Genomic DNA, 57,887 nt, shown 5'->3' with positions numbered 1-57,887 from the left:
ATATTATTATATTATATATGATAATATTTATATAATAAAGGGTGTTAGAAAATATAGATAGATTTTAGCAACTTATCCGGTAAACAAGTAATGCAAAAGAACATGAATAACAAATTTTAGAGTCATTTTTCAATGCATAAAAGAATATGAATAAATTATTTTTCTATCTAAATATTGAGAAATACTTACCCAAAAAAATACAGCTTCCTGAAAAAAAAAAAAAAATCCTCGAAAGAACAGCCCCCAAGAGTCTCAATCGGGTGGGAGGCTTGGAGCGGCCGAACAGGGGAAGCTTGGATGATAGCTAGGGTTCTGTGTTGGGATTTACATATAAGAGTTTACAGGGTATAAATATCTCATCAATCAGTTTAAAAGCAGATGCAAACTATGGCTTATTGGTTAAGCTGGGGTTAGGACATCCAAAGATTTGAAGTTCCAATCCCAAACCTGAACAGATTTTACTGTTAAATTCGGTGCAAATTTGTCAAAAGTTTAGAATGATTTCAGATAACCAAAAATTAGAAATAAACAGTAAAACTAGAAAAATACTTTCTAATATACTCGTAAACATATGCGCTCAAAAGTAAGTACAGGAGAGGCAACAATAACAAATAATAGCGAAAACAACGTCACGAGCAATAATAAACGGTATCATTAATTTGTAAGACAACAAATTATTAAATCTATTATATATATATATATATATATATATATATATATAAACGGAGCAACCGCGTTAAGGCGTCTCCATTCGACACGTGGCTAAACAGTTCCAGATGACGCCCTCACAACTCTCTTGTGCGCTGCCACGACGCCACGCGGAAGAGGATAAAGAAGAGACCTAACGCTAGATTCAGCAAGAAGGGGACGAGCGAAGAAACCTTGAGCCTCCCCCCAGGAGTTGGAGAAATTTACAATTTTTCCCCCTAAGTTTCTTCTCCCCTCCCTATGTGTTCATACATAACAAGACTAAGTGAAGCCCAGGGAAAGCAAGAAATTATTATCTGCAATTGATACATGGAGAAAGAAGGTAAGACCCGATTCCCATACCTGCTCTCAGGGGGTGAAATACCTTCTGATGCTATCCTTCAAGTTCTTTTGCCTTTAATTCTGGATGGTCCTTCAGTTGATGCTAAGCCACCGCTTAGATGGAGATGATAGCTTCATGCTTCAGTTGATACGGTCTGTCAGATTGGTGGAGCTGAAAGTGTATATAAGGGATTCCATAAACCTAGTTGCTCATAATTCAAAATATTGCTTTAATCCTTCATTCATCCCCATATCATTTTGGTTAACGAGGGACTTCAGGAACAAATCAAATCTTTCAAAGGTCACCAGGTGTAGAAAAATTGAAAAAAAATAAAATAAAAACTTAAATGCAGTACTTAAATCAGAGATCAAACCAAGTAAACATGGGAAAGAGGAAAAGAAGGCTCAGATCTGCCATTGGAAAGAAGGCATTGCAAGTTCCTCTGCACCTTAACCCCATGAGGTGGCTGCAAGTGGTTGCCTGCGGTGTAGCAGACCGTCCAAGCTTACCCTGCCACTACAAGAACAGAAATGCTTCACCTCCATCTCTCTCTCTCTCTCTCCCTCTCCTACGAAATAAAGAAGACACTTTAGGCGCATCTCGCACAGGCAGTCATCATAGCCTCTTTATACATGGAGCACTGCTGCTGATCCTCTGTTTGCAAAGCATTATTCCAGAAGAGACGGAGAGGAAGGAGGGAGAAGGTAAAGAAAAGAGGTCGAACAAAGGCTAGAACTCGGTTGCCTAACAGCAGACTGTCCGGAGTTCGCGATGCCCATCGTCGGGAAGGAAGACATGAATGAATACAACCATCAAGGATGAGAGAGGATGGCTTTGCACCGGGGCTATCAACGGGAGAAATTAGATCCCACACTGCGTGAACCGCGTGTCATATCAAAGGGAGCGATTCACACTTTTTTTTCTTTCTTTTCCGATGAAACAAACCCTTCCACCCTGCAACTTCTTAACTTTCCCCGCCTCCGCTCTGCTTGCTGAGTATCCGGACTCGCAGATGACGATGTGATTTAATATCAATGTGAAAAGATGGTCCACTTGAGCATTGACCGGTGCTTGGAAACACAAAGTACATCGGTACTCAACAACTGCGGGATCGCTTCTTTTGAGATACAGCTCATGCCGGCGCGATCTTCCATAATTTACAAACTCTTCTTGACATTCTCGACAAAAACGCTCTTTTTGAGATAAACTATATTTGATAAACTTGATTAAATCCTCGCTCTTTTTGAGATAAACTATATTTGATAAACTTGATTAAATCCTGACGTAGATAAGTCTGTAAATCATGGCTTAGAATATAGACAACACAAACATTCTGAACGAAAAAGAGTGGCTACATGGTTGGCCTTCATAGCATTTTTCACTTTTAATAATGAAAATAACATGCTTCCCTCGCAGGGGATTGGTGTCAACATGTCATTGGCAAAAGGCAAAATACATCACTCTCTCTCCAACTGACCTCTTATCTTGGGGATTGTCTCTATAGTTATTAGACCAAGCAATGAGAGGACTACATATTACGAATGGAAGCCAGATAAGTTCTTCCATCCATAACAGGACCAATGCGAACCAAGAGGTGGCAGCATGGATGACCTTTAGTATTTCTCCAAGCATTAGGTTTTCAATAACCCTAGCCGATTTGTTGAATTTTGCTAGCTAAATAGGAACTCAATAATGCAACAAAAATACTTTTGTAACTTGGAAACACAATATGTTACTCAGCTGGTTGTCGTGTTCTTATTACTGACCTTGACTTGCACAATTCAGAATATATTCCTCAATACTGCATCTGTAACCATATTCAGTTCTTAAGGGACTTCAGGAACAAACCAAGTATTTCACACATAATAAAGTGAAGAAGACTTGAAAAAATAATTTAAAAACAGGAGAAATAAAAAACCTTTAGATTAGTGATTTAACAGGACAAGGGCAGAGGAGGAGGCTAGATCTGTCATTTTAAAAAAAAGGCATTGCAGGTTCATTTGCAGCTCCACCACCAGGTGGCTGCATGCGGTTGCCTGCAGAGTCACAGGCCATCCAAGCTTGCTTTACGCTAGAACAAGAAGAATGGAAATGCTCTCTCTCTCTCTCTCTCTCTCTCCCTCCCCTTCTAAGAAAAATGTTGTTAAGACGCATCTTGCAGTGGCATCATCACAGCCTCTTTAGAAATAAAAAACTTTTCCTACGCACTCAAGTCTTAATAGACGAACCAAAAACAGTTTTTATACAGGGAACAGCTACTGATTCCAGTCCATTCCCCACAAAATTGGGGATATTCCAAATATAGCCCGTTTTATTTCTAAGGCCTTTTTTAGGCACCATGGTTGAGAATTGTAGCATTTCCCTCTTACTAAACCAACATGAAAACAAAGTCGTCTTTACATGATAGCTTCATGAGTTTTTGATTGATATAGTCTCTGAGCTTTCTGGACCAGATATCCAGTATTAGGGACTCCAGCACTTTAATTGCCCATAATGCAAAATATATTTATCCAATCCTTCATCCATCACTGTATCATTCTAGCGATCAAGGGAGTTCAGAAACAAACCAAGTCTTTCACATGAAATAAAGACGAATAATGATAACATAATTTCAGAACTGAAAAGCAGTACTTAATTCAGACATGCAACATGGTAAACAAGGGGAGGAAAAGAAGGCTCAGATTTTAAAATAAGGAATTGCAAGCTTTTCTGTGCCTTAACAACAAGGTGGCCGCAAGCAGTTGCCTGCAGAGTATTAGACCATCCAAACTTGCCTTGCCACTATAACAAGAGCCCAGCTCAACTCAACTAAGCCTTGATCCCAAACTAGTTGGGGTCGGCCAAATGAGTATTGCTGCTACAACAAGAAGCATAGAAATGCTTCAAGCCATCTCTCTCCCTCTCTTTCTCAATGAAAACCGCTTTTTAGGCACATCTCACACTAGCTGTCATCACAGCCTCCTTTTAAAATGTCACATACAGCGGCTTGGATCCTTGATTTGGACCTAGCCAAACCGGGGATTTGGCAAAGGAAAAAGCTTAGGGATGCCTGTTATGCACACGCCAAAAGCTCGCCAGAACCATAAATACTGATTTGCCAATTCCAAAATAAAAATATTTCAGTAACTCAAAATTGTAACTCAAGAAATCACTCAGCAGGTGTGCTGTATTCTTAAAATTGCTCTCTTTGAATTTACATTATGAAATGTGCCACATAACGGAGCAACAAATATGAGAACAAATCCCTTGAGTTTTATCAATCATTTTATCCCTACATGGCAAGAGAACTGTTCAGGAACCCCATAACATAATCTTTTGCAAAATCAGCCCATTGTCCTGCTAGTTCTCAATTTTTCATATGGAATAGAACTTTTGCTGGCACCATCATTTGGTGGTGGATTAGCATTACTCTTTCGCTAAAGCACCACCACCACCAAAAGAACAACGAGAACAAAAAGAAGAGAGAGAGTGGGGGGCAGAACATTTGTAAAGGGTAACCTTTGAAACTAATCCATTTCAAAACCTTCAAAACATCTGGCAAATTTGTAAGAAGTTTGGAACGATTTCAGATAACTAAAAAATAGAAATAAACAGTAAAACTAGAAAAATAATTTCTAATATACTTGAAAACTCATTTACTCCAAAATAAGTATAGGAGAGGCAACAATAACAAATAATAGAGAAAACAACATCATTGACAATAACAAATGTTATCATTAATTTGCAAAACCAAAAAAAAAATATTAAATTAACCATGAATATCTTGTGAATAAATCATAAAATTTTCATGCAATTCGAAAATAATGAAAAGTTCTGGATTTAATTTGTTTTTGAAGAATAATTCAAAGAAACAATACAAAAGTTTTTCAATAATTAGCAGAATACTGTAACTATAGTAGTCATCACAGCCACTTCGATATAAAACTATTCACATGCAGCTAACAGGCATCCAGACCATGTTTCATATTCAAATTTGGTTCTCAAAAGGACACAAAATAGAAAAGTGCAGAATTTTTTTAGTTGTCTCCTACCTCTTTGTTGGATTCTCTCGTTCAGAAACAGCTCCACCATATTGAATAATGAGGATGCAACTTTCTCCAACAGCATATAACTTTGAACAGTAAATATAATTAACCAATCTTTATCATATATTTCTTTCCAAAAACCATCCCAAAGGAAAACTTTCATTTAAGAAGACAACACTATGTTTTGCAAGTTCCCTTGTTTGGTGGGGAATGGAACAGGGGAGAAAAAGATGAACCACAGCTCATGCATATTCCAGACCTGCCCATGTGTTCAGACATGACAAGACTATATGAAGCCCAGGGAATGCAAGAAATCATCATCTGTGATAGATATATGAAGGAAGAAGGTAAGGCCCAGTTCCCATACCTGACTCTCAGAGTGTGAAGTACCTTCTGATGCTATCATTCAAGTTTTTTGCCTTCAATTCTGGATGGTCCTTTAGTTGATGCTAAGCCAATGCTCAAATGGACATGATAGCTTCATGCTTCAGTTAATACGGTCTATCAAATTGGTGGAGCTGAAAGTATGTACTAGGGTTCTGGAAACTTAGCTGCTCATAATTTAAAATATTTCTCTAATCCTTCATTCATCACCATATCATTTTGGTTAACAGGAGACTTCAGGAACAAATCAAATCTTTCAAAGGTCACTATGCGTAGAAAAATTAAAAAAATAAAAACTTAAAAACAGTACTTAAACAAGAGACCAAACAAAATAAACATGGGAAAAAGGAAAAGAAGGCTCAGATCTGCCACTGGAAAATAAGGCACCGCAAATTCCTCTGCACCTTAACCATGAGGTGGCTGCAAGTGGTTGCCTGTAGTGCAGCAGACCGTCCAAGCTTGCCCTGCCACTACAAGAATAGAAATGCTTCACCTCCATCTCCCTCTCACTCTCTCTTACTAAATCCTCTCACTCTCTCTTACTAAATGAAGAAGCCCCTTCAGGTGCATCTCACATGGGCAGTCATCATAGCCTCTTTATAAATAGAGCAATGCTGCTGATCCTCTATATGCAAAACATTATTCCAGAAGAGACAGACAGAGGAGGGAGAGGGAGAAGAAAAGACATGGAACAAAGGCAGAAACCAGTTGCCTAACAAGAGACCATCCAGAGTTCGCCATGCTCATCGTCTGAGAGGAAGACACAAATACATATCAAGGATAAGAGAAGATGGCTTTCCATCGGCGCTATCAAGGGAGAAATTATACCCCACACTGCATGCACTGCATGTCATGTGAAGGGAGCGATTCAAACCTCCCCACTTCTTTTTTTTCTTTTGAAACACACCTCTCCACTCTGTAACTTCTTACCCTTCTCCTCTTCACTCTAGGGATTGCAACAGGTAGGGTACCCGCAAAATATGCCCTACCCATATCTGAACCCATTTAAAATCTTACAACCCGAAGCCATCCTAAAGCTAATATCAAAATTATCTAAAAATTGCAAACCCATCCTGTTAAAAATGGTAAACCCGCTGGGTACCTGAACCTGCCTAATCAATTCAAATATCATATAAAATTAAAATCTAGAAGCAATGATATAATATGGATTATCAAGACAACGAATCCAAAAAAACAACAAAAATGATAATATGGACATGATGGATTGCTTTTCACCAAACAACAAATACAAACCAAATATCTAGGGAAAAAAATGAAAAATGATAGATTTCTGTTGGCCCAATCACAGTTTATTGACGATACCAATCAAAAATTGGTTTCTCTGATTCCAAGCATGACTCCAACCCAACCTCTCAAAACAATTAGACCACCTCCTATCTCACAAAGTTAATGTTCAGAAAGTATGGAAAGGACATGTTAAAATATGAGCCTGGAGTCTCTATCTCTCTCATTCTGTGGTGGCCGGTGCAAGGTACCATGACACACATTTGATCCTTGGAAGCTGAATAGCATAAGAAAAGGCCTTGTTTATGCATCCACATGATAGTTCAGAAAGGTGGAACTTAGCCAAGTGCAAGTCTCACGCCATGGATTTGGTATCACATTAATATTATCATGAGAATAGAACTCCATAAATTGAAAATTTTGTAGCCAAAGAAGAATCCCTTCAATCAAAAATCCCCAAACCCCACAAAATATCATGCTTCTAACAAGATTAAGCTCTCAAAACCAAAAAGGACCAACTCACACCACCACAACTCGCACAAAATCCCATATGCTCGAGAATAAACACCAATTGAAACCTAAGAAACCCCTCTGATCTCCTACAGGTGCTCTCCTTCCCCACACATCTCCGAAAAAGATAATGAAATGAGAAGAAAGAGAAGCGAAAAGAAAAAAAAATGATCAATCAAGATCTTACCTCAGTTTTTGTAGATTTTTCCAATGATTTCCCCCAATTTTTCCCCTGTTTTTTCCATCCTCAGGAGTCTCAATCAGGTGGGAGGCTTGAAACGGCCGAATAGGGGAAGCTGAGACAATGGCTAGGGTTTTGTGTTGATGTATGTATGTATGTATGTATGTATAAAAGACTTTAAAGGGTATAAATATATTACCAATCAATTTAAAATAGATGCAAACTATGCCATATTGGTTAAGGTAGTGGTTAGGCCATCCAAAGATATGAATTCTGGATGGTCCTTTAGTTGATGCTAAGCCAGTGCTTTTATATGGACATGATAGCTTCATGCTTCAGTTGACACAGTCTATCACAGCAGTGGAGCTGAAAGTATGTATTAGGGATTCTGGAAATCTAGCTGCTCATAATTCAAAATATTTCTCCAATCCTTCATTCATCATCATATCATTTTGGTTAATGAGGGACTTCAAGAACAAATTAAATCTTTCAAATATCACTAGGTGTAGAAATTTTAAAAAATAAAATAAAATAAAAACTTAAAAACAGTACTTAAATCAAAAACCAAACAAAGTAAACAAGGGATAGAGCAAAAGAAGGCTACCATTGAAAAATAAGGCATTACAAGTTCCTCTACACCTTAACCATAAGGTGGCTGCAAGCGGTTGCCTGCGGTGTAACAGACTGTCCAAGCTTGCCCTGCCACTAAAACAACAAGAACAGAAATGCTTCTCCTCTCTCTCTCTCTCTCTCTCTCTCTCTATCTCACTAAATGAAGAAGCCTCTTTAGGTGCATCTCGCACTAGCGGTCATCAAAAGTCTCGCTAGAAATAGAGCACAGCTGCTGATCCTCTGTATGCAAAATATCATGCTTCTACCAAGACTAAGCTCTTAAAACCTTCGGGGACCAACTCACTGCCACAACTCGCACAAAATCCCATATGGTCGAGAAAAAACACCAACCGAAACCTGAGAAATCCCTCCCATGTCCCTCAGGTGCTCTCCTTCCCACAGATCTCCAAAAAAGAAAATGAAATGAAATGAAAAAGAAGCAAAAAAAAAAATGATCACTCTATGTAGGAAAAGGTCTTACCTTTGTTTTTGTAGATTTTTCCTATGTTTCCCCCAGTTTTTCCTCTATTTTTTCCATCCTCAGGAGTCTCAACCGGGTGGGAGGCTTGGAGTGGCTAAATAAGGGAAGCTTAGATGATATATATGTACATATGTATACATGTATATATGTATATTAATACACACACACCCACATGTATATGTACATATACGTATACATACATATATGTATATATATACATATACGTACATACATATGTATGTATGTATGTATGTAAGTATGTATGTATGTAAGAGTTTAAAGGGTATAAATATATTATCAATCAATTTAAAAATAGATGCAAGCTGTGGCTTATTGGTTAAGGTATTGGTTAGGCAATCCAAAGATATGAATTCTGGATGGTCCTTCAGTTGATGCTAAGCCAATGCTTAAATGGACATGATAGCTTCATGCTTCAGTTGACACGGTCTATCAAATTGGTGGAGCTGAAAGTATGTATTATAGATTCCAAAAATCTAGTTGCTCATAATTCAAAATATTTCTCCAATACTTCATTAATCATCATATCATTTTGGTTAATGAGGGTCTTCAAGAACAAATCAAATCTCTCAAATGTCACTAGATGTAGAAATTTAAAAAAATAAAATAAAAACTTAAAAACAGTACTTAAATAAGAGACCAAACAAAATAAACAAGGGAAAGAGCATAAGAAGAAGTCTCAGATCTGCCATTGAAAAATAAGACACTGCAAGTTCCTCTGCACTTTAACCATGGTTGCAAGCGGTTGCCTACAGTATAACAGATCGTCCAAGCTTGCCTGCCCCTACAACAACAAGAACAGAAATGATTCTCCTCCATCTCTCTCTCTCTCTAAATGAAGAAGCCTCTTTAGGTGCCTCTCGCACTGGCAGTCATCATAGCCTCTAGGACTAAGTAAATAACTGAAACCCGAAGAAACCCACCCATTCTAACCCAATAAACATCTGTTTCGATCGGTTGAAAGACAAATCGGATGAAATCGGGTTGGGATTTGTAAAAAATTGGTTATTTATGATCGGATTCGATTCCTACACTTTTAACCCATATGAAATCGAACACAACCGATGTAATATTTCACAAACTCACTTTTATTTTGAGATGGCATTATTTAGACTTCAATACTTCATTCTAAAAAACACCGCGTCATCCATTTGGATTCATAAAAATATTAATGTTTAATTGTTGATGGAAGCACATCAATTTGAAACAATTCTAAAGTGAAAGCTTTCAGATATAATTACTTTCAGATGAATAAATCTTCTCTTTTTCTGTTTTGTTTTGTACATGTTTAAAACTAAGCCCAAAATTTGTAACTTATTAGGTTTAGGCCTTTTTTGCATTAAATTAACAAAAAAAAAAAAAAAGCTTAAGTGGGCCAACATTGGACTTAAAATTAATATTAGGTCAACGTTAAAGTCCAAACCGACAAACCCATCCAAACCCACTACAAACCGTTCACTTTGGTTTCAAACAATTTATACATGATAAACGATCAGCAGCGGATTGAATTTTCTTCAACCCGATTGGGTTCGATCAGATAAAATTTTTCTCTCAACCCAATCGAACCCGATCCGTGCTCCGCTCCTAATAGCCTCTCTATAAATAAAACACTGTTGTTGATCCTCTGTATGCAAAATATCATGCTTCTACCGAGACTAAGCTCTCAAAACCTTAGGGGACCAAGTCACACCGCCATAACTTGCACAAAATCCCATATGGTCAAGGAAAAACACCAACCAGAACCTAAGAAACCCCTCCCATCTCCCTCAAGTGCTCTCCTTCCCCACAAATCTCTGAAGAAGAGAATGAAATGAAAAGAAAACAAAGGAAAAAGGAAAAAAATGATCAATCTATATGGGAAAAGGTCTTACCTTTGTTTTTTTGTAGATTTCTCCTATGCTTCCTCCAATTTTTCCTCTATTTTTTCCATCCTCAGCAGTCTCAATCAGGTGGGAGGCTTGGAGTGGCCAAATAGGGGATGCTTAGACGATGGCTAGAATTTTGTGTTGGTGTGTATAAATATGTGTGTGCGTGTGTGTGCATGTGTGTATAAGAGTTTAAAGGGTATAAATATATTATCAATCAATTTAAAAATAGATGCAAACTATGGCTTATTGGTTAAGGTATTTGGTTAGGCCATCCAAAGATATGAATTCTAGATGGTCCTTCAGTTGATACTAAGCCAATGCTTAAATGGACATGATAGCTTCATGCTTCAGATCTAGCTGAAACTATGTATTAGGGATTCCAGAAATCTAGCCGCTCATAATTCAAAATATTTCTCCAATCCTTCATTCATCATCATATCATTTTGGTTAATGAGGGACTTCAAGAACAAATCAAATCTCTCAAACATCACTAGGTGTAGAAATTTAAAAAATAAAAAATAAAAATAAAAACTTGAAAACAGCACTTAAATCAGAGACCAAACAGTAAACAAGGGATACAGCAAAAGAAGAAGGCTCAGATCTGCCATTGAAAAAAAAGTCTTTACTGCAAGTTCCTCTGCACCTTAACCATGAAATGGCTGTAAGCGGTTGCCTGCAGTATAGCAGACCGTCCAAACTTGCCCTGCCACTACAACAACAAAAATAAAAATGATTCTCCTCCATCTCTCTCTCTCACTAAGGGTGCGTTTGATTAGCCATTAAAAAAGTACTTTTTTTGCTTTTTGATTTTTAAAAAGCAAAAATCTAAAAGCAATGTTTGGTAACACCATGAAAAGCAAAAAGCAAAAATCAAAATAATTGCTTTATATGCAAAGCAAAAAATTTTGCTTTCCAAAACTTGCTTTTCTGCTTTTTTTGCTTCCGTGCATCTAAAATGCCAAACCAAAAAGTAAAGAATCCGAACCCTTTTCTCTCGTCGAGCTCTTCACTTTCCCACTCCCTTCTTCCTCCCTTCCTGAACCCTTCTCCCTCGTCAAACTCTTCACCTGCTGTCCCCAAACGTTACTTTTTGCTTTATAGCAACATAGTTACCAAACATACTTTTTACTTTTTTGCTTTTACTCAATAGCAAAAATCAAAAAAAATAATAAGTACTTTTTAAAAATCAAAAATCAAAAAGTGTAACCAAATGCATCATAAACGAATAAGCCTCTTTAGGTGCATCTCGCACTGGCAGTCATCATAGCCTCTTTATAAATAGAGCACTGTTGCTGATCCTCTATATGCAAAATATCATACTTCTACCAAGACTAAGCTCTCAAAACCTCAGGGGACCAACTCACACCACCACAACTTGCACGAAATCTCATATGGTCGAGAAAAAACATCAACTTGCTCTCCTTCCCCACAGATCTCCAAAAAAGAGAATGAAATGAAAAGAAAAAAAAGTGAAAAGAAAAAAAAAATGATCAATCTATGTGGGAAAAGGTCTTACCTTTGTTTTTGTAGATTTTTCCTATGTTCCCCCAGTTTTTCCTCTGTTTTTTTCCATCCTCAGGAGCCTCAACCGGGTGGGAGGCTTGGAGTGGGCGAATAGGGGAAGCTTAGACGATGGCTAGGGTAAAAATAGATGCAAACTGTGGTTATTGGTTAAGGTAGTGGTTAGGCCATCCAAAGATATGAAATCTGGATGGTCCTTCAGTTGATGGTAAGCCAATGCTTAAATGGACATGATAGCTTCATGCTTCAGTTGACACGGTCTATCAGATTGGTGGAGCTGAAAGTATGTATCAAGGATTCTGGAAATCTAGCTGCTCACAATTCAAAATATTTCTCAAATCCTTCATTCATCATCACATCATTTGGGTTAATGAGGGACTTCAGGAACAAATCAAATCTTTCAAACGTCACTAGGAGTAGAAATTTTATAAAAAAAATAAAATAAAAACTTAAAAACAGTACATAAATCAGAGACCAACAAAGTAAACAAGGGAAAAAGGAAAAGAAGAAGGCTCAGATCTGCCATTGAAAGATAAGGCATTGCAAGTTCCTCTGCACCTTAACCATGAGGTGGCTGCAAGCGGTTGCCTGCGATGTAACAGACCGTCCAAGCTTGCCCTGCCACTACAACAACAAGAACAGAAATGCATCACCTCCATCTCTCTCTAGACTCTTTTGGCGCATCTCGCACAGGCAGTCATCATAGCCTCTTTATAAATACAGCAGTGCTGCTATCCTCCGTATGCAAAGCATTATTCCAAAAGAGACAGAAAGAGGAGGGAGAGGAAAACAAAAAGACATGAAAAAAAGGCTAGAACTCGGTTGCCTAACAGCAGGCCGTCCAGAGTTCGCCATCCTCATGGATCCACATTTCAGAAAGGTAGAACTTACCCGGTGCAAGTCTCATATTCATATTATCATTAGAACAGAGCTCCATAAATTGAAAATTTTGAAGCCAAAGAAGAATCCTTTCGATCAAAAATCCCCAAACCCTACAAAATATCATGCTTCTAGCAAGAATAAGCTCTCAAAACCGCAAGGGACCAACTCACCCCGCGATAACTCGCACAAAATCTCATATGCTCGAGAGAAAAAACCCCAACCGGAACCTAAGAAACCCCTCCGATCTCCCTCAGGTTCTCTCCTTCCCCACAGATCTCCGAAAAAAAAAAGAATGAAATGGAAAGGAAAAAAAAAATGATCAATCAAGGTCTTACCTTTGTTGGTTTTTCCTTCGTTTTTTCCGTCCTTTAGGAGTTCAATCGGGTGGGAGCCTTTGAGCGGTGGGAGCCTTTGAGCGGCCGAATAGCGAAGCCTACGCGATGGCTGGGGTTTTCTGTTGGGGTGTGCGTGTATATATATATATATATATGAGTTTTTTTTTTTTTGGTAGAAATATGTAAATAAGAGTTTAAGGAGTGTAATTGTATACATCGATCAATCTGAACGCAAAACGTGGCTGATTACGATGATGGTTAGGTCATCCAAAGTTTGAAGTTCAAATTCTCTCATCGTCCTGCTATTTACATATTTTACAATATTTTACAAAATATATATACCTTCTATTATTTATTTATATATATATATATATATATATATATATATATATATATATATATATATATAATATAAAATATATATAATCAACTTCAGATAGCAGTTATCACGAGGATAAGCTTCAAATCTGTCCTGAACGAAGTTTAATTTTGAATCCCACACTTGCCCCAGATTCTATTGGATATTGTTAAATGGGTCTTATTAAAATTTGAGACACATCAGATATCCGAAAAATCCTTTCGACTGCCATCCCTACTCCACTATATTCTCTTGGTCTTATAACGATTGCAATAGAGAGAGAAAGTAAATGCACATCTAGAGTGATAGTGTGATCAAATCTTGATATCTGATAATAGTCCACTTGAACAACAATCAATGCCTCGACCACATGCATTGGTATTCCATAACTCTAGGACCACTTTTTTTAAGGTGCGGCTTATGCTGACGTGATCTTCTATTGATATACTCTTTTGGAGATTCTTACTGTAATATCCTGACCCGAATAGGCCCGAAATCAACCAGCCCTGATCCACTTGATTGGCCCAGTCACCATGCACGACTTTTAAAGCATCAGCAAAAAAAAATTAATAATAAAAAAAATTCCGATGAGAGTCTTCTTTCTCCCAAAATAGATGGAGGAGTCCAAATCCGAGAGGACTTGGAAGAGATGAAACGAGCAACAATCAAAATAACATACCAACAGCCATTATCTGAATCCTCACTGTTGACATCAATATATCCAAAAAGTTGCCATTCTGTGTAATATCAATCATTATATGTAACTCAGCTCGTCTACATTTCATCAAAGAATCTGGTTATACATGGAGAAAGAATCTCAGATAAAGATATCATGTGGCCTGAACTATACAAGAAGCAAATGTCGTGGTTCCTTTACATTTTGAACAAAATAGACCTGGATTCTGAAGGAGCAAAACCTTAATGATTACATTTATCCATGAAATATATAAATTACATTACAAGCATGACAATGAATCTAAAAACATCTATACAATCATTGATGCTTCACAGAGGCAAAGAAATATCCTCAACACTGTAGCATATAGCAACCATTTCAATTTGCTCGCAGTCATACGATCTGGGGAGGATAATTGATTTAATCACTCTTTCCTGCAAATAAGGGAGGACCAGTTCATGCACACAGATATACAAGCACAATAGATGTGAATTTGATAAAGTTTCAAAGCATACTCTGAAACTCCACGAATTCTCTGGAAATTACCATGGAAGGGACACCAACATCCATGAGAAACATAAAGTCAAAATGTATAACAAGCATAAATATGAGATATCAGTACAATCAGAAGAAAGGAAATACAATAGCATGTCACAGTGCTAGGACTGATTTAAGCATCTTGACTAGCTCAAAATATTTATGACAATTCTAAACTTCCCTAGAAAACCCAACTTTAAGTTGGACTATATCATATCAATTTTTCCCCTGCTCTCCCTCTCTCTAGTCTCCTTTAAGACTGGAACACCTTAACCCAAATAAGTTGTACACATTGCTTCAAGATATTAAATTTAAATGCCAATTCAATATTGACTTCTATGGGCCTAGATGTCTTGAGTCATAATTTGTTGCACCAATAAGGATGTATGGTACACTTCCAGTCAGTCCCTAAGCTCACCATTTCCATTGTTCAAAAGTTCATCAAGAGAGTTTATTTTATATTTGTTCATGTAGGTTCAGAAGATTACGAAACAGAAGCTGAGTATGTTGAATTACTTGCATTGCAGGATAAATACATTTAATTATTAATACTATCTTAATTAGAGCCTGAACAAGCTAATGGTAGCATGACTAGAGTGAGTATGATATCTCGATTTACTTCTAAGAAGAAGAAGAAGAAGAAGAAGAAACACCTAACAGTAGTTGCATTTTAGCCCAAGAATGGTTTAAGAAATGGCACTGCTAAATTCCTGCCTTCTTAAATTTGCTTTATATTACATCCACTAAACATATAAATTTGAAATCCTTGAACTTACCATAAAAGAAAATACCAGAAAGGGATAGATGTCCAAACTCCTGGATTGACTTTTACAATATAACTTCAGAAATATAAGACTTAGAAGACTGATCCATAGGTACAAATTACAGGAGAACAAAAGTTACCTGATCTACAAAAATTTTCAACAAAAACAGTGAATGACAAAGCATATTTCAGCAATACTACCACAGAGGGAGAATTATGACAATAATAAACCAGATTTTTGATACTACAACTACAGAAAGATTAGTACATCAGTATAATCAATAAAGCTTACAAGGTAAGGAAAGAAACATTTGTCCTATATTTTGTCGAAACCATGAGAAATATGCACTCAGAAGACAGAAGAAAATTGCAAAGCAGTGCCATCATCTCCTTTTATAGTGCAGAAAACCCATCTCATTCACAGCCTTTTAACTGCCTGCAAAAATGTCTTTGAAATACAGACCATGGTGGTCGATGGTGATGCGAAGGGGTTCATTATGGTACAAAATGATCATTTACCCATGATTATGTTAAAAAAAAAAAAAAAAGGAAGAAGAACAAAGAATTATCTGCCCATTCATCTCCTTTGAGCTGATGACTAAATAGACCTTTTAATGCAGCACTACCAAAAATAGACTGCATTTAAACTATGATCTTAAGTGATAAGAGGTCCTGACCACTCGATGATAAGCATGGAAGGCCATTTAGTCCCTTATCATGCAATGATAAGCTCGCAGAGTCAGTCTCAGCTCTCAAAGCATGGAAAACTGATCTTAAATGATAAGAGGTCCTGACCACTCAGTGATGAGCATGGAAGGCCATTTAGTCCCTTATCATGCAATGATAAGCTCACAGAGTCAGTCTCAGCCCTCAATGCAAAGGCGCATTGTCTCTTGTTCTCTCTCTCTGAGTCAGTAAATCAGATTTTATTTTGTAATTTCATATATTTTCTTTTAAGTAATTCTCCAATGTTGGTATAAGAGTCCAATTTCGAATAAGACTGGTATTAGATGTGTAATTTAGATAAAGAATGGATTAGAAATGTTCTAAGTCATAATTATTTAATTTTGGGAAATTTTGAGTGTCTCTCGATATGGGCATTCTAGGAATCTAGAATTATAATTCAGGAAATATTGTGGGTATTCATGTTCATTGGAAGTTAATTACTAAATTATGAGAAGCCTATGTTACTTGCTAAAGAAGCCATTAAAAGGTCCTAGAAAAAGAACCTAAGGGCAGCCGATAGATAAAGGTAAATTGTCATTTAATTGGTAGTAGTTTGATTGAGGATTTTAAAAAACAAAACAAATCTTTCTCTCACATTATAACTTGCAAATATTAAGAACTTGTGGTCTTATACACAAATAATTCCAAATGATGCATGCAGAAATCCCAAATATTAGATGCTAACCATTTTATCCATTTCTTGAAGCCTCATCATGGAAGACTTTAAAATATATAGGAAACCGCCTTGAAATTCACAAAGGGCAGGTGTGGTGAAGAATCTTAAACATAGATGGAACTAACGAAAACTGGAATTGTGGTTTTCTACGAAGTACTTTTAAATAGAAATGCAGAAAACTATTAAAAGGAAACTGAGAGGGGCATGCCACACTTTTTGGATAAGAATAGAAACTACCAGCTTATCTTAAACAAGGCATTGATTAAAAAAAGGGGGGGAAGAGAGAGAGAGAGTAATGCAAAAGTAACATAAACATGTAAATTTTCACTCCAACTATTGTTTTCTAGCTATTGTTTGTCAATCACATTGATCATGTACCTCAACATGAATAGATTTAAAACTTGAGTGGGACTCCCCTGCATTCGGAAGAAGACTCGGAGAGATTGCTAAAGGTTTAGAAACTCATTTCAGATATCTCATAGCATATAGATGACTGGAGAGGACTCTAGCATTTAGGGAAAATAACAGTCGATCTTTGAAGTCAGCAAAAAATCTTACAAATAAAATTAAGATATGAAATCTGAGTATTGGTTTTGGAGGAAAAGAATAGAAACAGAAAAGTGGATGAAGAAAACCTAGTAAGGAGAGAAGAAGATGACCTTGGGACTTTGTTTAGAAAATCTCATGCTAAGTCCCTTGAATTTGCTCCAAATTTCCACATCCATTTACATTATATTTGTAATGTTACCAAATATGTCTTCAAACAAAATTAAACACAATTAGGACTTGCATAACTTTCACACATACTAGGACTTGACAAGATAATGTCATATTACTGCATCCATCTCTCCTGGTAATGTATTCAAAATCATTTGAGTCATCTCTGCATAATTAGGATTGATTACTTTCATGTGGACCAGCTAGCTAGCTAGCCAACAATTTTCTTAATGCAGCCCTACATTACGCTAGAGGCTTAGAATCGCAAAGTAGGGATCATACCAAACCCCTTTGCCTTCCTCCTCTTCTTCACCAGAAGCATCTCCAATCATCTGGGTTTCTAGCCCCACCAACCATGGCCTCGACATCCTCATTAACATTGCCCTTATAATGTCACACAACTGCCACCCTCACAAGGCCCCCCACCCTACTCCAATCGACACCCTCCCACAGCACCACCCATGGTATCACCACAAACATCATGTACAACGGTGACTCAGCACCCACCTCATCTCTACCATGGAGGGACTAGTACACCTAATGATGTGGTGTTGCTAGACTACTAAGAGCTAAGGTCCCGTGAAGATTGCATCTTCTGGGAGCTTTCCACTTATATCTATACCTTCCCTATGCAGAGATTGATGTCTCTCTTCAAAAAGAGGAAGCAAACGTAGGCAACAAAACAAGAAGTTGGGTAATATTTCGATGAAAATTTCCCTGTTTGTAATTATAATAATTGCAAAATCTCTAAGTTCTCTTCTTTATATTGAGCCAATTTTTGGTATGATTGTAACAAAATCTCAAGGCAACCAAGCAGACAATTGAGTTGAAAAAGTTAGTTTACACCTTAAGAAATTTTTATTTTATGAGTTTACTTGTTTACAATTATACAACAATGAGTTATTCCTATGAATTGTTCCAAAACTTTGTTTCTTTTGGAAAGAACTGAACTGTTGTATGAATTGGACAATGATCGAGGCACGGTCAAGGAGAGGGGAACCGGAAAAGAACCAGCAAGAAGGAGAGGAGCACTTATAGGTGGCAACTGGATCGATGAACAGGCAGGTCATGCCACCTCCACCACTTACAGAGATCCTTTGGCACTACCTATATTATTTACCCTGCCCTCTTAGGGCCTGTTTGGTTATAGAATAAATGGGAGTATATCCCTCTGAATATCCTTGACAATGCAGAAAAGGCAACATAATATGGGCTTATACTATGTGGAGGTATAAGTGGCCACATGGTATAATTTTATTACACTATTTTGGTGGAATATACTTATACCCTAGAATAGGCTTGTCCTTATCTGCTCCAATTAACTTTTTGCCCTCATCCATTCTATAAACACATAAAATGTGGGAGGACACTTCCTCTTTAGGATAAAATCCGCAACATCTCAACACTCAATACACACTAAATGCAACTTATTATCTGCACTCATCCCTCCAACCAAACACCAAAATACCTCATTTTGCTAAACATGTCTATCCCTCTAGCAGCACAAAAGATATTCTTTCCAAAATCTACTCCTCATCTAAACACTATCTTAGTCTCTCCTCCAACCATTGCTATTGCATCTAGCCACTGCCCCCATAGCCGTTAATGGCAATGGTGACTACTCCCATCACAACCACTGCTAGTGTTGACAAATCCATTATTTGCTTCTAATATGGTGAGGTTCTCGAATCAATTGGAGGGAGGAAGAGAAGGAGGAAAAGAGATATTAACTTAAGGATTTAAAATAAAGTTTGTTTAAAAGGGCATAATGGTTAAGTTATAGAAAAGCAAACTCTACACTGGAAGCACAAAGCATTGGTAATATTGTTTTCTCTAAGTATTAAATTATCAACCAAGTTTATTAAGAATAAAATTGAATTCATATGAAAGTTATTTAAAAGACATATATATCCTATGAAAGTTATTTAGAAGACATACATGTCCGATTACTAGGCCCCAACTTTTAGGTTGTATTAAATTGCTTTCCAATTAGGTGCTTTTGATATGTTCAAAAGAGGCACCATATTAAGGTAACTCTATCTCTCACAAAAGGGCCCTAGGCGATGGGCTATGCAACTAGGGCTAAATCCAAATATCAATCAACCCCTCTCAATCCCTAACATGATACTTCTTAATTATATAGTAAAAGATCGAAATGGACCTAGAGTTGCTGCAAATGGCCCTTGAATGTTATGACTACACCAGATCCCAAAGTAATGCAATTTTGGTGAGTCAAAAACTTTTCCAACCCAACTAAACCTGAAAGTAGGATCTTCAAATGATGGTTGTACTTATAGCACGGCTAAAGACACCACTAGAAAAATAACCCTTAAAATTGATATAAAATTAGAAGAAAATAAGAAACATATCAGTTATCCCTATGGACAAAAATCCAAGATCTCTAAGACCAAAATGCAACTAGCAATTTAAATTCACAAAGAAAAAGCAACTACACCTAATTTTGACATAAACTACAGCAAAATTGGATCACATGATTTCTGAACATGACTTCTAAGTTTGATGTGTTGTTCCTGAATGTCATAAATTCTCTCTAGCAGTTATCAATGTATTTCTTTCTTGCTTCCAATAGTTTATAGTCCTACTTCTTTTAGAGAGCCACACTAATGTTTGCCTTCTAAGTGTTTTATGGAGCAGTTAACAGGACAAATTATCTGTCTACTACAAAATGAAAATCCAGACTTATACTGGTGAAACTCTACAGGCACCCATGTGCATTTCACGTGGCATACAATAGTAGCATAACTAGAAGCCTTTTCACATCAACTTGAGGCCAGGTGGAACACCTGTTGGTATTCATGCATTCCAACAATTAATACTTCACTAGAAAGGTATTATCAAGTTGTTTCTGGCAGCACTTTCCTGAAGACTCTTCTGATCACCCTTCTCCTTACAGTTTAATGGTGGAATTGTTTTGCTTCCTTAGATACTGCTAAAGTATACAACCATATCTATCTCCCCCTCGCACTAGTCCATTTCAAAGTGGCTTCATTTATTCCCCTCCTCCCAATTCTTCTTTTCAATCTCAAATAATACTGTTTACATGCTGGCTTTAAGCTTGCATTCATAATGGGAAGAAGCAAGATTGGGTTTATGATCTGCAGTAAGAAAGAAGCCAGACAAGGGCTAACAATCATATAAGTCATCTCTAGCATTCTCCCTGCATAATTCTGCTGTAAAAAGGAATTTGCATTTCAGGCCAATAAACATTCATCACGAAGGGGTACTTGGTTGGGGGGAGTGGGGGTGTGGAATTGTAATGAAAATGGGTGACTCCCATTCCAACCATTTGGTTGGGAAGAGTCCTACTTCGATTCCAATTCCGGAATGGAATGAGAATGGTCCAATGTACATAGAATTCAATCCCTACTCTTCTCTATGGATTCAAATTTTTATTCCAATTCCAATTTTGGTCACGAACCAAGCGCTTCGGGGGATTTGGCCATTCCGATTCCGATTCTGATTCCGGTCGTGAACCAAGCACCCCCCAAATGATCTATTATTTAGTAAACCTTGACAACTGACTCGCAAAAGTCACTGAGCTACACATGAACTTTAAAATCCAGCAAGGCAATAATTAATGAGAACACTATGGCGGTTTCCCAAAGTCCAATAGGAAGAGCAGAGTACTAAATGAAGTCCAATTGGAGAGCATATGTGTCAGTTCCGCTAGGCACATTAAAATACAAAAAGGCAAAAAAAAAAAAAAAAGTTTGTTGCTTTCAAAACTTTCTTGGATAAGCAGAATTGAATCTACAAAGACCATTCACCAAATATGGAGTTCTTGAAGTCATTCGCAGAAAATGGTAGATCATAAAGAGACAAGCTGCAAATAAACAGTAAATATGAGAAAAGATCATCAAACGTTAACACTAGTCTTTCAGCCCAATTTAGTTCACCAACACCCACAACTTTTCTTGTCAGAATTGACAATCCCATCAAGAATCCTACTTTCAGTCACATCCAGCACCAATTCTCATCTACCGATCATTCTGATTGACAAAATAATAGAGCCCTAAAAGAAACAATCATAATTAATAAATAGAGAGAAGATTCCTGATCAAGATTTATAAAGAAGTGATATTTCCGATTTAAAACGTATGGGATTCGAAATATGATGAAATAAGAACGGAGGATAGAAAGAAACCTCTGGAGATGCTGCTGCTGCTTCTGGAGCTGAGAGGAGGCGATGGAGAGGAGAGACCGGAGTTTCGCGAGGGCGGAGGACTTGTCCGGAGGGCAGCTGGCCAGGGCCAGACGGAGGGACTGGATGGCGGCGTCCGGCCTCCCGGCCGCGAGGGCGGCGCACGCCGCCTTGTAAGCCTCGTCGGCCAGACGCGCGTCATAGATGGGGGCGGCGGTGGCTCGGACCTTCTCCTTCTCCGGCTCATCCTCCGCCGCCGGCGGGTTAGAGGGAGAGCAGGAGGAGAGGAGGGCGGTGGCGTGGACGTACTCGGAGGCGGCGATGGCAGCGTCGATCTCGGCCATAAGGGCTTCAGGGGTGGGAGGGAAGGCCCGCACGCCGTCGAACACGCTCCATCCGCACGTGCCGCGGACCCTCCCGCCGCCGCCTCCAAACGAGCCCGTCATCGTGTTCAACAAGCAGGTAGGCCGCGCTCCGCGGCGGTTTTTATATCAGCTATGGAGAAAAATATTGAACAATATTTAGTAAATAGATTCAACATAAGTTATTGTATTCTATGTAAGCGCGAACTTTTTCTTCTTTTTTTTTTTTCTTTTGACAATTTAACGATGATCATTTGTCCGCCATCAGAGGGAAGAAACGGCAACAACGGGATGTTGCTTGAAGCTCATTTATCCGGTACATTGTTTTTTTCCACAAAGGCGTCGAGATCGGACTTCTTTATACATTAATAAATATATTATTGGTAAGATTATTAAAATTATATTTTAATAATTTTTTAATATCTTTATATTAAAAAAATATCATAATATGAATGTGTTAACCTAAGTATACTACTCCATTATAGCCGTCATATGATGGTTTTGTAAGAGTCTTATCTTTGAAAAATTGTATGAATCTGCTTTTCAGGGATAGAGACGATAACTCCTTTAATAATTTGAGATAACGAAATTTTTTATTAGATAGATATATTTTTATTGATATTTTAGCTTAAGACTCTCAAGAAAAAAAAAAATATAGTTCTTTGCGATATCTATTAGTTTTTTGCCTTCAATTTTTTTTGTAGAGTTTTAGTTGCCATTTATCTTATTTCTTGTTTTAAAATTTAAATTGAACTAGTACATAACTCACGCAATGCATAGAATATTTTTTTATTTTAAAAAATAATATATATAAATATAAATATCATCAAAAATTTTAAATCATTATATTTTTATATTATATAAAAATATAATATTTTTTAAGTATATTTTCATTCCATCGAATAATTCGATGTGGGATCAATGAACCAATTGATCTAGCTCTTGGCTATCTTTACATAAGACTTGTGGAGGCCATCCCTCTTCTTCACTATTTAGAAAAAAAATTAAAAAGAGTCATCGCGTTCCTACATCGATGTATACGTGCATTAAATATATTTAATGATGGAACAGCGCACCGCATTCATTTTCTTCGCGCCTTCAGATGTCCCATTTGATACGAAGTGACATCTATGACGTCGTACCATGAGGGTTGCATGAATTAATCAAGCGAGATGGTACGCTCCACGTCGGATTTTTTACACCACAAATGATGTACAAAGAATTTCGCTATCAAATAAGATCAGGCCTCTATGCGAGTTTAGTTTCATTTTATTCTATTATGCTATCTTCTCTCTCAATTTTTCCCACTATTTTCTTTCTTTGTCCCTCTGTTGTTTACTTCTGGATAACTGAAAGGATTTTCAGAGTCATCATACCCTCGGGCGATATTGTCAAATACTTATATGAGGGAACGAATTTATTTTTGAGGCACTGTCCCTAGACACCTCATTGTAAGCATGCCTTATCTCCGAATGGCAAAGGGATACAGCAATTAATAGGATAGAGTAGGGATGTCAATGGATACGATAAGATATAGATTTTGCTAAATCCATATCCTACCCATCCCCTATCCATCTACTCGACCCTACCCACTATGACAGATAGGGACTTTAAATCCTTATCCTATCTATATGGACGGTAAGTAGTATCTCAATTTATCCACAATCCATCAAAATAAATGCATAATGCAAACACCACTAAATCAAACCTGATTCAAATTTATTAAGTTTCATACCTATTTTAAATCAAATAAATTTTAAAACTATTTCAACCATCAATCTGTACAATACAAACATATACATATTATAACAAATCATTCTCTAATTCTCCAACAAAAATAAAAGAATAAATAAGAAGAATCAAATAAAATAAGTTCTCTCAAATCTCCAACAACAAACAAGAAGAGAGGGAGAAATTGAAAAATTATGGCGGCGGCGGCTACTTGAGGTAAGAAGGGAGAGAAATTAGAGAGCAGAGAAATCAAAAGAAACATAAATTTTTAATAGATTTAGTGTGTGTGTTTATATATATATATATATATATATATAATATATATATATATATATATATATTATGAAAAAGATATTTTAGTAAATATATATACATAAAAGGTCAGATAGGATAGGATTTAGAAATAAATCCACAATTTGACTCAACTCAACTGGTTTTCAAAATCAAGATCCTAATACAACCCGTGATAGATTTTTTCAAAAACAATCCAATCCTGATCCTAACCGACAGATAGGTGCAGATACCCACCAGATAGGGTGCCCATGGACATCCCTAGGGCAGAGGAGATGGTTGTAAATTGTTATTTCCACAAGCTGGGAGCGCAAAACTAATCTTCTTTTTCGAGATTTTCTCACTGGCATAAATTACAGAGTTAAATCAATAGACCTAACAGAAACTGCTTGCCCACTTACGCACCTACATGAAATTAACTTTTACTTTCTAGCATCACATTTCCTGCGTCCAGCCTCGAGATTTTACAATGTTTTAGACTAATTAAGCTACGGATAGAAGAGCCCACCTCTGACAGAAAAAAAAAAAGCACAATATGAAATAAATGCTTACAAATATTCCATTTCTTGAATGTAAAGCAAGAATGTTTCTAGCTTGTAAAGTTCAACAGGGGATTGGGGATCCCACAACATAAATCTGTGAGCAAGTGGGACACTAAAAAATAAAAACTTCGGAAACATTTTGGTTAAACATCATGATATCATCTTAAGAAGGTTTATCATTGACATAAGAAATGCAACCCAAAATGTTCTGCAGCTCCAAATGCCTGCATGAGAAGGAGAAGCTTCAGGGTGAAATTTGTGTCTGCTGAGATTTACAAGAACATAAAGAATTAATATGCAATCAAAGTTTTTAACAGAGAAAAGTTGGCAGTAGGGTGTGATGGACATGTCCGTTCCATATCATCATGATGGGCATGGTAATAGTCCACAGATTATGTTGCGATCCATAGCATAGTTCACTACCCTGGATCCTCGTACCCTGGATCCTCTTACAAGGATCTGCCACTACATTTGCAAAACCATACTGAGGCTGCTATGCACCAACAACACCTGAGATCCAAGGGACAACAACAGGTGCGTTGGGGTGAGCATCTCTGTATGACTCAGAATATTTGTCTTTGAAGTTCAATCGAGGCTTTTGGGCCTGCATTGACAAAGAGAAATAATTCCCTGATTAGAAGAAAACAGTATATTTATATTCGCAGATCAGATTCATATAGCATTGTCAAGCAACCAAGGTAGGTCAATATAATTCCTCCATAAGATTATTGTTCTAGTACAAAAATACATATTTTTAATTAATCCATTAATTCAAGATAGCACGAAAATAAATGAGTGCAACAAAAATTACAAGGTGGAGGTCATCCCAAGAAGAATGTATGAAATGTTCGTGCAAATACAATAAGAAACTAAGTATGGCTTTAGAATCTGGACCAACCTGAACCATTGGACAGGTAGAACCATCAACCAGCTGGAATTGTAGTCTAGCTCATCAGCCCTTTAAATTATTTCCCACTAACAACAACCTTCTTTTATTAGAATTGTTTGAAGTGCCAGTTAAACTAGTGACTCGACCAGACTGTTCCAAGTTTATGAGAACCAGACAGTATAAATTATATTTAAAAAGTGGTTTCTGCATATCCATACAACACTTCTATATTAGCATATTAATCCATGTGGATGGCATATTTGCATAGTATCTATGATGTTGACAGACTTCGCAGTCTCAGTATTGGATTCTATACTGATAAAATTCTATTATAGTGTGGGTACGCAGTTAGGTACGGTATAGTAGTGTTGATATGAAGTGGTACAGCATAGACCGGTATGGTACGCCCCGTAGCACCTAGTATGGGGTGGTACAACAAAACATACTCATAGATCTTGAGGTTCACTTAACTAGAATTGAATGATGTATTCCTTGAATATTTCTTTGACGGTGTTATTTTTCTGTGCAATGATTTTCCTTGTAGCTCTTGCACAGCAATCCCTTCATCGTCATCTCTTTTCCCTAGAGGTAGGACTTTGACCACCCCCTTCTCCTTGTCTCTCATGGAATTACATAGAAAGAAACTAGAATGAGCCTGACAAGTAGAATTATGGGTGGTAAACAATCTGAACAACTTGAGCTCTGCTTGGGCTAAACTCAGAAAAATCTTGGTTTAGGCTTGATTTGAAGCAAAATAAGCCATGCTTGAACCAGCAATCTAGGTTCAAAATTAATTTCAAGCCCTATTAAAAATAAACCCTGCTCGATCAGGCTCCACTAGATTAGGCTCAAAAATTTATGCTACATATCTAAGTTTAGATAGTGGTTGCTGGATCTTAGATTCAATCTTTTAAATCCTGGCAAGATGAGAGGCATCCTAACCATCTCGTCCTATTCTTACAAGAAAACAGGAATTGAGACTGAGACAGGTCCGAAACCCACTGACACGGGACAAGAAGAAGAAAGAAGAAAGAAAGAAAAGAATGCAAAAAGAAAAAAGAAAGGAAGAAAGAAAGAAAAGAAAGGAAAGAAGGAAAAACAGAAAGAAAGAAGAATAGGAAAGAGCGAAATGAAAGAAGAAAAAGGAAAAACGAAGGGGAGGAAGAAGAAAAGAAAGAAATGAAGGAAAAAGGAAGAAATGAAAGAAAAATGAAATGAAACAATGAAAGAAATAAAGGAAAGAATGGGAGAGAGTGCCCATAAGTATTCTCGGGATGGCTTTAGGGACAAGGCAGGACAATGTGCCATCTTGATCTGAGGAAAAATTGGGATGCCCCTATCTCCTAGGATTTAAACCTTGCTTAGATTCAATGGTCTACAATATTATGGTCTTTTTAAGCTTGCATATATATTTGGATTCATTAGATGTTAATTCAAATTTCAACCAAGCTTCAAATCAACCGAAAATCAAGCTTTAATGCACTTCGGCTTGTGTTCAGCACAGTTCAAAATTATGCCCGAATCGAGCTCAAAATAGTGGAAAACAAATTAAGCTTGATCTCAACTTTCAAACTTGACATAGGGTTTATACCAAGTTTTATCACACTCAAACTTGATCAAGCTCGACTCTATTACATACCTATCTACAATCAACAAACATGCCTGAAGGCCACCCCCTCCCACCACCGGCAACCTCCAAATTGGTCAAGGCCTTCCTTCTCTAATGACCTACCACCACCCTCCTAACCAATGGCCACTTCCTTCATTGCTTCCTTGCCCTTTATGCACTCCTCTCACCTCCTTCTGCACTCCCCCACCTTGCTACCTCCTCTTCTAGTGCCACCCTTGATGGTAGAGCACCACCAACTGAGCCATTATCCACATCCTCTCCATCATGGCTTGCATCTTTGTCACCAGCTATATATATAAGCACATCCGCTTCTTTGCCAAGCACCTTCTCAATGATAACCTCTACCTCAATGGCACCATCGACCTAAAAATTTCAACTATGCCACTCTCTACCTTCTCTCGCACCCTCCATCACCTTAACCTCACGACCTCTATGGTCATTGTAGCGTCCCTTGCAGTCTAATCATTAGATATGATATTCAAGGTGCTCAAGTTTGGGATGAAGTGATGTGCAATTGTGCAGTAAATATGGTGGCCAAGGTTTGTTGAATAGTGTTGAACTAACCAGTTCGGGGCATACCAACCAGACGAGTCAGTTATCGATATGGTTCATTCAATTGGTTCACAATGGAAGCCCTACTGCACAGAGGGAGAGGGAGAGGGAGAAGGAGAGTGAGGAAAAGAGAGAGGGAGGGAGCGAGAGGGAGAGGGAGAGGGAGGGGAGAGGCTGAGAGAGAGGGCTAGAAAGCCCTCACTGAAATAGGGATCCATCCCTTGCTTCATTTCAATACAAGAGAAGCAAAGTTGGCAAACCATTTACCAATTCCAATTTGAAATCGCCAAAAAAAAAGGATCCCTAGATCCCTAACTCCCTATTTCGATGAAGGCTTTCAAGCTCTCTCTTGGCCTCTTTATCCCCCTCTCTCTCCCTTCATCCCACTCTCTCTTCTCCCTCCTCCCTTTCCCCTCCCTATGTCTCTCCATGTGTCATCATGCCCCAAATGGCATAGTAAGAGTCCGTACCATATTTAACTGATTGCTGGCCAGCACCTCCTCCGGTGTTGGTTCAAGAAACTTTGATGGTACTGGAGGGGAAGGTGGTGGCAAGGGTGAGTCAGCAAAGAATCCAGCAATAAAGGTGTTGCAGCTAGGTGTAAAAAATGGTGGAGATTGGGCCAAGTGATGGAGAAGATGGTACAGTAGGGGTAGCCACAAGGCTCATTTGCTTTGCCCTCTCTGCAAGTCTAGCTTTAGTTGGCCCTCATTTCCATCTCCTGTTGCACCTCAATCACCCTCCCCTTCAATACTACCCATCTCCGATGAGGGCATCATGGCAGAAGTGCCCAGTAAATAAGGTGGAGAGAGAAAACCAAGTGGGGGGCTGCTCTACCACACCATGAAACATGAAACACACCACAACATTAGAATCAACAAAATAGCGCCTTCCATCCATCTCAAGAAGCTGCTCTTCCAAACAAAGTACCTTGAGGATAGATATATTTCCTTTAATCCTCTTCACTTCAACCCTCTTTAAAGTGCATTTTCATCATTTCTTGACTCTTTTAACACTTTAGTGATGGTTCAGTTAACTTGCAAATGGAGCTTATAAGCATTAATACACAAATATGGTCCTAGCAAAATGACATGCAAATACAGGCGATTAAAGAGATGGATAGGCAAAAATAAAACCTACAAAAGATCTTAATTGAATTTGAGGGTTGAGAATTTCTCTCTTCTCCATGCTAAAGCATTGAATACGAAGATGTACCCTTCCTTTAAAATTGTGCAGCCTTAGCTCTAATGATAAATAATTGACCTTGGAGGATCACCAGACCTGTTGTGGACCATTTTGGCTACTTTTGACTGATCTAGATAGCATCTAAAGGCAAGATCTACCACATCCATAGCCTACTCGCACATTGAAACTTTCGAAGGGCATAACTTTCACATCCAATGCCCATTTGGGTTGCCTTTTTTTTTTTTTTGAAATCAATTAATATTTTGAAATCAACCACATGGCAACAAATCAATAGGCCTATCAAACTCTAGATAACACTCTTTTGGTCAAATCAAAAAACGATGCAATTTTTTGAAAAGTTTAATAGTTATATCTTTTAATTCAGAAGGAATTGGGAATAGACAAAAGGTAAACTTGACGTAGAGGTCAAGATCTAACAGTATGAGGATTTGAATTTTTTTGTAATTTTTGCACTGGTAACTTACTATTTTAAAAAAGTTCTAATCTCTTGAACTTACTAGTATAACTAGAGAGTTTTTATTTCCAATTAATGATAGAAAAAGAAGATTTAGAAATCCTACTTTTGCAATTTTCTTTATTTTCTATTATTTTTCATGAGCGATTTGTGTTGAGCAAATTGAAAAGTATTTTTTTCTCTTTTAGCTCGGATCAAGTTGATGTTAGACCTTCAATATTTTTTAATTAGTGAGAGCCCTATTTATGATCCAAACGACAAGCAATACAAGTAGATGGGAGAAATTTTTGATCCTCGAGGTACATCAAAGGATTTGGCAGTCAAGCCTTTATCTCAATTATAGTGATGTCAAACAATGTTTGATCTAACTGGAGGTGATTGCTCAATTTATAAAGTTAGTCACTTGGTAGTTGTCTTTGGCTCCAATACCTGCAAATCCTATTGCGAAATTATGTCCAATATCTAGAGATGATAATCAATCATCCTACGAAAAAGATGAGCAACTATAGCACTCAAATTCCTCCCCTTCATCTTTCCAAAGTCAAAGTTCGTATCACTGAAGAAAAGAACAAGACCATTGTATATGATGAAGCAATCAATGAAGAAAAAAACCTAGACAATTGCTGGGTCAATTGGAGACCTATTTAACTATTTATGGTTACATTAGTGTCAAAGAAAGCTGCCTTCACTTGCTTGAATCTTTCTAGCCATGTTCTTGATGGAATTCTTACATGAGAGAAAAATGACGTTCATGATTTGACATGAAAACTTTGTTCAAGTAGTTCTATCCACTAGGCTGTGAGGAGGATCAATTGATTAAGCAGCAGTATATGTAGCATCCATAAAATCAATTTGTCCAAGACTACACCATCAAGTTTTACAAATAGGCTAGTTCCTTGAGGATCCCAATTGATATGAAGTACATTAAATGTCTCCATGGGAATATCTAGAAGGAAATGAATATTTTCAAAGTTGAGAACATCAATGAAGCCAATGTTACAGCCATAGGGATTGAGCAGAAGAATAGCTAGGGATAGCAAAAAGGAAGGTCAAAGAATCAATGCATCAGCAATAGCAAACTAGGTGAAAAGAAGCAAGAAGCAAAACAACATGATTAAAAAAATTATTACAACCATTGTGGGATTAGTGGACCCATGAAATACTAGTGCTGAAAGCTTTACCTAAGTTACAATTTGAGGGAAAGAAAATGAAGGAGGAGCCTATGGGTGTGATAGCATTACTTTAGAAAAAAGAGATTTTTATGACTTTTAACGTAAAAAAGCACTTCTTAGAAATAAATGTTTTGTACCATTCTCCGTAAAGTGCTTTTACAAGAAGAAAGTCAAAAAAAGCACTTCTAGGAAATGCTAAAAAACTTGGTGTTCTTCCATGTTGTTTGGCAAGGACCCGGGAACTTGGTTGGCTAGCAGAAAATGCACTGAGCCTTTAATAGCAACTAGATTGACATATGTGAGTGTGACATTGGCATATGATCAACCTAAAAGATGATGACAAGGATCAAAGAAAGGGTAGAGAATAGCGTGGATCAAGGTGCCTTGACCTTCAAGAACTTTTGATGTCATCATCCATCATTTGAAGGTGGATAAAGGGTGTAGCACTCGACTACGGTAGAAGAATATAGCACTGGGCCATGGTAAGGGTGTAGAGCTAGGATACGACAAAGGTGTAGACCTTGCTATGGTAGAGAGCTAAGTTACATTTATTCATAGGATAAAAGATGGATTAATACTAAGACAGATGTATTGGATTGATTGTCAAAGGATCCTTGCAAAATACAATTACAATTATTTATATGACAAGATAATTGTAGCTCATTTTGACAGTTGCTACCTACATCTAGTCCCCACTTTTGGTGGTTCTTGTAACTAACGCCGGCCATCCTCTCACTACGCATGTCTATTTGCTTATTTATGGACCATAATTTCCAAGAGCGGTAGGTAGTGCGATTGCTTCACTCACATCCTTGATAGTTAGACCACTTCTATGCATAAGTAATAGTAACCGCTGGCCAACCATCCTTAGACTCCGCTTTATTAAGATCTCGTCTTAAGCTGATAACTTTCGCCACACTCGATTTATGTCACTCGGCTTGCATCCTTGGTATTTTGATGTGAAACTGTTGGTGTTTCAGCCAAAACTGTAGTATCTCACACCTGCACCCTCCTTAGTGTATCGCTCAGAACTCTTGGTGTTTCGGCCAGAAATCTTGATGTTTGGGCTAGAAACTTTGATGTTTCCGCCTGTTCTGACACTTGGTCGAAGGCTAGCATGTAACTTGGCTTGGTAGCTAAGTAAAACTTCAGCCTATCGGCCAAGTAACTCATCCTAAGATTCTGCATGTTGCTACTCGAAGATTAACATCCTTCCAGAACCTCCTATTCGGCCTACCTAAGATTACCCTTTTGAAGACTTTCTATTACCTGTTCTATACTAAATAACCTTCTGAGACCTGCTGCTGATCGATCCTTAAATCATAGATATTGGTCTGGATGTGCTGTAAACACCCAATTCTAGCTTCTTCTCTTTTTATAAAGTAAAAGCAACACCAAAAACACCCCAAGTATAAGGGAAGAGAGCCCTTAACATGACTGAAAACTGGAAACTAGAGAAATCTCATCTCCAGAAGTTTGATTTGGAACCTAGTCATGCAGCTACCATGTCCATGACCCTACCCTCTCAACTGAAGTCAGAAGGATGTTGAACTCAATATCACCAAGCAATGAACCCCCAAATTCATTATAATGGAGAGGTACATTGACAAGGTGATGAGTCATGTGGTTCCCCTGGATGCATGTTATGTCATCCTTAGGAGCCCTTGTTTATGGGATCCAGATGCAACATTTTACATGCAGCAGCGAAAATATTGACCTGTGAAGGATGGGAACAAGTTCATGATTAATGCTGCCAGAACACAAGGAAATATTGACCTTAAGACTGCAGCTCAAGCAAATAGACTAGTCAATGCCTGCAAGAAGTTCGTGTTACTGATCCTGAGAGAGACCAATGCTGCTCAGGACAATCTAATGCTATGAGGGAGGCCTCAAGTTCCACCCAAAAAAATTGATGTCAAGTGTGCTGAAAAATTAGATGGATCTCTTCCAGGAAGTGAAGGGGCTGCTACACAGAAGTGTAATTAAGCATGAGATTTAGCAACTTGGGGATGCTTCGTTAGTCAACCTAGGTCTCACAACTCAGTCATAGAGAACAAGGAAATTAAGAGGCAAGTCACCTAGCTCCTAGACCAAGGCATGATCAAGCCTAGCAACTCACCATATGGATCACCAGAGGTACTACCACCAATAATTATAGCACATTTGCATAGTTTGACAAAGGCTAATCATAAGTTCAAGTGGTAAAAGAAGCATGAAGATGTCTTCCAGCTTCTGAATAGATATTTGTTAGGCACCAATCCTTGCATTGCCAAAGCCCATCAAGTTAGATCTGATTCATCAAGGTATAACATTGGTAGCCATCCTTATGTAGGATGCAAAATATCCTCAGACATGATAGGACACTAGTAGAGTACCACTTGGAGATGTTCCAAGGGGTGCAGCTTAACTAACCTACAAATGATTAGGAGCTGTATGCACTGCATCACGTGGTGAAGCATTAGCGTTTGTATTAGCTGGCAAGTAGACCATGCACAAGACCAGAAGCCATTTCAGTTCCTTCACACATAATCCAAGTTGGAACAAGCTCAGCATGAAGTAGATGCCTTATCCATAGTAGTTGAACCTAGTAATTAAGTACAAGAAAGGGGCTATCGATAGACTAGTTGATTTGCTATTCAGGCCTCCATCAACTATGACCAGTTGATTACATAGATTTATCCACTCTACCATGAACAGTGACTTGTAAGCAAGAGATCAATTTTTAGGAAAGGTAGGAGAAATTGAAGAAAGGCCAATCAACAGAATTTACTCTGAAGGATGGGCTGCTATACAGAGTATACTTATACGTCCCTCAGGTTGCTGATCAAGTATACTAGACTAGTGAGGTTGACATGTCAAAGTTTACAGGACGATTTGGAGTGAAGACTCTACTAAACCTGAGAAGATACATCTATCAGCCCAAGATGCAGCAAGATGTAGCCTAATTCATCAAGAATTCTGTCCTATGCAGCGCATCTATGGTAGAAAACTAGGACCGTATACACCGTTGCCAATTCCTAGTATCCCTTGGAGAAGTGTTTTGATGGATTTCTGCAAGGATAGCCAACGACAAGACATGGCCATGACTACTTTTTTATAGTGTTAGAATGATTCATTAATGCCTTCTTCCTTGTTTTAGATCAAGACAACTATTTTCTTAGCATTTTCTAGGGTCGTTGTGGGCGATGGACACTAGATTGAAGAAGAGCACTGCCTTCAACCTATAGACAAATGGACTAGAAAATATTCTGAATAATACAATCTCAGGTTCTTTAAATCTATAGTTCAAACTTCAAAGCATCCACAAACTTGGTATAATGAGCTAGGACCTCAGGATCTACCTAGCACATATGCTTGCATAGGTCCTCACATACTCCTTCCCTCCTGTTTAAGCTCTGGCATCTTTGCCGGCCTAAAGGCACCATCTCAAACACAATCACACACCATGATTCGCTTCTAGTGAGCCCCAAAATGCCCATGCTACAGCATCAGCTAGTCCATGTGGGTATGGGACAAGTCTGCTCTGATACATTTGTAATGGTCCAAGACTTCACCTAAAAAGGTTAGCCAAGTTGTACTTCAGGTTTCTTTGCTGTATACCTCAGTGCACAAGTAATGTGGGACCAAACAAATGCCAGGATGGGTCCTCACATTTGGGATGATAGTTTGACCCAAGGATTCAGGTCACAGTGGGACGTCCTGTGGGACATCGGGATGGGATACCATCCCATGTATTCGATTCCCTTGGACCAAAACTAAAACCCTTGTAGAACATGCATTCAATTCCCTTGGAATAAAACTAAAACCCAACCATCTAAAGCAAATGATCACTCTTTTATGTACCTACCATGCTTTATACTAAATGCATCTATGAAGCACAAAAGCACATAACAACCATTTAACAAAGCATTCTGACCAGATTGTATGGTTCTTGGTGTAGAAATCAACATTCATACTTCATTAAACACAATATTACCTGTTTCAGCCAGCATTCCTGATGTTTGTGTTCATAAATATCTGGTGAATAGCATCCAAACTCTGATGGGCAATAAACCCATATATTGCACTTCATTTGCCCTGGTTTTGCATGTTTTGCCTGATCTAAGCAAGCCTGACAGCAGTCAGCAGCACTTTCTTTATGGTGGGTTAGGCCCCATCTAACAGCAGCACCATCATAATCAGTATGAAGCTCAGCGTGGCACTCAGGAGGCAGTGGTCGACCTGGAATTATCTCCTCCTCTACAGGAATGGTGCAATAGAAAAATTAATAAACATTACTGTCATCTAGCATTTGGAAAATGTATCTGAGAACTATTCACACATAAAAAGGTAGCTAAAGTAGTGTACAAAAGTATTGAAACAACAGAAGGAAAAACTTGATTCAAGGATGTGGTTATGAAAAGGATTTACCAAGATCTGGATCATTCTCAGGTTTGTCATTGTTCTCTGTGTTAATAATGTCAGGTGGCAACCAAAGACCAATGTCTTCTAATAGTAAAGGCCAATTAGACCCAAAGGCCCTTCGCAGCATCTCTACAATCAAGCATGTTCTCTATTTGTCAGAAGTCATGGCTAAAACAAGAAAGAAAAAATGTAAATCCAGGTAGGAACCGACAAAAATAAATTGGTATTCACTTTGAGAATATCGACAACGTAGCTAAAAGTGCTTACATAGCTAAAAAATGCTTATATAACAAAGTGAAGTTTGCTTACTTGCTTCCTGCATCAAGATGCTTGAATTTGACCTGGATTTTGCATATCTTGCTTGTTTAGCTTCCTCTAGTTTCTCAACACGCCATAATTCTACTGCTGCTGCTCACAGATAATCTTCATATTAACTTACAGGTTACAAGTTGAAGGAAACCAAAGAATAAAAATTTGAAAATATATTGAAATCAACAGAGTAGCAAAATTTTTTATTTTAGTTTTCAAATGATGCATTCAGCTTTAATATTTGCTACAATGTAAATCTATCCTTAAGCGGGCAAGTTACTTATTTCCATGGCAAGCACAGATCTACAATTGGATTTTTGTTGGCACTAAAGTATCCTCCATGTTTGAGCAGCTTGAGTGAAAGATTATGGTTCTAAATTAAAAGTAGCTTCCCTTTGTATACAACAATGTATTCCATTTTTGTTCTCTTTTTTAACCACAAAATGAAAAAACTGCTTTCGGCTTCTATCTCTCACACACTGTAAAATCAGAGGTAGTCCTAAGAAGCAAAGGTTGGTCAAAAAGGATTCAAAAATCAAATCTCAAATTGTTGGGATGAGGTTTCATGGCTATTATTTATTTCTTACTCACACACTGGTCCTTTATATGTACAATAAAGAAAAAGCAATGCACTTCACTCAGATGTCCTCCTCAAACTTACTGTGTAACACATTGTATAATGTTTAAAACAGATTGCTCAAATATGAAACCCGGTCCTGATAAGTTCTCTCATTTTATTCCACTGGTCCATATAAGTAACAATTAAGGGGATGTAAGCATTAGAAAAATAAAAAATCTGAAAATAGGGAATATGACTTCATTAGCAAATGGTACAATCCAGAGAAATATAAGCCTTGTATTGGCAGTACATAATAATATTGTAATTCAAGAGAGAGGTTTTCAACTTCATTTTAAGACTTAAGACAAACAAAAATTCGAGGAGGTACAGCCAATTCAAGATCCTTCTATAGTTGCAGATCAAGATAAATATGCTTCTTGCAAGAAGGCATTTTTGTAAGCATGAACAACCAAGATTCATCCTTTTCGCGATCGAGCAGAGCTTTACAGGTGAAATCAGTGCTGGAAGGGGTGTGTCATTGTCTCTGTGTGTGTGTGTGTGTGTGTGTGTGAGGGAGAGATTTATGTAGGGATGTCTTGAGCAACCAATTCTGGAAGGTGGGCTACTGCCACAAATATGCGGAGATGAGGCAATTGAAAATTGTCATCTTTTTATCTGGTTGGTTCAGCTTCTATTTCTTCTTGCCCTTGCTCATACCAGATACAGGCATGGTGATCCATGCCCCTAGGTCAGTACATTAATTTGGCTGCCTTAGACTAAATTCTTCTGCATTAGGGAAAAAGTGGGGTGACACAACCAATAGAAATTCTCTGAATTGAATTGTGCAGCCATTATTTTAGAAGCTTGTCTCACATATTTATTTTTTCTTACTGCTGGCATTTCCCAAAGCGAAGCCCGAATAGTTGAGAAAAGGCTGGATGGTTATCAATGCTGATGTTTCTCAAATTTCTTTCAAAATTTTTCTAGATCATAAATGTAAATCCCCAACAAACTGATCCTGAATCCTGAGTTTCATAATATCCTTTAAATCATGCATCTCCTAACACATCTTGTTCATATATGTAAATAACCAATATAGATGGTCGTTACTAAAATTTCTGCAATGTGGGTAGAGACTTATTTTATTTTATCAACTTTCATCATGTGCAATCCAGATTCCTCATAAACCTAACAGACTAACAAAGTCTTCAGACTGCTTCTTGTTTATTTTTCTATAAAGAAATATCATTGAATATTTCTTTATATGTATTTATATATATGTATGTATATGTATGTGCTGGTTTCTAGGCCTTTTGGCAATGTAGATCAAGAAGGTTTTGATCTCCAATTTGAAGGGTATTACTGATCTTAGTCATTTAATCTTTTACCAAAGATTTAACATTAGTTTGTAGCCCAAACCTATATGTGTTTATATGTTTCTGTGTTTGTATTCGTGTATGTGTTTGTGTGTGTATGTATATATGTGTTATGCATGATGGCAAAGGTTTTCAGAGACCAGCCTACTAAATACATTACTAGAATCCCTTTATACCCAGATTCTGACCTCATGTTTTTTTCCATCTCCACCTTTTTGACACGTTGTTCATGTAGGATTACCATCTCTGGTGTTTCCTCGATAAATGCATGATAATCTCTTCTTCAGTGGTTTGGAATCTCCATCTCATACCCCAGATTTCATATCTTTTTTCTTTCTTTTTCTCATCCCAATGCCCATTCCATGTGAAATAATTCAATTCCAAATATATCCCAATGCTCCTATGCACCTTATTAAGAGTCTCCATGTCATTTTCCAATAAGATCAAGCACACTCCGTCAGATGTGTTTCTTAAAAGAGAATAGCTTATCCCTATGGCTAGGTCACCCAAACAAGAAAGTACCATGGCCATTCCTATATGTTCCTGTGTGTAAAAAGTACATGCATGGCACATGGCAGAGTGCTAGTAATATAGAAAACAGAAACACTGAAGGGCACTAGGAACGAGAGTTGTATTATTTGGGCCAAGAAGTTAATAAGTTCTAACCAGTGTACCTCTATTTCAACATAGTAGTCGGGTAATATTTATTTAACTAGCCCTGACAATGGAGAATTTGTGTTAATTGAGAGTATTTCCTCCAATAAGCACTCATAGTTTTATCTGATTAACAAGATGGAAGCCCACTGTAAAGCATAAATTAGGCATGGAAAGAGACAAAATTTTCATCCTCGTGCACAACTGACTTTCACCACCTATAGATCTTGAAAAAGAGAAAATACTTAGTAAGTTCTTGAGAATTTTCCAATTTTCATGAGTGACCTCACCTAAATAGACCACATGAAGTTGGCAATGAGACAGGAAGGACCTGGCTGGCAACGTCAGCCGCATCAAGGCAGATGTCAAAAAGATCAAGCACATGAGAAAAATTGGACTTTATAGGCCATTCTGTTGCTAAATTTCTTGGTCCACAAGCTCATGTAAGATTGGACCATGGCCTTCAAATAGCTGAGTTCTGATTGGAGCCTTCCAAACAAGGTTACTTGAAAGATGTTTTTCTTAACATAATAAAATTCTGTAAGATGAAAATTCTGCACTTGAATGGCACAAAACTGGAGCAGGCCCAATTTGGGAGCTTTACTAGCCAAAGATTTCAAGACCAAAGTCCACTAGGCATAGCTAAGTCCTAAGCCCCTTTGAAGATGACTTAACCATCAACCAAGTGCTAGCTGTCACAAGTTTGCACCATTTTTTGACAACTTAAAGCTAACCCATTGACAATCATGATAGCCAACTAAGTGCTAGTTGCTGAAAGTTGTGATGGCTCAATGCCAACTCATTGACAATTATTAGTTGATTTTGTAAATTTTAATTGCAAACTTCATTTATAAAATGAGTCGATGTTCTCCAAGAAAGCATGTTATGCTATGTTCCAAACAAGGTTTCTAGTTCCTAAATTTGGCATGATGCCAAGATTCTGGAGTACTTCCTTCTTTACTAAGTGTGATTCCTGTTAGCCCTTAGGTGTGATTTCTAAGGTTATTTACCTTCCAAGTTTCTTATTTTTCTCATTTCCTAATTAAGCATATGCAGCTCTTCCTTTGTTTCCTTCCACATTTCTAAAGCTTAGAAACCTATCCAGCTTGTACTCTCAAAACCAGAACCCTTGTATAATTTGATATAAAAGCTATTTACTGCATCATAAGTGCGCCAACACAGCATGTTCTCCCACATGCCAAGAGGAAAGGGGAAAGAAGGATGAAATATACTAGCTCGGTCAAGAAACTGTAGCTTATTTTACTAAAATCCCACTATCTACCAACACTGATAGGATTGAGGAGATTCGGTGACATTATATTAAAGGGTTTCCTTACCAAGACTAGCACTAGAAAGCCATGGATCCAGTAGGACCAAGAAGATGCGCTGCCAATAACACCAATAATGAACCAAAAATCATCTCCAATAACTCACAGTTGCATTCAAATTTGCCAAGCCCAAAAGCATGTAGAGAGAGCAGATCTTTTCTTTCAAATGGTATGAACTAGACATCCCAATCAAATGTGGATTTGTCTCAACATGGGTTCATGGTGATCTAATTTTAGTAAGTAGCTAGCTCAAGCACCCATAAGTTCTAGCCTTCCATTTCATGTACCCTAATGTGGACAACATTCTTGACCAAGCAAATGAGGCAAATGATCACATGAAGAGTTTATATCTAACAATGAACTCTTATGTGGATTAGGGATGGTGTTAGAAAATTTAAAATCAAGAAGCAAGAAATGGTGAAAGAAACAGGAAATGAGATGAAGGATGATGAGGTTTCCATTAGAGTTGGCATTAGTTTTCTTCGGCTTTCCATATTTTTGTGGTTAAACAGTTTTAGCACGCTTCTTTTCATTATGAGTTGAGTAATTATATTTCTAGTAAGATTTTGTAATAGGTTTAATGCTTGATTGATTTGTTCTATGCTTCATTTTGGGTCGGCAAACATGGCTCTCCATTTTTCTAAAACAAAAAAATTGCCATCCCAACTAAGATGAGCTTGGTATTGGCTGAACTGGCCTTTGTACTACCATGTACTAGTCTAAACCGACCAGGATAGCCAGTTTATCGCATTCCCTTCCTTTAAAAAAAGGAAAAAAATTATCATCCCAATCAGGACAGGCTTCATACAATCCATACTGGTTGGTACCAAGCAAGACAGCTAGATATCCCGATTTTGCCTATTTTTGTGACCCAGCACCAGTCTTGGTGATGCATACATGCCAAAATGGTTAGGTACTGGTGGTACAATCCTATTTCGATAGTATTTAAATCTATGGCCCAAATTCTTCAATTTTTTAATTCTTTAAAAGGTATAGTCATATACGCTTTGTTCATCAATTAGGAGTAGGGAACATGAAGAATGCTCACTCCATAAACCGGTATTTGTCCATATAGAGGGACAAAATTATCATAGCTTTGACACATCATGATTAGTGAGTACCATCACATTTTGTACTCGCTCCTTTCTTTTCAAATCAAAAGGAATAACCACCAAAGAAGCCCTTAATAAAGGAGAAAGTTGGCTTTTTGCTTTTACCTATGCTTACAAATACTAATAAAACTCCTAAGCCACAAGTCTTAGGATTACTGCATTATGGGCGCTGCCAAAGACAAGACAAGCCATTTCTCAAACAAGTAAAGCCAAGCTAACTCCTCCCTGGTAGCCTTAAACATGACACTCATTTGGATTACAGAGAAATGGAAATAATCATGCATTTTTCATCATATTTCTAACTGGTTTTTTCATTGATATTTAATTACTAGTAGTTCATTGTTTTTTCTTATAAACAATGTTTATGTCCAAAACCTTCCTACTGCAAATCATTCATCACAGTGAGAAACATTCTATGTGGGAAGACAAATGCAAAGTATGCATCCGTCAGGATAAGATAAGAAAACTCAGGCAACATGCATCTGGTTGTAAGCGGATTTACCACCAAATATTTTACTAATGAGATGCTCAAAAGCATAACTGATAGAACTTCTACTTGAATATTTGAATAGTTAAATCTAGACCTAACTTATGGATCGATGACACACTGAGCAAGTTAAGTCATGTAACCACACTAGTCCTTATATCTCATAATTTATGATGCTTGCTAGCTAATTTACGCAAGATTCTTAAGAACCTCAATGGAAACAACAATTTGAACCCATAGTACAAGAAGAATGTAAAATATGCATTGTAGGTTTTTCAGTAGCCAATTCAACCTAACCGTCAACCATTCACCATTAGTTATTTTACATTTATTAGAGATAATCTTGTGATCTAAAATAGAAAAAAATGAAAGAGCAAAAAAAGAGCTGTCACAAGATCAAGTGCAAAGGCAAATCAAAGAGATACACCATCTCTCACACAAATTGGTGAACTCATGGTTTACAAGTTATCTCTCATACAAATAAATGACCGAGTAATAAATATTCAAGCCATATCCTAATCATCAGGCAGTGGTGACAAATAACACATTCATGAACAAAGCATATTCAGGTGTATTACCAAGCTGTTCAGCAGATGGTAGCAAGTCAAGAAGTACTTTCTATATGTCAAGCTATGCAACTTTCCAGTTGACATGTCAACAAAAGCTTAATCTATAGAACAGTCAAATAAATCATAACCAGGCCAATCTGCTTCTGTCCACGAAGTTAAAGAGTAATGGCATTAATTGTAAATTGGTGCCATCAGGCTAAACTGATTGGTGCCATCAGGCTAAAATGATTCATACATGCTTGGAACCAGCAGTAAGCTTTCAGCCAAATTGGACTGGCACGTACATAAAAGAGACAAAAACCAAGAACATAAATAAAACAGAGAAAGGAGTTGCAAGAAGAAAAGTTCAAGTGACATCTTCTAATTCATGTGGTGATATGCTCCAAGTTGACTCAAAGAAATCACTCAGCCGGTGCAATGGAAGGTTTCCCGATGCTTCATTCAAACTGACACTATCTTGTGCCAAAGAGAGGAGAAATGGAAAAGTCAAGCATCAGCTGAGTTTTTTTTTTTTTTTGGGTTGACATTTCTGAGTTACTAAATCATATCTGGCTCAAAATACATTGAATATGATATTTTAACTAAAGAAATGTATGCTCTTGTCAAGCCGATGTTTTGATTCAAAAAGTAAACATTTGTCAAACTCAAGCTCCTAATATGACACCTCAGTCCCATGATATTCGTAATCAAACATGGTGTAACGGAAGGAACTAAAGTAAATCAAGCAAGAATAAATTATAATCCAATGATGTAGTCACAAGTCACTACAAATGAAGTCTATGTCTCCTACCCACCTCGTTGTTCAGTCATATTAGCATTATTGTCGAGATCTTTTAACCTTTGCAGAATCTCATTGGCCAGCTTCTGCTTCAAGGGCTGCGGCAACTTCGACCTCCTCTTCTCTTCTCTAGCGAATTCCTTCCTCAGTTTTTTCACCTTCTCTCATTCCAAAACCGAACTATATCACCAGATCTACCAAAAAACAAGCACAAACATAGAAGGAAAGAAAAATGGAAAAGGGAGAGAAGCGGATTGTTACCACTTTAACAAGCTCGAGAGGCTCCGAAGCTTTCCGAACACGAATGGACTCTTCGATTCTCTTAATCTGGTCTTCTGCATGCTTCCCAGCTTAAAATAACCCAAACAAAACCACATAAATCCAGCAGAAATCAAGAACGCGGAACCACATTTCGACAATGGACAAGAAAGGGGCCGCCTTTTCACCTGAAGACGGATTGTAATCGGAACCGGAGGTGGAGTCGAGGCGTAAGGAGATGTAGAGAGAGCGAAGCAGGAAGAGAGCCACCACGAGATTCATGCAGCAGATGGCAACGGTGATCCGCTTAAAGGAGCAACATCTCCCCCCGATACCTATTTCCACCGCGCCCCTCGCCATCCCCCGCCGCCGCCGCCGCTCTCTGCTCCTCCTCCTCCTCGCTGGGGGGCGCCGTCGGCTTCATGTCATCGTCGCCAATCCGTTCGCCCTCTTCGAATCGCGAGCAAGATCGGACTGCCGGGAGTCGACTATCTTTTTCTCGTTTCTTTCTTGGGGCTTCAGCAACCGACGGGAATAAAAAAGGGGGGAATAAACGGAATAACGATGGGAATTGGGCTTCGGAGGCGTTATGCTGTCGGATGCTCGAAGATGCTCGTCGGCGGTGACTGGACCTCGGCGAGAGTTAGCGGCCGAGTTACTAAAAAGAGCTCCTTCGTTCTGGTGATCCTCGGAGTAGGGTAAGAGTTCCATGTGCATGGGCGTCGAGTTGATCGGACGGTTGCAGGGGATTGTGATAGTGGGAGGGAGCGAGGGACACCCAACTATGTACTGCTCCGAGAGGAAGCATAACACGAAGGAATAAGAAATTCCGGTCGGTTGATATGGTCTAAAATGTGGTTGCGTGGGAGCCCTTGATTGGCCCAGCCACCTAGAAAGGTGGGGCCTGGGAATGGATGAAAAGCCTCGTAGGGAAACAAAATTAATTAATTAACCTGGATAGTGGCATGCCGACAGCCCTCGCACTGCTGGGACCCATTTCATACTTTCCTATTTTTTTTAATTTTCCTTTGACTGTGTGCAACCGGGACCGTAGAATTATCAGTTTTTGCAGCCAAATGCTTCCTTGCTTGGACTAGCGGTCATAATTTTTCCACCAAAGGTGGAACCTCCCATTCCACCTACCAAAAAAAACAATAGAGTTTTTATTTTCTTTGCTAAACATAAAAAACAAAAGAGTTTGGAGAAGATTGTTGTAGGTTCGGATCATATCTTTCAAAGGATGATTGGTCCTTTTCATTCTTTAGCAACATGGACAATTGGATTGGATTTTACCTCACTCTAAAAATGGATCAGATTGGTGGGTCACTTCTATTCGAATTCGATTCAAAATTTTTTTCGAGCTTCGAGCCAGACTTAAACTCAAAAATTTTAAAAAAAATCAAATCTGAGCCCGACCCGAGTCCAAATCCGAGCCCGAACCTTAAGGAACTTTTCGATTTATTTCTTCACTTCATGTCTGAATTATTTGAACTTTTCAAAAGCCTCAGACTTGTGATGCATAAGGTACACATATCCATACCGTAAAAATCATCAATAAAAGTAATGAAATCAAGAAAACTTTCTCTGACTAGCACATCGAATGGATCGCAAACATCAGAATGCACCAAAGCAAGTATCTCTGTGGTCCTTTCCTCATATCCTACAAATAGCAGCTTAGTCATTTTTCTCTAACGGCATAATTCACAGACCGGATATGACTCGAAAGTTAACGGATCCAACAGTCCAGTTTTTTTCAATCTGTTAATCTTGTCTTTTCCAATGTGACATAGCCTTAGGTGCTACAGCTACTTCTTATTTACGTTATCTTTAGGACGTTTAAAACATATGACATTCACATTTTACTTGACATAATTTACAGAAACATCTATATGTAATTGAAAGAGACCATTGACAAAGAAATCACTTCCAATTTTCTAAAATAAATATTACAGTGATCCTTAAAGAAACTAATTACATAATCTTCTTACGTTAAGCGAGAGATAAAAATTAGATTCTTACTCGCAGCAAGTATAAAATAACAGTCACTTAATAATAAAATATTCTACGATGATAGTCGCAAAGGGTATATTTCCACTGCCACAGCAACAATCTTTACTTTATTCCCAATGTGTATGATCATTTCACGATCCCTCAGCCTCCTGCTATCCTCAAGATCTTGTAAAAAAGTGCATAAGTGAGCACTAGATCCAGAGTTAAGCATCCAACTGGATGCGGAAGAAACCGTTAGGATTGTTTCTATGACGAGCATATTTTCAGAAAGTCCGCCTTCCTTCTTGTTCTTCAATTCCGCTTCCAGTGGCCGTCAATATTATAATGAAAATATTTTTCTTTATCAGCAGCTTTCTTCTTTGGAACCACCTTCTTCTTCTTCTTCTTGCTCTTTATCTTCTGCTTCTTCATGGATATTTTCTTCTTCCCAATCGACTTTCGCTTGGAAGAAGTCCACTCCACAGTAAGTATAGAGCTCATTGAACTCTTCAAGATTCCCTTAGTTGTAACCAGCATGTTGGCTAATTCATAAATGAAGCACTGGATCTTATTCATATAAAAATTTACTATAAATTATCCATATGAATCAGTCAAGGACTGCAAAATGAGATCAATCTGCAAGTCTTTATCCATGAACATCTCGAGCTTCTCAAGCTTCTCAAGATCCTTGATTATTATTAAATAATGATCATGGACCAACTGCCTACATGCATCTTCATTTTGAAGAGTCATTTGGATACTACGTAGTGAGCTGCGTGACTGGTTCACCATATAACTCTTGTAGATGAACCAAAATTTTCTTAGTAGTCTTGATGTTTTCATGTTGGTGCTGCAATTCATTAGACATTGAGGTCAATATATAGCACCTCACTTTATTGTCATCGTCCGATCACTTTTTATGAAATGCTCTCTGATCAGCAGTCGGACAGATTTGAAGAGGAGGAAGGTCCTAGTCAAAGACATAGATAATTTTCTTAGAACTCAAAATAATTTTCAAGTTTTGAAGCCAATCCTTAAAATTTAGTCCAGTCAACTTATTGATCTCAAGGATTCTGGCTAGGGATTAGAAGCAGACAGTGTTCCTATAGAGAGTCAAAGTTTTTAGTTAGATTTTATAATTAATTAATCAATTTATTTTAAAAATTTTATTTTAAAAATAAATTTGGGCTCTCATTATTTTCTCAAATTTCTTACACTCCTTTGGTAGAGATACAAAAATCTCTGTGATTAAAAATTTCTAGTGAGTGTTGCGATCTCACAGATTGGCTTATCATCTCATCTAATGGTTATTGGCGATGGGCCAACTGATAAGTGAATAATTCTTATCCAATATTTTTTCAAACATATTGGAGCAAACTTCAGTTTCTAATTCGTGAAGTCTCACCCTGCTCGGAATATTGGCCGACTCCTTAGTTAGGTCAGACTCATCATTTGCGTAAAATGGAGCTGTCATTGGGACTCTCATCGTGTCCAGAATATTAAGCCCAACCCCATCTCCACCCCACAGCATCTTATACCTAATAGCGTGGTTATGTCTTTCCGATGTAATTGAACTACTATGTCCAGTCGAGAACAGTCAATCCTAGAAAGAGCCTGTACAACTACAACAGTGAAAAATCGCTAGATTTAATATTTTATTAGAAAGATTTGATTTAGATCTCTTCCTTCATTAGTCATAATGGTTATAACTAACCTAGTGGTATGGGCTAGCTCAAGTCAACAAGTAACCTAATACAAAACATAATCTTCCAAAATAATCAGGTAAGTTAAGATGTGTGGCGGTCTCCTCATTATTTTTTTTAAACACCAATGAATTGGTCAAGTCAGATAACGAAATCAATTAATAAATCATCATCTATGTACTTACCTTAGATATCAAATTGGTTGATTAAAATCGATCAGATTAGCCTATTGATCCGGGCTCGAACCATTGAGCCGAATTAGGTCTTAAATTGATCGATAATATGTGACTGTTAATTGATCTAACAAAATTATAACTACTTGGGTTGGTCATGAGCATATTTGATCCTGTCCTAACCAACATTTGATTCGGTTTGATCAACTACTCCAACTAGACCTAATTGTGCTATCCATACCTTGAACTCATATATTATGAAATTGACTTAGATCTTCGATTCTCAATTTTTAGATCTATTTAAATTTATATCTTAATTCTTGATTAAGTTCATGGGTCTAATCATATGTCTAAATAATTTAGATCAACATTGCATCACATACAAAATTTTTTGCTCATCCTTAGAGTCGACTTGCCCTGAACTCGAGTCGACTCATCACAGCGAGTTTCATAAATTTTAACGATCCATGAATAATAAAAAAATTTAATTTAAAAATTAAAATAATTTTAAAATCTAAATAATTAAATTATACATCAAAATCTAGAGTTTTTTGATTTAAAATTTTATAAAAAAATTAAGTTTTTCCTTTCGCTGTTCTTCTTTATAGGATGTAATCATACGGCATTCCTATACGTCATAAGAGAATCTGTTGATTGGATAAGAGAGAGATTTTAATTCCTATTTTCTCTTATAATCAGACGGTCTAGTGATAAACCCATTTCGAATACTTGGCTACTCAGACTTTAAATTAGATCTACATATATATCTCATATATCAAAATAGATCTAGTCTAAAAATATGCTTGCGATCAAATCTAAACTACTTTTAGATCTATTTAAATATGCTGAAAATTAGATTTAATCTAACATTATCATATCTGAATACTACTTCAGATCACATCTGAATTAGATATGATCCGATCTAGATCTATGATCCGTGGAACCTAGGGAACCAATTCAGTCTGAGTTGATCCACACATATTTCTTCCTTCATCTTATAAGTCTAGTAAGATTTTCCATCCTTATCTCAGAGAATGTAGATAAAATATTTCTCACAAGAAATGGGGTACATAGATATGACGTCAAAACTTATAACGAGCCGATATCAGATATCGACTTCGAGAAGTGGTTAGAGGTAATGAAGTCAGAACTTGATTCAATGCACTCAAACCAAATCTGGACCTTGGTAGATCCATCTAAAAATATTGTACCTATTAGGTATAAATAGATCTTCAAGAGAAAGATAAGTACAGATGGAAAGGTAGAAAACTTTAAAGCAAGGCGCATGGTGAAAGGGTATAGTCAGCGCAAAAGGCATTGACTATTAGGATATCTTCTCACTCGTAGTCATGCTTAAGTCCTTCTGCACATTGCTAGCTATTGCAGCATATTTTAATTATGAAATATGGCAAATGAATGTGAAAATGACGTTCTTAGATGGATATCTTGAAGAAGATATCTATATGGAATAGTCGCTTGGTTTCACTTTCAGTGACAGTGATCATAAAGTTTATAAACTGCAAAGATCCATTTATAGACTCAAGCAAGTATCTCAAAGTTGGAATGCTCGTTCAACAATGTAATCAAATCATTTAGTTTCATCAAGAACAAGGAAGAATCGTGTCTTCAAAAAGGTTAGTAGGAGCACTATCACGTTTCTCATATTATACGTGGATGACATCTTCCTGATTGGGAATGATATTTTCATGTTAACCACGGTTAAAATTTGATTATCTAAGGAGTTTTCTATGATTGACCTAGAAGAAGCATCCTTCATTTTGGAGATTAAGGTCTATAGAGATAGATCTAGAAAGATGTTAGGATTGTCACAGAAGATGCACATTGAAGCGGTGCTGAAGAGATTCAACATGGAAAACTTCAAGAGGGGTCTGATACCTTTAGATATGGCATTCATCTCTCCAAGAAAATGTGCCCTAATACACCAGAAGAAATTAAATGCATGAGCAAAATCTCTTATGCTTCGGTCATAGAGAGCCTCATGTACATCATGCTTTGTATGTGACCTGATATCGCTCATGTTGTGAGTACCACAAGTAGATATCAGTTGAATCCAAATGAAGAGTACTGGACTTTTGTGAAATATATCCTTAAGTAATTGAGAAGGACTAAGGATATGTTTCTGATCTTTAGGAATGGAGAACTTAAAGTGTAGGGGTATACTGATTCAGACTTTATGTCTGATACTGATGATCAAAAGTTCATATCAAAAAATATTTTCTTATGCAATGATAGTGCTATCAGCTGGAAGAGTTTCAAGCAGATAGTGATTGCAGACTCCGCCATGGAAGCAGAATACATTGCCATGTCGGAAGCTGTGAATGAGATATTCTAGTTCAAAAAATTTATTACAGAGCTAGGTGTGATGCCATCAGATACTGTCCCACTCTATTACAACAATAATGGTGTCATAGCCCTATCTAAGGAGTCGAGATCTTACAAAAAATCTAAGCACATCGAACGACGATTTCATCTCATCCACGATTACCTCGAGAAAGGATACGTCGAGATGAAGAGAGTTGACATTGTAGACAACATAGCTGACTCATTAATGAAGCAATTAAGCTAGCAAAAGATTGAAACCCATCTTGAGAAGATGAAATTTAGATTTGTAGCCAATTGGCTTTAGTGCAAGTGGGAGTTTGTTGGATGTATGTCTTAAAAGTCAGATTGGCTGACACTTGTAAAATATTCTTAGAGCATATTTTATAAAACTGACTTTGATATTAATAAAATTTGGTTATTTTCTTTCAAATTGTATTTAATAGCATCTGTAAATCATCCATGAGGTTAATGGGTATGATGACACATATTCTCAAGAGTTGAAAATTTGAGACATGTATTATTATAGTTAACTCATAAATTACTCTCGATCGTAAGATCATCACGGAGATGGTGATCGATCCAGAAGATTGATGTATGATCATTTTCTTTGGATAGACGAGTCTTGAATCTACGGTGTGGAGACATCGGAGCGAAAGTATAGGTGCTTGTTAAGAATAGGAATACTAAGCGTGACTAATCACAAACAATCATAAGGATATCTACCTTCTCATCAGTGACATATTCATAGCTGTGGTTATGTGTTTAGTTCTCTGATATGAGGTGCATTGCCATCCACCTTGAAGGTGCTATAGCTTGACTACACTATAACTCGATCTCCTAGCCATATGGAGTCTTGAGGTGTATATAGGCTGCAGTATGTTCATTGTAGAAATTGGGTTGCACCAAGATGGGATCTATCGACCTCGATAGAGGAGGAATAGTCCTATATAGATCATGAGGTTGAGTCCAAAAGTCAATAACCATGGTAGTGTAAAAGATAGAAAGAAGTTTCTATTAGGTTTCACATCGACTTGAATCGATTAATTCTATCATATGACAGATATGAGGTTTGACGACTTATTCTTAACCGTGATTATGTCAGAACTCATGATAGAAGAATCGGATCATACGGTAACTGCACCTAGAAGTTCTTTTTTAGCTCTGATTGGCTGCCACTACATACTATCAGGTATTATTAGTAGATTGTGAGACTAATTAAAATTATTTTGATAATTAATAATTTTAATTATCTGAATTGCAAAGAGTTTCGATCTATCGAAAAGAATTTCGATAATATTTTTGATAGAGATCACAATATGTTCTATTATCATCATACGAGAATGTCTCATGCAGTGGATATGGATAAAGCCAACCGTCTCATTTAGCTTAAAATTGAAAAGTTCAATTTTAGATGAAGTGATTAGTCCCATTTGAATTTAAATGGGGTTTAAATTTAATGAACTTTAAATTTGAATGGGATAAGAGGGCACACACTAAGACAAGATCATGGACGTGCACACCTCCTTTAGATCATGTGAGAAAAGGGCTTCTGCCCTTCTTTTGTTTGGAGAGAAACCAAAGGAGCGTCGCTCTTTGTGGATAAGGCAGAATCGAGAATTAGGTGGGGGCGCCCCTGTTTGAAATCTGATTTCAAATGGGAGTCGTTCCATCTTGTTGGAGAGGTTAGGGTTTTGGTCTATAAAAGACCCCTTTCAAAAGAGTTCGACATCCGAATCATAAGTTCAGCCTCTCTTCCACCTCCACTTCTCTCCTCACACGCCTAGAGTAAGCTGCTGCCATACTCCATGCTCTAAGGAGTTGGACTGATCCTTGAAGAGTGCTTGAAGGAGATCAGGTGCCGTCCAACTGAAGAAAGGAGAAAGGCTGCGGCAATTGTTGATTCAACAGCCCAGGAGATCAGTTTGTTGCTGATCGAGAGCCCTCATATCTATTTTGGAGAAGCCAAATCGGATTTAGAGAAATAGTTTTAGATGAAGATCCGAGTAGAGGACAGATACATACGTGGCTCAACAATAAATCTTGATAACATCATGATCATCAGATTGCAGAGATCGTCTAATATGATCACTCTTTTTCTTTATTATATGCTGATGTGCCGGGTTGGTGAAAAAATTTTGAATCCCGCAGCTTCTGATCCAAACTGATCGAATGCGCGTACACGATCCTTCAACTGGTATCCAGCCCGAAAAAAAATTTTTGCGATCTTCTCCTCCTCCGCTGTCTATAGTGGATCCTCTCCGCTGCCTATAATGGATACTCTCCTCCGCTGCTGGCACTTCTCTCCTTACCACGACTCCGCCGTCCGCTCCAATCGCTCCCTTGCGACCGATCCCATGTCCGCCGAACGCTCACCCTCTGCATACTGTCTTCAAAAAGATCATGAAAAAAAAAAATAAAGAATCAAAAAGCCTTCCATGGCGACCGTCTTGCTTCGCCCTCAGAAACAAGGAGGAAGAAAAAGGAACCCTTCTCCGTGGACGGAAATCTTGTTCTTCCCGAGAGGGACAGAAAGAAGGCGGAGAAGCGGTGTTGGAGATGGGAGACCTAAAATAATAGAGAAGAGAGGGAGAAATCGCTTTGCTTCTTGATTCCCCTCCCAGTTTTCGTTTTCTCTCCGTGACTCCGCCTCGGGTTTTATTCCCACCTCCTCGTCGTAAAAAAGAAAAAAAATTCTCACCTCTCCTCTCCCCAATTTTTGGCTGAAAAGGATGTATGATGGAAAAAGTATGCATATTATATTTAAGTGATAAAATGCCACGGACTGTAGCTGTTGTTTGGCAAGGGGGGACCATGGCACATGGGTCGCCCCCATTCGCTTTGGCCTCGAAAAGTGACCCGTAGGCGGAGACGGTGTGGCCTGCACTCAGGGCCTTACACCGATCGTCCATGACACCAGACCACACGAACCTAACGTCGGACCTCCAACGGGCTTGGGCTCCAGCCAAGTTCGGGCCGGATTAAAGATATATCCGAGCTCAATCTTAAAATTAAATAGATTTTAAATTTTAATCTAAATTAGGTTCAAAATTTTTCGAACCGAGTCCAAAGCTCGATCCGATCAGATAGGCCTCGGGCCGGCTCGGGCCCAATTCCAACCTTACTCATGATGTTGTCAGTTCGACCACACTCTATATGGCTACACCAATACTGAAATTCATGCAAGGATTGAACCTAGTCTTGACATGTGCATTATACATGACGTATGGAGTATCAATTGGGAATTAAAAAGAAATTAGGATCTGTTTTAACAATTCTATTATATAGGATCATAGAATCATAGGCCGAGCCAAATCTATATTCATTAAATTCTCAAAAATAGCTCTAAAGTGGATTGATCTGAATCTCGAAACAAAAAAAAGACCATACCTGATCCTTTTTTTTCTTTCTTCCCACAAGATTGAGCAGAAAAAGATCCAACTTATATAGGCTGGGCTGAGTCTTATTATATTCTATAATACAAAAAAATTTGTTTCCAATCTTGAGGATTACAAAGTTACCCAAATAGTCCCTTATAAATAAATAAATACAGAGAGAGAGAGAGAGAGAGAGAGAGAGAGAGCGGTGGGGGCCGGGCATACATTTGGCTCTAAATGCTTTCTAGTCAAAAACAATGAAGGACCCATTGATCATGGTCTAAAACATATAAAATACTTGTAACTGAAAGACATTTTTAAGGTTTCTTTTAAAACATGTAAAGATCAAATTTCATCTGATTTGGATATGTGTGGGTGTGTGTATTGTGGATGGTGGGGCTGACTTTTCTTCCCGTCCCAAGGACTCTGGGTGCGTGTCTGCATGTAAATAAGATCCTTATGATCTCCCTTTTCAAAGGACTTTCTTTCGGAAACAACAAGAGGGAAAAACTCTCTTGGGCCTCCTCTTGGCTCTGGGCTTCCTCTCATGGACCATGTCCAATGACATCTGGCATGCATAGCACTTGCACAATTCTAGTTCTAACAACAACCATTTTTCCTTCTTAGCCATGTGATTGGTCTATACATCTAATTTTCTCCCACCTTGATGCTGATTGCCATGGGACAGATGATCTCGAGGGTGTTTATTAGAATGATACCCGTGTGAGCTATACTTTACCAGAGTCTAGCACATGCTATGTGCGTGCTTTAAGTAAAAACTTTATTTATCTTTTTAAAACATCGACATCATGTACATGAGAAATTATGGGAGAGAAAAGAGATGCTAATATGTGAGCCCATTTGGGAGATTCCCACCTAAAAATCAATTAAGAGGCACACAACGGATGGAAGAGAATGCAATTATCTTGAGCATGCTGTCAACAGTTATCCCAAATCAATAAATTAAAAGGGGTGAAGCCTAGAGGCTGGCCACCGCTAGCCTCAAGGCTTTGTTTTTTATGCCAACATATCAAAAGGCATGATGGAAATACAAAATGTTCCTAAAAAAAGGATGTGGAGAGCAGCACATTTGATGCCAAGAGTGTACTTCTCATGATGATTATAAAGATGTATCATAGACCATCAGTGCATTTCTCATGATGATGATGATGACCATGTGTCAAAGACCACGAGTGACGGGGTTGGAACAAAGACCATAATTTACTCTTTCAGCTTGCCAAAGACCTTAAGCACGGATGCTAACCTGGCATAGCCCAGATAAGCTTAGGGCCACTGAGGCATCTAATGTCCAAGGGTTGTTTGACCTTGCAAGCTCAAGCCAACTTAGTCAAAAAAAAAAAAAAAAAAAAATGCAAGCATAGAACAAGTCTATTATCGAGCTGAGCTTGAGTTTTCTTTAATTTTTGGAACCTAGATTTTCAAGGTCGGGTCAATCATAAGCTGAGCCTAACTTTGATGCTTGAACCAGGCTGTTTTCTAGTTAGACAAAACAGGAACACGTCTGTCAGTAGACTTCGCCGAAGCTGTTTATGAATAGTTGTTTAGAACTTGAAGCAAATGTGAAATGTCCCACCAAAGCCAAGCAAATACATTTTTTTTAACAGAAAAATTAAATACATTTGAATGGTATAAAAATGTATCTAATGATACAGAATTAGATCTAATGTTTTACAAACATGAAAGAATCAAATGTATGGCTGAGTTTTGCCAACGTATATTTTAAATGGAGTTTTTACAGTTCTAACATTTTGTTAGTATTTCTGCCCCAGTTTCTGTTATCAGTATGGTATGCTCAAACTGTGCTGATAAGCTTCCATCTTCTGTTACAGCTGTCCAGTTATCAGCCCATATGACAGGGTTGGTGCTCCCTATTGTAAGCATCGGCTCTGCACAAGTTTAATGAAAAAAAGTCTAAAAAACATGCATAATATATATATATATTTTTAATTTGAAGTTGTCACAGTGATAGACTCAATCAACTAGGAGATCTAAACTAAATCCAATTCTTCCACCTTCGAATTCATAAGATGCAATGAATCTCCTATATCAAGTACTAAAAGAATGGAAGTTAATTTTACACGTAAATATGGACATGTTTGAGTTCTGTAACCTTTTTGAGTTATCATGTCAACCAAATTGAAGTCAACTCATCATGTTTTCATCTAAGAAAAAACAGATATTGATCTGAAATTACAGTATTCAACATTTGATGAAAGAGTAAGTTGATACAATGCCAAATTGACCTCTCATAGCTTTTTGATTTGGAATAGAACTTCCAAATATCACTAGACCTGGGATGTATCCCGTTCAACTAAGAAGATAATAATACAAGAAGAGAGAAGAATGAAGAATGATGAAATGCAGAGTGGACATAAAAAAGAAAGGAGAAAAGGGCCAGTTACATTTCTCCAAAATAGCTCAAAATAATGAGGATAAGAAAACTCCAAATTCACTCCTTAGGAACATGTTATGAAAGAGAAATGTTGGAAAGGGTGAAATCAGACACCATTCACTGAAAGTTGAGGCTTGTTCAGTCACATCTAAGTAACATTTGGGACATAAATGAAACAACTTCACTAACACTAATGTCTCTCACTCTTAGGAAATCACCATTCAGTCCCTGAGTCAACTCTTACAGGTTGACAGTGAAATATGTTCACTTTATAATAACCATCTCTGAGGATACTTGATGGCATATAGCTAACAATAGCTGGCCTTGTCTAACCATGTCAACCATAGTTGATCATGTGACCTATTTCATTTCCAGAAGCGAACTTCTATTCTACCAATCATCTATAACTAAAACACATATGCCGAGATTTCAATTCCGGTGTTTCCCCACTTACATGCAAACAAAGTAATCCTTAGAGAAGCTCTCCATTCTTTTAACCCACAGTCGCAATTGTTAAACCACATCAAGAGTCTCCCTATAAGATCAAAGAAAAACCTTGTTTCCTCAGGTTCTGAAAAAGTTTCCACTCACCAACAATGACTAGCGGTATAAATCCAATGATATGGCAGTGAAAAAGCTCTAGCAAAGGCACAACTGTTAAGAGGATAATTGGACTTCAAAGTCAAAAGATCAACTCACAAATATACATAATCAACCATTCAATATGCTATCTTGAAACTCATGCAAATCAATGTTATACTAGCTCAACTATTAAAGAATTTAACAAAACAAAATGCCAGGTGTGTAACATGAATCATACATGATGACATCAACCATAAACCCTAATCATAACTATCCACCCTTAATTTTAACTATTTGAGGACAACCATCCACCCTTAATTTTAAATACCTGAGGCTTTGATAACATTCATGTAGACATGGTTACCGCAAAATAACAAGTCAAGCTAGTTAATTTAATAAAAGAACAGAAAAGAAAAGAAGAATGCCTCAAGGTTTTAAGACCTCTGATTGCTCCCTGCTAGAATCTTGTCATGCTCCTGACACACAGCTTAGAAGGAGAGGGAAAAAAAATCATGAAATCTAGACCACTGAGTTAAAACTGGACTACTTCTAGATGAACAAAAAATATCTTAGTCTGTTGTATAAACCATAATGGCCTATATGACATAGGAATCATAGTGAAGATCTTTATGCCTTCCAACATTTTGCCAAAATCCTCCTCAATGTACTCCAATTTGAATTTTCTTGAGGAGATGAAAGCTAATTAATAAAGCATCTTTTCATTCGCCACCAAGAGATGGTGGATTGCACTGCTAGTTAATGGAAGCCAACCCTTCTACTCGTGCTCTTCAAGCTGGCAGGCACTGGCTATTTGTACTAGAATTAAGAAGAAGCTAAGAAGATGATCCATAGTGAGATAGTACATAGCCCTTTTAGTCTTCAAACTGATCAAGTTGGCATCTAACCTTTCCTCTCATTAATTTTCGCACTGCCACTATAGGCCCTAATTTATCCCAGTTTTGTTAAACTAGAATGCTTCAACTTCTCATAGAAAAATTTATAGAAACTAAAAAAGTTGAGAATTATTCTAATCATGGAAACCATGTCTTGCATAACATATGAAAATTTAATTGGCTCGCTAAAAGAATAATTAACAGACATGTACTAGGCTACATATAAAACAGAACTGCCAGGAGGAACTACCTATTGTAAATGTTTGAGCCAGTAACATGTGCCCACGCTCCCTATTTCCTATAAAGAAAGATAATCATGTAAGCTCAAGAAGATGTCAACAGGATTTAACAGCTCAAAGATACATTTTAGACATATAATATATATTAATTGCTAAAACTACTAGATAGTTGAATCAAGTTTCTTGCAATAAACTGGATGCTTCAATACGTGATGCTCGCCAGACATTTGTTCTGGCAAAGTGTCTTAATCGTTCAATGCAATAAGAAAACACTGAAAAGGCATACACCAAAGTGCCTATTGTCTATCATTTGCTTTTATGTTCTGATGAAAGATTCTAGAGGACTTAAAAAATTATAAATGAATAAGGAAAAAATAAATGCCTACATCAATGACTAGATATGCAAATCAACTTTTTGTGACCTCTATGATAGAAATGGCATTTCTAGAAATAACAAAAACACCATTATTGATTTATTGCAGTAATTTACTTGGGTCCGGGACTTACTAAAATGAAGTATAACAGGGTCAGCATGAAATACTTGTCCCACACCATGGCCAACAAATTGTCGAACCACACCAAACTGAAATTTATCTGCATGATCACTTGACAAAAATTGAACTATTAATGAAATTCTTGAGACAGTTCTTACTTAAAATAGAAGTATATAAGAATTTTTCTGAAGCAGTCATACATACAAAGGGAATGGTCAATGTCATGAACATGCTGAGAGATGTGCAAGAGGCAAAGTACCAATCCAGACATGTGATGCAGCAACTCATTTAAAGTTATAATAAAGACATTGCTTTTTCAAAATAGATTACAGCTGGTTAATTCAATCTTCAATTTCCTTTTCCTTCCATGGCAAATAATATAATCAAGAATACCTTAAAACATATGTAGTTCATCCTTGATTTTATTTTCTTTGATTGACAGTTCATCCTTGATTTTAAGAAATCACTTCTATTGTGTAGGTTAAAATAAGAAATTCACCTCCGTGGGTTTTCAAACTTAAATTTGCCTCAAACTGGCAATACCAACACCTCAGCTAGTCTAAATTTTGAAAAGTTGCCGGCAAACAATGGCCTCAAAAATGAAAGGAATAAATGGTTTTGCTTCTGTGAATGGTCACTTATTGTAAAGTTATGTATTACAAAGCTGGGATTTGGATGCTGTTTGCTGAAAACTACTGCTTACTATTAATGTGACATGGGTAATCAGATCTTTGATGAAGTATATATAACTTAATTAACATTATATGCCTGTCTGTGTGCATGTATGCATGCATGCATGTAGGAAGGTATGCTCAAAACAAATAAAATATACGTACAACATGCAGTCATTCATAAATAGGTATGTACATATGTGTATTCATGCATGATTTCATACTTTCATGCATATGTACATACATACATACAAGCATTACAGTGCAATCTTGTTTACAGACCATAATGGTAATGAACAAGAAAACATGTTCACTTCAAAAACTTATGCCATGCTCAAGCCACCAACATGGAACACTATAATTGTCATGAAGAAGACCTGGGATTTCTGAGTCTCAGCTATTAGGGAGATAGGCATAGAATCTAAAAGTAATGATACAAATCTGATACAATTATGGTGACAAAAGCAAAACTTTTACCAAAAAAAAGTTCACAATGTTAAAAAAAATTCAAAATGAAGAGTTCAAATGGGAAGCATTGAGAGGAAGCCACATCAGACAAGCATATCTCACTTCATATTCTTAAACAGCTAATGACATTTAATTAAGAAGTCTCAGATGCGATGTCAAATTCCATCTTCTCATC

The 57,887-nt window shown here is 37.5% G+C and overlaps 3 protein-coding genes and 1 long non-coding RNA gene across 7 annotated transcripts in view; all 4 read right to left on the bottom strand.

Annotated features, from left to right (window-relative positions):
- Positions 1-14,204: 14,204 nt before the first annotated feature.
- LOC105060866 (uncharacterized) lies at positions 14,205-22,376 on the bottom strand. Of its 3 annotated transcripts, XM_029260644.2 has the most exons (3): positions 21,711-22,376; positions 14,642-14,661; positions 14,205-14,560 (listed from the first exon to the last, which is right to left on the bottom strand). In XM_029260644.2, exons 1-3 carry the CDS (start codon positions 22,151-22,153, stop codon positions 14,547-14,549), a joined length of 477 nt encoding a protein of 158 aa, XP_029116477.1. In that variant the 5' UTR covers positions 22,154-22,376; the 3' UTR covers positions 14,205-14,546. The 3 variants fall into 3 exon arrangements, with proteins under 3 accessions (XP_029116477.1, XP_029116479.1, XP_029116478.1); XM_029260646.2 differs by lacking the exon at positions 14,642-14,661 and having other exon boundaries at positions 21,711-22,370; XM_029260645.2 differs by lacking the exons at positions 14,205-14,560; positions 14,642-14,661 and adding an exon at positions 15,961-21,578 and having other exon boundaries at positions 21,711-22,375.
- A 2,251-nt stretch (positions 22,377-24,627) lies between these two features.
- On the bottom strand, positions 24,628-43,021 carry LOC105060867 (uncharacterized). Of its 2 annotated transcripts, none has more exons than XM_010944718.4 (7): positions 42,559-43,021; positions 42,374-42,462; positions 42,129-42,270; positions 35,250-35,345; positions 34,947-35,069; positions 34,513-34,775; positions 24,628-25,237 (listed from the first exon to the last, which is right to left on the bottom strand). In XM_010944718.4, exons 1-7 carry the CDS (start codon positions 42,728-42,730, stop codon positions 25,127-25,129), a joined length of 996 nt encoding a protein of 331 aa, XP_010943020.1. In that variant the 5' UTR covers positions 42,731-43,021; the 3' UTR covers positions 24,628-25,126. The 2 variants fall into 2 exon arrangements, with proteins under 2 accessions (XP_010943020.1, XP_010943019.1); XM_010944717.4 differs by having other exon boundaries at positions 35,250-35,348; positions 42,559-43,020.
- A 7,529-nt stretch (positions 43,022-50,550) lies between these two features.
- On the bottom strand, positions 50,551-51,424 carry LOC140853070 (uncharacterized). Its single transcript, XR_012136147.1, has 2 exons — positions 51,065-51,424; positions 50,551-50,961 (listed from the first exon to the last, which is right to left on the bottom strand). It is a non-coding gene; the product is annotated as an uncharacterized lncRNA (long non-coding RNA).
- A 2,114-nt stretch (positions 51,425-53,538) lies between these two features.
- LOC105060869 (methionine aminopeptidase 1D, chloroplastic/mitochondrial) overlaps positions 53,539-57,887 on the bottom strand; it is a 72,314-nt gene continuing 67,965 nt past the window's right edge. The window contains exons 8-10 of the mRNA XM_073247607.1: positions 56,587-56,684; positions 56,091-56,138; positions 53,539-53,859 (exon numbers count right to left, since the gene is read on the bottom strand). Coding sequence (XP_073103708.1) covers positions 53,714-53,859; positions 56,091-56,138; positions 56,587-56,684 — 292 coding nt within the window. The 3' untranslated portion in view covers positions 53,539-53,713. The remainder of the gene's footprint in view (positions 53,860-56,090; positions 56,139-56,586; positions 56,685-57,887) is intronic.

The sequence above is a fragment of the Elaeis guineensis genome, chromosome 13 (assembly GCF_000442705.2).
Source record: "Elaeis guineensis isolate ETL-2024a chromosome 13, EG11, whole genome shotgun sequence".
Taxonomy (NCBI): Eukaryota; Viridiplantae; Streptophyta; class Magnoliopsida; order Arecales; family Arecaceae; genus Elaeis; species Elaeis guineensis.
Note: the sequence above shows the minus strand (reverse complement) of the source record. Positions and strands in the feature narration are given on the sequence as shown.

What these genes read in the sequence shown, in the direction of transcription:
- LOC105060866 (XM_029260644.2), bottom strand. Translation starts at nt 22,153, where the DNA reads ATGACGGGCTCGTTTGGAGGCGGCGGCGGGAGGGTCCGCGGCACGTGC. An exon ending in CAGCAGCAGCATCTCCAGAG is followed by an intron (nt 14,662 to 21,710) that starts GTTTCTTTCTAT and finishes GGTAATTTCCAG; the next exon opens with AGAATTCGTGGAGTTTCAGA.
- LOC105060867 (XM_010944717.4), bottom strand. Translation starts at nt 42,730, where the DNA reads ATGGCGAGGGGCGCGGTGGAAATAGGTATCGGGGGGAGATGTTGCTCC. An exon ending in CTCTCGAGCTTGTTAAAGTG is followed by an intron (nt 42,271 to 42,373) that starts GTAACAATCCGC and finishes GAATGAGAGAAG; the next exon opens with GTGAAAAAACTGAGGAAGGA. An exon ending in TAATATGACTGAACAACGAG is followed by an intron (nt 35,349 to 42,128) that starts GTGGGTAGGAGA and finishes ATCTGTGAGCAG; the next exon opens with CAGCAGTAGAATTATGGCGT.